At 46.0% G+C, this 68,172-nt stretch overlaps 3 protein-coding genes, 3 long non-coding RNA genes and 4 pseudogenes across 16 annotated transcripts, besides 2 other annotated features; 3 read left to right on the top strand and 7 right to left on the bottom strand.

The window, feature by feature from the left end:
* Nucleotides 1–2,612: 2,612 nt before the first annotated feature.
* On the bottom strand, nucleotides 2,613–3,485 carry DEFA9P (defensin alpha 9, pseudogene; annotated as a pseudogene). Its single transcript, NR_073408.1, has 2 exons — nucleotides 3,314–3,485; nucleotides 2,613–2,725 (listed from the first exon to the last, which is right to left on the bottom strand). The product of NR_073408.1 is annotated as a defensin alpha 9, pseudogene (transcript).
* Nucleotides 3,486–11,464: 7,979 nt separating this feature from the next.
* On the bottom strand, nucleotides 11,465–12,437 carry DEFA10P (defensin alpha 10, pseudogene; annotated as a pseudogene). The gene is made up of 2 exons (NR_029386.1): nucleotides 12,254–12,437; nucleotides 11,465–11,571 (listed from the first exon to the last, which is right to left on the bottom strand). The product of NR_029386.1 is annotated as a defensin alpha 10, pseudogene (transcript).
* Nucleotides 14,518–15,018: an enhancer, noted in NCBI's record as "H3K4me1 hESC enhancer chr8:6828716-6829216 (GRCh37/hg19 assembly coordinates)". NCBI's record gives its function as "activates a minimal SCP1, AML or CMV promoter by ChIP-STARR-seq in naive H9 embryonic stem cells {active_cell/tissue: H9 hESC(naive)}" and the evidence as "EXISTENCE:reporter gene assay evidence [ECO:0000049][PMID:30033119]".
* Nucleotides 15,019–15,519: an enhancer, noted in NCBI's record as "H3K4me1 hESC enhancer chr8:6829217-6829717 (GRCh37/hg19 assembly coordinates)". NCBI's record gives its function as "activates a minimal SCP1, AML or CMV promoter by ChIP-STARR-seq in naive H9 embryonic stem cells {active_cell/tissue: H9 hESC(naive)}" and the evidence as "EXISTENCE:reporter gene assay evidence [ECO:0000049][PMID:30033119]".
* Nucleotides 17,210–21,870, top strand: LOC124901873 (uncharacterized). Of its 2 annotated transcripts, none has more exons than XR_007060787.1 (2): nucleotides 17,210–17,470; nucleotides 21,653–21,870. It is a non-coding gene; the product is annotated as an uncharacterized LOC124901873 (long non-coding RNA). The 2 variants fall into 2 exon arrangements; XR_007060786.1 differs by lacking the exon at nucleotides 17,210–17,470 and adding an exon at nucleotides 18,640–18,711.
* On the bottom strand, nucleotides 20,973–23,416 carry DEFA1 (defensin alpha 1). 2 transcript variants are annotated; one of them, XM_011534740.4, is made up of 4 exons: nucleotides 23,337–23,416; nucleotides 22,441–22,484; nucleotides 21,784–21,970; nucleotides 20,973–21,203 (listed from the first exon to the last, which is right to left on the bottom strand). In XM_011534740.4, the coding sequence occupies exons 2-4, from the start codon at nucleotides 22,447–22,449 to the stop codon at nucleotides 21,094–21,096; spliced, it is 306 nt and encodes a 101-aa protein (XP_011533042.1). In that variant the 5' UTR covers nucleotides 22,450–22,484; nucleotides 23,337–23,416; the 3' UTR covers nucleotides 20,973–21,093. The 2 variants fall into 2 exon arrangements, with proteins under 2 accessions (XP_011533042.1, NP_004075.1); NM_004084.4 differs by lacking the exon at nucleotides 22,441–22,484.
* Nucleotides 23,417–30,501: 7,085 nt separating this feature from the next.
* On the bottom strand, nucleotides 30,502–33,045 carry DEFT1P (defensin theta 1, pseudogene; annotated as a pseudogene). Its single transcript, NR_036686.1, has 3 exons — nucleotides 32,983–33,045; nucleotides 31,424–31,610; nucleotides 30,502–30,747 (listed from the first exon to the last, which is right to left on the bottom strand). The product of NR_036686.1 is annotated as a defensin theta 1, pseudogene (transcript).
* Nucleotides 33,046–36,400: 3,355 nt separating this feature from the next.
* Nucleotides 36,401–40,987, top strand: LOC124901874 (uncharacterized). Of its 2 annotated transcripts, none has more exons than XR_007060789.1 (2): nucleotides 36,401–36,625; nucleotides 40,770–40,987. It is a non-coding gene; the product is annotated as an uncharacterized LOC124901874 (long non-coding RNA). The 2 variants fall into 2 exon arrangements; XR_007060788.1 differs by lacking the exon at nucleotides 36,401–36,625 and adding an exon at nucleotides 37,757–37,828.
* On the bottom strand, nucleotides 40,090–42,522 carry DEFA1B (defensin alpha 1B). Of its 2 annotated transcripts, NM_001302265.2 has the most exons (4): nucleotides 42,447–42,522; nucleotides 41,558–41,601; nucleotides 40,901–41,087; nucleotides 40,090–40,320 (listed from the first exon to the last, which is right to left on the bottom strand). In NM_001302265.2, the coding sequence occupies exons 2-4, from the start codon at nucleotides 41,564–41,566 to the stop codon at nucleotides 40,211–40,213; spliced, it is 306 nt and encodes a 101-aa protein (NP_001289194.1). In that variant the 5' UTR covers nucleotides 41,567–41,601; nucleotides 42,447–42,522; the 3' UTR covers nucleotides 40,090–40,210. The 2 variants fall into 2 exon arrangements, with proteins under 2 accessions (NP_001289194.1, NP_001035965.1); NM_001042500.2 differs by lacking the exon at nucleotides 41,558–41,601.
* A 7,082-nt stretch (nucleotides 42,523–49,604) lies between these two features.
* On the bottom strand, nucleotides 49,605–52,148 carry DEFT1P2 (defensin theta 1, pseudogene 2; annotated as a pseudogene). The gene is made up of 3 exons (NR_036687.1): nucleotides 52,086–52,148; nucleotides 50,527–50,713; nucleotides 49,605–49,850 (listed from the first exon to the last, which is right to left on the bottom strand). The product of NR_036687.1 is annotated as a defensin theta 1, pseudogene 2 (transcript).
* A 3,355-nt stretch (nucleotides 52,149–55,503) lies between these two features.
* On the top strand, nucleotides 55,504–60,086 carry LOC124901875 (uncharacterized). Of its 2 annotated transcripts, none has more exons than XR_007060791.1 (2): nucleotides 55,504–55,728; nucleotides 59,869–60,086. It is a non-coding gene; the product is annotated as an uncharacterized LOC124901875 (long non-coding RNA). The 2 variants fall into 2 exon arrangements; XR_007060790.1 differs by lacking the exon at nucleotides 55,504–55,728 and adding an exon at nucleotides 56,860–56,931.
* On the bottom strand, nucleotides 59,193–61,621 carry DEFA3 (defensin alpha 3). Of its 2 annotated transcripts, XM_011534741.3 has the most exons (4): nucleotides 61,546–61,621; nucleotides 60,657–60,700; nucleotides 60,000–60,186; nucleotides 59,193–59,423 (listed from the first exon to the last, which is right to left on the bottom strand). In XM_011534741.3, exons 2-4 carry the CDS (start codon nucleotides 60,663–60,665, stop codon nucleotides 59,314–59,316), a joined length of 306 nt encoding a protein of 101 aa, XP_011533043.1. In that variant the 5' UTR covers nucleotides 60,666–60,700; nucleotides 61,546–61,621; the 3' UTR covers nucleotides 59,193–59,313. The 2 variants fall into 2 exon arrangements, with proteins under 2 accessions (XP_011533043.1, NP_005208.1); NM_005217.4 differs by lacking the exon at nucleotides 60,657–60,700.
* Between the last annotated feature and the right edge of the window lie 6,551 nt (nucleotides 61,622–68,172).

Consider the following 68,172-nt stretch of genomic DNA (forward strand, 5'->3'; position numbering starts at 1 on the left):
TACACCTTCTTCTAATCTATTCACATTTTCAATATCTCATGTTTCACCATGAAATTAACCACTGAAAATTCACATTTTCAATATCTCATGTTTCACCATGAAATCCTTTATTGCCACTCTAAGACAAAATGATCTCTGTCTTTCTCCTGAAGTCCTAATGCTTCATGAAGCCACATTTTACCCAGGATATTGTTCTACATTTCAGACTTCAGTGTTTTTGATTTGTTTCTTAAAGGTTTGCTATCACAGGCACTAGACACATGGACTGCCTTACCTCAGTAGGTTTCAGTTTTTTCCTATATAGTTTAGTGATGATAATAGAATTCTATATAATTACATGATATTGGTTATAATTAATTTATCCATAATGAATTTGTTGATCCCCTACTATGTATTAGGCAGTTATCTACGCACTGTGGTATAACGATAAGCAAAACATGCTGCTCACCTTCTATTGTAGGGAGAGAAATGTTACAGATGGTAAGTGAAACGTACAGAAGGTGAGATAGTTACAATTCCACAGTTAGGAATAAAGAGAACAAGAGGGATGGAGGCCACTAGGGGAACTTGTTGCAATTTAAAATTGAGAAATCGAGAAAGACCTCAGTGACAAGGTGAAATTTTAGCTGAGACTTCAGGTCTGGGCAACCAGCTGGTGCCCTTCGGGGTGCAGTGCAGATGCCCCGAGATGGAGTCAGCTCGGCCCCCATGGCAGTTTGGAACAATATGGAAAGTAACTTATGATCGCATGATTTTGAATCAGTGGCAGTTCTTAGAAACTAAGGAAGGCTCCTGCACTTCAAACGGTGAATCCCAATATGTTTCCGTCACTGTCTCAACAAGAGGAAGAGCTCAGACCATTTCTCTGTCACACACAGACTTACTGTGTCTTCCCTGGGACCTGTATTGAGTTCCCCAGCTGTGCGGTGTCTCAGAGGGGTGCCTGGACTCCTGAGCTGCCTCTTCAGATAGGCAGAGCCTCAGTCTGGAGCCACGATCTGCTCAGAATCTGCATGGGGTGTGCGTAAAAACACCTGCATTCTTCTCCTGGGCTCTGGGCATTTGTCGTTAGTGTTGGTGGTCACGGCAGTGTCTGGGCCATGAGACGATTTAGTCAGAAATGGTGAATAACCCACTTGAGACACCTTCCTTTCTTTGAAGCCTGTAATTTTTCTATCCCAGTCAAACTCCTTAGGACCTCTTAACAGTGACCACCTGCTAAGAGTAGGCATGGTTTGAATATAGTTTTTTTTTTTTTTCCCAAACATGTGTTTTGAAATCACTGACTGCAACTACACGATCCAGAGTAAATATGAGGGGCTCACACTGGACTCCCCCTCTGGGCCGGGGGGTCATGTCCTGAAAGGACATCTGCAGGACCTATTGGACAAGGATTCTAGGGTCTGTGGGAATCAGGGGAGCGAAAGAGAGAACAGACAGGTGGAAGGGTCACGTCTCATCCCAGCAAGATGTCAGCCTGGCCTCAGGTACACCAGGGTTAGGCAGTGACCCTGTCCTCTTGAAGGGAGGAGGAAGACAGGCTCAGGAAGGTAGACCCCACGTGTGCTGTGCCTGGTGGGGAGGCTGCAGCTGGAGGCAGGACAGCAGGGGGCGCTGTGGCCTTCCCGACAAATGCTCTGAGCATCTCAGAGGGCTCTCCTGGTTCATTCCCTTTTCCCCAGACCTGGTTTCTTGCTCACTCACTGAAGTGCAGGATGCTTTGGGAATTAGAACCTCAGCGCCCTGCAGCACCAGCAGGGACTCAGGTTACTTGGAGAACTCTCGTCCCTCTCTTCATTTTTCCTGATGCCTTAGAAGCAGTATTTTCCAGGCAGAACCAGATTTTCTGCAGCTTTAAGGTAACCCAAGAGAGTGCCTGTCACCCAGTGCAGTGGAGCAATTGTGTGTGCGCATTTTCTATGTGTGCAGACAACTTTGTGTGTATGAAATCTAGATTCTGGTGGATATGGCTGGAAAATACTCTTAATGAGGACATCCCAGAGGGGTGCCTCTGTGCTTTCTGTTCTACTCATCACGTCTTTGTAACAGCCAGTTCCACTTTAATTGAATTCTTTTTTTCCCATGGAGCTGATTCCATGTCAGGTCTAAAAAGCAGATGTACGATCCAGAACTGCTCAGGGAAACTCAAACACTTCTGGAAAGAACGTGCTGGCTTTTCCTGAGGAGTAGCAGTGTTATGGCTGTATAAGCTTGAAGCTGACAATGATGGTTTATGGAACACGTAAGCATTATCTTTGCATGAATCCAATCAAAATGAGGCAGAGTGAAAAGGCAGAGCAGTAGATGGGGAGATGAGCAGCATCATTTGAGCTTTCCTAACAATGTGTGTCTGAAGCCTTTGTTCATCTCCAATATTCCTAGAATTGGAACTGGCTTTTGTTTAACATGTAGAATTTAGTGTTCTGGTACTTGCATCCCATGGTCTTGACTAAGACACATATCAAACATTAAAGAGGTGCAAACACAAAACTTGCTACAAGGACTTTACGAGAGATGAGGAAAGGAAGCTGGAGACCAAGTACAGTAGTAATGAAAGTTATCTTCTATGTCTGAAAGCTAGTTATGAACTTACTTTCTTCTGTTCCACAAGCTCAGAGGAAGCAGAATTTGTAGTGAATCTCACCGGAGGTGCAGGTTCCATAGTTGCGTTCTTGAAGATGATAATCTCTTATTCTGCAAGAGCATCTCAAGAGGGTTCTTGGGCCTGGGGATACAGAGAGCATCAGGCATTAGGACTGGGGTCAGATGTGGGTGGTAGACAGAATCCCCGTGCAGTTACCTGCTGGGCTGATTGCGTTAATCACAGTGGCCACATCAGAGCAGCAGCAAGATCAGCTGAATCAGTAGGAATCAATGTACACAGCAGTGCTGCTCACAGGCAGGATTAGAGACGCATTCTCATTTGCTCACCTTTTTGTAGTCCTGCTCCATCACCAAGGCATCTGATCACACTCATAGGCCTCTTGCTAGTTTCTAAAACTCTTCTAATAGACAAAGTGAAACATGTTTCTTCAAGAGTGGGCTCTCATCAATGATGCAGGGAAGATGGCCCAGTATGTTTCTGCAGAGCATAAAATAAGTGTGCTTCTCAGAATTGTCATAGACTCAAAAATCTTCGGAGAAAAGTCATCCCTGGAGTATCATCTGGTTCTTTCCTTTTAGTCTACACATGAGGAAATTGAGGCCTAGGGAGGTGATCACCTAAGAGAAAGAGCCAGCTGTTGGGTCTGATTCTAGAGGTGCCTGGTTTTCCTCTCTAGACTCCTAGCTCTGCAATGCTGGCGGCTCTCACCTGAAGCTCTAAAACCTGAGCTTGTGTCCCCAGTGAAGGAGATGGTAAAGTCCTGGTCGTCTGCCCCAAGCTGTTCCTGGGCTGCAGCCTAGTCAGCTCTTGCCTGGAGTGGCTCAGACAGGGCCTGGAGGGGCACCAGGAGAATGGCAGTGAGGAGGGTGAGGGTCCTCATGGCTGGGGTCATCTGGAGGAGGGATAGCAGGAGGGGATGTGTGGGGAGTGAGGAGCAAGCCTGGATTTATAGCTCTACTGGGAGAAGGCCTGAGACAGATGCTGCAGTGACAGGAGGTGGAGCTTGTGATTGGTTGTGGCAGGGCTACCCTTGCCCTCCAGGTCCCTTTTGTGTTCTGGTGTTTTCCCAGCTTTCATCATAGCTTGAGGCTTTATGTTTAGTGTCTGGACTGGATCCAAGCTGATAGTGAGGCTGAGTACCCTTATTTATTTTTCTGTTTACAATCTACTTGAATATTTTCTTTTTGATATTGAAAAATGTAAAGAAACCGTGATTTCATTCATTAAGTTGGGGAACAAATGCCTCTTATTTTCTGAAGATGGGCCCTGCCACTGTCTGGAGCCCCAGATCTGAACCCAGTGGCATAGAAAATTAAAGCAGTGGAGAATTCAGGGACATTTCCACCCTCATGAAGAGGTTATAGGGTGTGTAGCCTCCTCCTGGGGCTGGTGTGAGGACAAAAAGACTTAATCAGGCTACAGGTGAAATGAGCTCATTAGGATACTAGGTCAAGAATAAGTAAAACTAAAGCCAAATGGTGGGTTAATTTTAAGAAACAAATGTCATTTGGACAGATCAGGTAAAATTTCTATCATTAACATATCTGTACTTTAAGAAATATCGAAACAATTGACATGCCTATAGCCCTCTTCTAGGATCTTTGTGATTGTTTTAATTATAAAATCTTAAATCATGCAGACGGAACAACAGGTAGAAAGGGTAATAGGCTCCCGTCTGTTCCCCCAGCCCTGCAGCTCTGCTCTTGGAAACCACCACTTCCCAATTTTACACATTCTTCCACACTTGCTTTTTCCCTCTAATGCTGTGTCTTGTACACTTTGTATATCAAACACATCGAGCTTCAACGTTACAATTATTCCCTATACTTTTCCAGCGTTCGCACATGCCATCACTTTACTATTTTTATACTGGGAAAATATTGTCAAGTTGTCATAATTTGTATATTTCTAAGCTTTGCCATGACAATTTTAAACAGCAATGAATATAATTTTATAGACATCAGTTTGCCCATAAGTGACAATATCTTTTGAATATGTCTTTAGAAGTAGAATTCTGGGTTAAAGAACATGTCTTAAATATTTTGAGTTTATTGTTACATTGTCCTCACTAAAGATTGTTCAATACACTAAAAACAAAAATCACTCCAACCATCACTGAGCCCAGTGGAATTTCTTTTAGAAGGCCCTGTTTTGTGCAAACGTAGTTCCAGTTTTTGCATTGTTGAAATTTGCCGTTTGATATTGGAATACATTCTTAAATAAATGTGGTTATATTATAGACCATTTTAATGCACATTGCTCACTTTATTTTTTTTTTGCTAATGACTTATTAGTTTCTGTCTATTTTATATTTATTTTACACTATGGAAATGATGTTAGACAAAAAGCAAATTCCAGCAATTTTCTTAGTTGAATTCAAAATAAGTCGTAAGGCAGTGGAGACAACTCTCAACATCAACAATGCCTTTGGTCCAGGACATTGCATTTTGGCCCACTGCACTAGCCAACTTACAGTGCAGTGGTGGTTCTGGAAGTTCTGCAAAGGAGACGAGACCCTTGAAGATGAGGAGCATAGTGGCCTGCCATTGGAAGTTGACGACAACCAATTGAGAACAATCATTGAAGCTGATCTGCTTACAACTACATAAAAAGTTGCCAAAGAATTCGACATCAACCATTCTGCAGTTGTGCAGCATTTGAAGCAAATTGGAAAGGTGAAAAAGCTAAATAAGTGGGTGCCTCACGAGCTGACAGAAAATAAAAAAAACGTCGCTTTGAAGTGTCGTCTTCTCTTATTCTACGAAACAACAACGAACCATTTCTTGATCAGATTGTGATGTGCAACAAAAAGTGGATTTCATATGATAACCAGCGGAGACCAGCTCAATGGTTGGACCAAGAAGAAGTTCCAAAGTACTTCCCAAAGCCAAACTTGCGCCATAAAAAGGTCATGGTCACTGTTTGGTAGTCTGCTGCCTGTCTGATCCACTACTGATTCAGCTTTCTGAATCCCCGAGAAACCATTACATCTGAGAAATATGCTCAGCAAATCCATGATATGCATCAAAAACTACAAAAACTACAATGCCTGCAGCCGGCATTGCTGAACAGAAAGGGCCCAATTCTTATCAATGCAACACCCAACAGCATGTCACACAACTAATGCTTCAAAAGCTGAACAAATTGGGCTACGAAGCTTTACCTCATCTGCCATATTCACCTGACCTCTCGCCAACCGACTACCACTTCTTTCAGCATCTGGACAACTTTTTTTGCAAGGAAAATGCTTCCACAACCAGCGGGATGCAGAAAATGTTTTCCAAGAGTTCATTGAATCCAGAAGCACGGATTTTTATGCCACAGGAATAAACAAACTTATTTCTTGTTGGCAAAAATGTGTTGATTGTAATGGTTTCTATTTTGATTAACAAAGCTGTGTTGGAGCCTAGTTATAATGATTTAAAATTCATGATCCGAAACTGCAATTACTTTTGCACCAACCTAATTTTTACCAATTGTCATTGCCTTTTCTTCCTGCCTATGTTTAGGGCAGCAATATGTTCCTCTAGGAATACTTGACGTCTTAGACTCTCTTGCAGCTCAGTGACAGCTCTGTTCTGAGCAATAAAAGATAATCCCTAAGAGGGGTAGTCTTTAAAATAATGAAATAAATTTCTGTTTTCCTGTTATAATTTTCCATTATTGTTTTATGTGGTCTTCCTTTTTTCTTCTTGGATCGTGGAAGCACTTGGACTTGCAGAAACAGCTGTCTTTTTACCATGAAGAAGACAATTCCTCCATATGGATGGAGGAGCAGAAAGATACAAGACTGTTTGGTTCTTGAGGCCATGGTTGAGATACTGCACCCACTCCTGTTTGCCCACCTCTGGTTGTGTCACGACTTAGGAGAAACATGATCTGGCCTTTGAAATCCACTGTTTATTTGGGTTTCCTGGTCTTTGTGGCTGAAAGCAGCTGGTACTTGCATTATAGAGCTTTTTAAATCTTTTCTAAAGTGATAAGCAAAATTTGATATCACAGTGGAGTCTTGGTTTGCATTTTTCATGTAAATTAGGCTCAAGAGGATTTAATGCCCAAGAAGCACTTGTATTTATTTTCACTGAAGTGCTTTTTTTTTTTTAAACCTTCTTGGCCTATTTATTTTTATTGACTGGTAGCATCTGTTTATATAGTTTGAAATTAACACTTTGTCATGGGTATTAGAAATATTTTTAGAGTTTGTCATTCTCTATAGGGTTTCTTTTGATGTGTAGTTATTTTTATGTAGATTTAAAATTTATTTGTTGCTTTCTGAGTTTTGTGTCTTTCCCACTTAACCTTGTAAAACTCAGTCTTGCATGTGTTCGTTCATGCTCTGTGCTATGAGTCAGGGTTGCCTTTCCATCTGCTGCCACCCTCCCTGAGGAGGCTGTGCTGTCCCAGGTAGGGCTATCAGGATCCATACCAACTGGACATATGAATGGCACATACAGAGGCCCAACAAGTGTGTAGGAAACATGGCCGTAGATGAAGCTGCTAGATCAGAGAAACATCAAAGCGACATTGTAGCAACAAAGGTGCTCTGTGTGGTCTGTTTCACCTCTTCTGTCCCACTGTGCTGTGCCTCAGTCTTCCCCAAAGTACACACATTTCATTGTAAGCACAGAATTCCATTTCTGAAGGCCCTTATCTCTGATCTTGCACCTGACTGACTTATACACACAGGAAGCCCATGTCTCTTCCCTCCTCAGAGACATTCAGATCCTGCTTCTGCACAGGAGGGGCTGGACCCCAAGATGAATTGCAGTCTTGCGGACCTGTTCTTGCTACAATCTCATGCACCTGTAGACCCTGATGGGTGCATCCAGCTGGCCATATCATTATCTCCAGTCTGTGGAGAGGTCAACAGTACTCCTAGCTACCATTTTCTGAGAGAAATAAGTCTCTTTACTCAGTAATGATGATCAATGGGAATTCTGACTGGTGGCGTCTGGTAATAAACTTGACTTCAGCTACTTAAAGGATGTGGACCAAAATATCAGATCCCAGATGCTTCACATGAAATCCCAAAGGAGGGGCTTTACAAAGGCTTGAGCTGAGGAGAGCCTGTGATGCTCATGTAAGACTCTCAGTCAGCAAATATCCCTTGAGCATCAGCAGCTGTCAGGTTCTAGGCTCAGAACACAAATAACCCAGCAGCTTACAGAAGCCAGCACTGCAGAATTCAGAGGATAGAGAGTATAGGGTATGAATGAAGTATATGGAATTTGGCATCGGTCTTGTTGCTCAATAATTTTTGACTTTGATTAAGGTAAATAATCTGTCTAATGTTCATTTTCTCCTTAATGTATATTTCTGGAAAAAATATTTAATGGTAATTGAGAGTTAGTAGGATTAATGTGAGTATTAGTTATTATAATGGATGGATATTTCTTAGTAATCAATTCATATTAGCTAATATTAGTATATTAAATCTTTTTGTGTTTTGAGAATACTGTCTGGCCTATAGGAGTTATCCAATTAATAGCACTTTTATGATGTCAGACAATGCTGCCTTCAACCCATCATAAATGGGAAGAACATATTAGTGTTCTCATTTTACAGAATACTATAGTTTGATCCATAGGATTAAAGTGTTGCCTCCAAGGATAAAGGTCCAGCATCGTCAAAGCTAGGTTGGAATCCCAGGCCCCTTTTTCCAAATCCCTTCATCTGCTTATGGCATGGGTTCCCAACCCCTGTGCTGAGGACCAGTACCGGTCCATGGCCTGTTAGGAACCGGGGCACACAGAAGGAGGTGAGCGAACATTACCGCCTGAGCTCTACCTCCTGTCAGATTAACGGTGACATTCGATTCTTATAGGAATGTGGACCCTATTGTGAACTGTGCACTCGAGGGATCTAGGCTGTGTGCTCCTTATCAGAATCTAACTAATGCCTGATGATACGAGGTAGAATAGTTTCATCCAGAAACAATCCCTCAGCCCCCCCACCCATGGAAAAATTGTCTTACAACTGTCATTGGTGCCAAAAAACGTGTCCCCAGTAAGTGCCTAACTAAAGTCAAGTGACACTGTGGAGCAGTAGAGGCTTCATGTCCTTCTTGAAGCAGGACAGGACTGGGGCAAGGAGAGAGGTGAGAGATTAAGTTCCAAGTGTGGAGAACAGTGTGTAGAGGAAATGTATGAAGACGTTCAGTAGGACGCTGTGTAGACTGTGCTCACTGAAGGAAGGTTGTAAACATGGGGAATGGCAAGTGAGTTTAGACTGGAAATTGTGGATGAGAAGATTCCTGGAGATTTTCTAGACACAGCTTCACATCTTAAGGATGAGGGCTTAAGAATAGAAGGGGGTGAGTGGAAATGAAACTGCCAAGCACACTTTTCTTTGTGCTTCCATGCCCTGTAGGGATTCAGAGCCTCACAGGGGAAGCCCTACAATGAGACAGGGATGCTATGTCTTGGGATAATCACATTGTGAAAACATGGCCCACCTCTGACTTATTCTTTATCGTTCGATCACATGAGTGGATTCTTTAAAATGCCTAGTAGGTCTTCAGTGTACATACAGAGTTTGTGTTTTCAATAATCATTTCGTGGTCTTATTTGAGGCTGCGAAAATTACCCTGGTTGTCTGGAGACCCTCACATCTCTCCCTGCATTCTCCGTCCCTAGAGTTTGCTGCTTTCATTGGCCACCCTGGACTGCAGTAGCAGAAGCCACATGTGGTGCCCCAGTTGAGGACGATGGGATGCTCCGTCCTCATCTGCCCCCTTCCCTTGGATTGATGGATACTTCTCACCATGTCGGCCGGAATTCTGCTCTACTCTTCTCTGTTGCAAAAGCAATTCCTCTAAATTCACTGGAGGTCTATCTGACCCTTCATACTTCTTGTCCCAATGCCATTTTCTTTACCTAGAATACTGCTCTACCTCTTCTTTTTAATGTATTGAATTTTTCAATATCTTGTATGTTTCAGTTAAAGATATATCATAAACTCTTGTCTTGCCACTACAGGCCAAAATGGCTAGTTCTTCATTAGAAGGTAGTGATGCTTCACAAAGCCATTTTCTACTCATGATATTCTCCTGTTGGTTTAAATGATTTTTATTGATTTTTAAAGCAATGCTGTCACATGGACTAGGCACATGGGTGCTTTATCCCCATAGGTGTCAGGTTTATTCTACGAAGTTTTGTAATAACAATGTAATTTTGTAATAATATGTGATGTTAGATATGACTAATTAATGTAATCATAATGAATTTGCTGATCCTCTACTATTTATTAGGGAGTCGTCTGTGTACTGTGGCCCAACAATGAGTAAAACTTGCAGCTCACCTTCTAGAGTAGGGAGGCAAACATTACAGAAAGCAGGTGAAATGTACAGAATGTAAGATGGTGTGAAACTCTACAGTTTAAAATAAGAGAAGAAGGGGATTGAGGTTTCCAGGGGGAACTAGTTGCAATTTAAAATTGAGAAATCAGCAAAGCCCTCAGTGACAAAGGGAAGTTTTAGCAGAGACTCCAGGATCTGGGGTGCAAGAAAGGTGGACTTCTGGGTGAAGTGCAAAAGCCGTGTGAGGGAGTCAGCCCAGCCCAGCGGACAGTTAGGAGCAGTATGCAGAGTTAAAGCAAGCACCATGTGACTTCAAGTCAGTGGCAGTTATAGGAACCCAAGGAATGTTGTCTGGCCATTGCATTCTCAATCTTAATGTGTGTCCTTCCTTCTCTAAAGAAGAGGTAGAGCTGGGACCATTTATGTGTCAGTCATAGGCTCATCTATAGTCCCTAAGATCTGTATTGAGTTCCCCAGCCATGCAGCATCTCAGTGGGGTGCCTGGATCCCTGAGCTGCCACTTCAGACAGGCAGAGCCTCAGTCTGGGGCCGAGACCTGCTCAGAATCTGCATGAGGTGGACGTGGGGAATGCCTACTCCTTCCTCCTGGGGTCTGGGCATTTGTGGTTGGTGTTGGTGGCTTCCCCATCCATGCAGTGTCTCAGTGGGGTGCCTGGACCTCTGAGCTGCCTCAGCACCCTGCAACAACAAGAAGGCTACGATTTTCCCGGTGAAATGCTTTCCCTCCCTCATCACTTATCCCCTATGAAGCTGTATTTTCCAGGCAGATTCAGTTCTCAGAAGCTTTAAGGCAACACAAGAGAGTGCCTGTTGCAAAGTGCAGTGGAGCATTTGTGTGTGTGCATTTTCTGGGTGTGAAGAAGAGTTTATGGATGTGAAATCCAGGTCTTAGTAGACATGGCTGGAGGGTGCTCTTAATGAGGACATGCCAGTGTAAGCTGCTGTGCTTTCTGTTCCATGCATCCCACCTTTGCTAACAACACATTTCCCTCTTACAGAAAGTTTTTTCCGTGGATCTCATGTAACCCTATGTCTTAAAAGGAAAATGTACAATCTGACATTGTTCAATGAAACTCCAATTCTTTAGCACAGAGGATGGTGGTTTTCCCGGAGAAGTAATGATTTTGTGACTGCATGAACTTTAAGCTGACACCGATTGTTTGCCCAGTACACGGGAGGGAGCTCTTTGAGTGGATCCAGAGAAAATGAGACAGAGTGAAAAGACAGAGCAGTGGATGGGGAGATTGGTGGTGTCATATGGGCCTTCTTTTCAATTAGAGTCTGAAGCCAAAACTCCTGCTTGAAATTCCTAGAATTTGGAATTTTGTTTTGTTTAAAAACTTAGGATTCTGGTAGGTGCATGCCAAGTGTCTTGAGACACAAAGACACATCAAATGTGAAAGAGATGTAAAGACAGAAATCTTGCGATAAGGTATTTATTTAGGATGAGAAAATGAAATTAAGGACAAGGTACAGGAATAACAAGAATTTCTTTTACTCTCAAAGTAAATAATGAGCTTATTTTTCTTGATTCTGCAAGCTCAGCAGCAGCAGATCCGGTATAATCTACCAGGAAGGGCACAGGACCCAAAGCGACGTTGAAAGAAATGGCAAATTCCTCGTCTGCAAATGCACCTCAAGCCTCTCCCTGAGCCTGGGGACACAGGGACAGCATCAGAAATGGATCACCAAGGTCAACAGTGGGTTGTAAAGGGAATCTTGGAGAAGTCACGTGCCAGCTGATGAGTGATGTTGTCTGCATTAGGGCCGGTAGCATGAACAACCTCAGTCAATAGGAATAAATACACAGAGCAGTGCTGGTCACACAGGATTTGAGACTCATTCTCATTTGCTCTCATTTTTGTGCTTCTGCCCCATCACACACACACCTGAACACACTCTTAGGCTTGGCTCTACTTTTAAAAAACCATTCTATAGATACAGTAAAATATTCTCCTTATAATGAAATCTACTTGTTTAGATCCAGAAAGAAGTAGTCAGACTGTCTCTTCATATCTTAAACCTACTGAGTTTCACAGGCATATCTTGGAATCAAGTCTTTCCTTTTTATTTATTTTTTCTAAAGTGAAAGGATTATTAAGAAAGTAAAAGAGTAAAATAATGGCTGCTCTCCATGCAGAGCAGCCTTAAGTCTTTAAAGACAGAAAACCTGTTAGATTTATTGGGCTCTCTCTTCAATTTATAGATGAGAATACCAAGGACCAGAGATGCTAAATGAAGCCACCTAAGTGACATGGACCATTGAGACTCGATTCCAGACTCTCTCTCCCGTCCAACCCTCTAGACTGTGCAGCTCTCTGCATGCCGGCCTGTCTCACCTGAAAGTGGAAGTGCAGCGCTTTCATCCCATGTAAAGGAAACAGACACTTCCTGATCATCTGCTCCAGGCTACTCCTGGGCTGCAGCTTCATCAGCTCTTGCCCGAAGTGGCTCCGCCTGAGCCTGCAGGGCCACAAAGAGAACGGTGGCAGTGAGGAGGGCAAGGGTCCTCATGGCTACAGAGACTTGGAGGAGGGAGAGCAGGAGCAGATGTGTGGGGAGAGAGGAGTTAGCCTGGGTTTATAGGTCTGCAGAGAGAAGGCTCAGAGACCAGAAACTTTGAAACTTCTCAGTGAGAGGAGGTGTGCATTTCATCGGGGATTGTGTGGGATCCCTTTGGTCTCAGTGTCCCTCTTTTCCTCCTTTGATCTCTCAGCTTTTATTGTAGTGTGAATCTCTATTCACACTAGAAAGTGTGAGTAGATGGATCAGGTGTTTGGAGAAGATGGTGAAGATGAGGATCCTGGCATGTTTTTCCTGTTTCTCACTTCATTCCATATTTACTTTTTAATAACCAAAAGATAACAGCAGTGCTTTTGTTCAGTAAGTTCAGGGAGCAAATGTGTCATTTTCTGCAGATGGCCCCACTACTTCCTGGAGGTCTACACTCTGGCAGCAGGCATAAATTCCTATCAAGTGAAGAGTCATTTGTTGCAGGCATCAAGGGCGTGACCACCCTCATGAAGTCATGGGGTTAGTAGTCTCTTGTAGGAGCCAGTGTGAAGAGGACCATGACCCTATCACGTGATAGGTGAAATGAACACAGTGACATCGAGGTAAAAAGTTCATCTACATCCAAAAGAAATTTTTCCAGCTCTACTGAGATATGAATAAGAATTAAAAATGGTACAGATCTACTGTATACTGCGTTAGGATTTGATGTTCATATACATGTGGTTTTTTATCATATACTAGGTACACAAATCAACTCAAAATGTTTTGAAGACCCAAACATAGACCTGAAACCATAAAATGATGAGAGGAACATATGAAGATAATGCTTTGACGTTGATGTTGGTAATGATATCTTTGCTATGGCAGCAAAGACACAGGCAATGAAAAGAAAAATAGACAAGTGGGGCTGCATTGAACATTAAAGCATCTGAATGGCAAAAATCAAAAAGACAAACAACTGAGTGAAAAAGTGACCCAGAACATGAGAGAAAATATTTGCAAACCCTAAGTGGTAGAAGGGGTAAATATCCAAATACATAAGTAAGTCAAACAACTCAATAGCAAATAACAAATAACCTGATTGAAAAACAGGCCAAGGAGCAGGATAGGCTCCTCTCAAAATAAAATAATGTTTCAAGGCGCTACTATTGTCTCTGTTAGACACGTCAAGTAGGACACGCGTATTTCGAAGGAAATTTCCTGAGTTTCTCTATTAACTTAGCTGGTAGCCAATGCCCCAGGCAACCACCAGAGGTTCAGAGAGAAATGCACAGCAGGGGATTCACCCACTAGGTCCCTCTGGGGTGGTCCAGGAGTCACAGGTCAGACTGGGGGCACAGGCTCAATGTTGAAACCTCAATGTGAGAGTTTAAGGTCTGTGTTAATTACAGCTCCTGAAGTTAGGCAGAGTGACCAGAGAGGGCAGACAGCAGTCCTCTGTCCCTGGTCTCCTGTAGCAAGAGCAGCCGTGCACAAACAGGAGGGGACTTCCCTATTTAAGGGTGATTTGGGATCAGGTATCCTAATATCCTGGGTTACTTTCTGTTGGGTACATTAAATAACTCTGGTGGCAAGGGCAGTTGAGAAATTTGGAGGGACGCTGTGGTGTAGACATGAGTCCACAGAGAACCCCGCATCTAACTCGGTCAGCCCTGGCCAGGCCCAGGCAGCAACCAATGATAGATTCCATGACTCCTAAGACAATGGACCCCGAGATGCCTGTGCTGATGGCTCAGGCTGAGGTAATTGCACCCAGGGAATACTTAAAGCCCCCAGGAGAGCCTGGCCTGCATATCACAGGATACACTCTGTTAGGGAGACAAGTTACGACAGACACCCATGCACAGGAGAGGATGAGGAATCTTGCCTGAACCAGCCTCCCAAGTACCTGTGCTCTAACCGTAACAACACATCAAAGCCGATTGGCTGGGTTGGGATGTTGCAGACCACCTGGTTGAGACTGAATCCCACGTCGGCTTGTGTTACCAGGCAGGGCAGGTTTTGTTGGGTTTGTTAAGGATGTGCACACAGCATGTGGTTCCCGGGAGCGGACAATTGCCTCGTTGCTTGGGCAATGGACAGTTTAAGGCTAAACGAGTGTCTAGGACCACTGGCGCCAAGGACTCCTGAGTTTCCTGCTTGAGATCTAATGTCTTTTGGAAGTCTCTCAGGGAGGCGGCCAAGGTGGAAGCAAGATGGGTGTTAGCTTACATCACCTGGTGCTGTGTTCTCAAATACCTTGCTCTTAAGTCAATTCTGGGCAGGCTTAAGAGCCTCCATACACACGGCGTGAGTGGGAAGATCACTGGTCACTCGAGATATGCAGGATTGAGCTCCTGTGGTCCCTCCTGTGTTATTTCAGGAGAAGTCCTAGGAAAACTAGAGCACATTTTAAAATGTACCACTATCCACCCTCCTCCTCCTTCTCATAGTGAGGTAGATGTGATAAGGTTTCTGGAAATGAGAAAAGAAAGCAGTCACTCGAGAGGCAGTAAATACCTATGGTGAGGTTGCTGAACCCAGTGTACAGGCCAGACAGCCCCTGCTGCCATGGGAAGGTCATGCACAGCGCTGGTCCCACAGGCTGGGTGCTCAGGGCCTCCCCTGCAGCTCTGTGTGCAGGCAGCAGGCATCGGCCGGTGGAGGCCTGGGGGCAGTGGAGTGAGAACTAAAGCATCTCCCTCAACCTTAAGGTAGAGGAGGCATCTCAAGCCTTGCTAGGGGCGGTCACTGTGGCAGAGCAGTGGGGTCTCCTGTCCCTCTGAGGAAGCAGTGAATTCCTGATGTGTGGCAGGCCCAGGAACTTCAGCTTTGGAGGAAGTGAGCACCAGTCTCACCCCAGCATAAGAAGAAATTTGGGCTCTTTGGGGAAACTGAGGCTCTGGTGACAGTTTTAGCTTCCAGGGCATTAGTAGGTGCCTGTAGGGTCGCAATGATGAGGTTATAGGGACTAAATATGAAGGGGTGTATATGAGCGAGAGGAAGATCTCTGGGTTCTGGAAATGTCCCATGTCCTGCGGAAGTGAAACCTGGACCTGCTTCCTGCACACAGAGCACACTCCAGTCCACAGGCATTTCCGCAGCACTGCATGAGCGTTATCACTGGAGAGCTGGTGAGATTCGGGCGTGGTATTCTTACACACAGTTCTCCCAAGTCCATAGTTTTCCGTAGCTTGTAGGGCAGCTTTACAATCTCACTGAGGCTCTATGGGTTCCTTGCACCATAAAGTAATGGGCTTATTCTGAAAGCAAATGGTGATCTCAGCAAAATTCCACTCTAATGAGGTCATTTTTGGGGTAATCAGCAAAGCATGAGGTCAGGGAAGCAGCAAGTCAAGGGTTTGGGTACTGGCCATGAGCCAGCACCGTGTACTGGAGATGGCAAGGTCCGTGTTTGTAGCAGTAAGGAAAGGCTGGTTGGTGGTGATCTCGTGGTCAAAGTGATTTTCCTCTACAAGGGACTTAAACAAATAAGTAAGCAAAAAAGAAATGACCCCTTTAAAATGCGTGCCAGGGCATGAACAGATACTTCTCAAAAAAAAGACATACAAGAGGCCAAGAAACATGAAAAAATGCTCCACATTACTGATCATTAGAGAAATGCAAAATAAAACCTCAAAGGGATACCAGCTCACACTAGTCAGAATGGCTGTTATTGAAAAGTTAAAAAATACTGATATTGGCAAGACTGCAGAGAAAGAGAACGCTTATACACTGTTGAGGGGAATGTTAATGAGTTCAGCCATAGTGGAAAGCAGTTTAGAGATTTCGCAAATAACTTAAAATAGAACCAGCATTCAACCAAGGAATCTCACTACTGGGTATATATCCAAAGGAAAACAAATTATTCTGCCAAAAAGACACATGTACTCGTATGTTCATGGCAGCATCATTCATGCTAACAAAGACATGGAGTCAACCTAGATGGCCATCAGTGTTGGACTGGATGAAGAAAATGTGGTACATATACATGATGGGATACTACATTCATAAAAGAGAATGAAATTATGTCATCTGCAGCGAGTTGGATTCAGTGAGAAGGTGCCGTCTATGAATCACAAAACTGGTCCTCACCAGACACCAAGTGTGTTGGCACCTTGTTTTGGACTTCTCAGCCTCGAGAACACCAAGACATATATTTCTGTTGTTTCTAAGTCACTTGGTGTATGGTATTTTTTTCCAGCACTCCACATACACTCAGATTGCTTGTGTCTTTGAAGCCCGGATACCATGCTTGGAGGAAGTCTAAGTGTTGCAAATCCTGCTAGCTATGAGTGGGATACAAAGTGTCACACCAATCTCCTCCTTCATGAACCGGCATGATCTGACGTCAGTGCCTCACAGGGTCTCACCCCTGAGCCCTGTCAGAGCTGCAGCTGAGCCAGCACCCCCTGCCACCTGTTCACAAGTGTCTTGGGCCTGAGGTTTTCAGATCCCAGCAGCACTTCTCCTCTGATGCCTGTGGAGAGAGCCACCTCCCAATTGCAAATGTGTGAATGAAGACCTGATCATGTTGTTTTAATCCATTAAGTCTTGTGGTGTCTTTTCATAGAGCCCTAGATGAACAGAGGGCAATTTTCACAGTATTGGTGACAAATTGGACTTGTACTTTGTGTGTGTGTGTAAATCTCAGCTTCTCTAAAATATTGATGAAATAGGAGAGAACTTTCTCAATTGAATCCCAAAGTGTCACAAAGAGCCCATTGTGGTGGGGGCATGGAATTGTGGACTCTTTGGAGTGACTGAGGAACCCGGTCTCACCCATTCTTAGTTTGAATTTTTCCTGTGGGGAGCTGGGGTAGTGTGGGATCCAGGTGGAGTCTCAACCTCTCCCCTCAGTGACAGACTCAGAAGAGGGTGCGGAACTCCAGAGCTGGCTGAAACAACGGAGAGAGAAGTAGGGGTTTTCTCCCGGAGATCAGCTATGAAGTCCCAGGGAGGATGACCATTATTCACACGACTGTCATCTGGGGAGAGACCCCAAGTTAAGATCAAGAGAAAAAAGCGGGAAACAAAATGGTAAAGACAACAAGGTAACTCATGCCTAGAGTCCTTGGATCAGGCATTTTATGAAGCCAGAAGCCTTTCTTTTCTTTTCTTTCTTTCTTTCTTTCTTTCTTTCTTTCTTTCTTTCTTTCTTTCTTTCTTTCTTTTTTTTCTTTTCTTTTCTTTTTTTTTTTTGAGGCAGAGTGTAGATCTGTCACCCACGCTGGAGTGCAGTGGCGCGATCTTGGCTCACTGCAACCTCCACCTCCCAGGTTGAAGCGATTCTCCTGCCTCAGCCTCCTGAGTAGCTGAGATTACAGGCACCCACCACCACACCCGGCTAATTTTTCTATTTTTAGTAGTAGAGACAGTTTTCACCGTGTTGCGCTGTCTGGTCTTGAACTCCTGACCTCATGATCCACCCTCCTTGGCTTCCCGAAGTGTTTGGATTACAGGTGTGACCCACTGTTCAGGTGGGGCATTCAAAATGTTAATTCAGCTTGTTGTGGTTTCTTAAATTTGAGTGCACAACTCCGCTAATATGCCTGAAAAAGATACAACAAAAATTACCCAGATAAGAGAAGCTGAGGCAAAATGGTGCAGTGCATAAGAATAGGAAATGAGAGCGGATGGCAGGTGTCCTGGGTGCAGCCTGGAGAAGAGACTCCTGGATGATTCCCATGCACAGCCCTGGGGGAGAACAGCCTTATTGATGCTGATCAGCAGAGAAGGAGGGACGGCTATGTGAGAGGCTGGAGGACAATGGGTGTGTCAGGGACAGGAATTTCATAAGTGATGTTCAGAGATGGAGGAATTCCAGGTGGTGCAGGAGTTAGGGAGTAGCCATGGGGTGGAAGGCTGGAACGAGGTGGCAGTCCCTGTTATCCAGGAGGACACAGAATTGAGATGTTGGGAGGTTGACTTCTAGGAAATGTTAGAGTGAGCTCTTTCCCTTAGTTTCTTCATGAGTTATTTGTTTTTTTCGTGAACACGGAAAAAATACAGATATTCCTAAAATGGAATGAGTTCTTTTCAGATCTCTTTCCTTCTGGTTTTGCTTATAAGCCGAGTTTAGAAAATCAGAACAGTAACAGCAAAAGAAACCTATTTCATTTTTTGTACAAGTAAAAATTAACCAAGACCTTTTAAAAATGTGAAGGAAGCACTTATTGAAGACTGTTGAAATGGGAGTCAGAACGTTGCAACAGGGAGAGCCGTTGGCCTCAACTTTCCTGAAGCCAAAGCGGGAAGGTTAAGGCCTGGGTGAGCTAGCGGAAATGCACTGGAGGTTGGTAGTGGGAGTCTTGCAGTGTGATTGGGCCATCTGCGTTTGCTAGTTTGTGCTTATTGGAGTTAGGCTCCTGCCTGCCTACAGAGACAGGGCTGCTGTCCCCTTGAGTAGTTACATTTAAAGGGATGAGGCATCTAACTTATTCCTTATTTCCTTGTCCTGCCGCATGAATGGCTCATTTCCGGTAGAAAAGTTCTTGCATGTCATCACTAATCCTAGAGTGTATGTGCATCCCAGTAAACAGTGTTGTGCCTCATTTGAGGCTGAGTAAGTTGCCCTGGTTGTTTGGAGACCCTCACACCTCTCCCTGAATTCTCCGTCCCTAGAGTTTGCAGCAGTCATCGCCCACCCTAGACTGCAGTAGCAGAAGCCACATGTGGTGCTCCCAGTGTGCCTTTATCCACACAGAGGAGCAGGGAGGCTCCGTTCTCATCTGGCCCTTTCCCTTGGATTGATGGATGCTTCTCAGCACATCAGCCTGAATTCTACTCCGTCCTTCTCTCTGGCAACATCCATTCCTCTGAATTCAGTGGAGGTCCACCCTCATCCTGCATAGCTCTTGCCCTGATAGCATTCTGTCCACCAAACATTTCATTCTACCTCTTCTTTTAGTCATTCCATGTTTTAAACATATTGATGTTGTACTTGAAGATTCACATGGAATCTTTTTGCCTGCTTTAGCCGGAATGGCCTGCTTCTTCTAAGGTCCTAAAGCTTCATGATGCCAAATAGTACCCATGATGTTTTTTCATGTTTCAGCCTTGAATACTTTTATTTATTTTGTTTTTTAAAGGTGTGCTGTCATAGGGTCTAGAAAATGGACTGCTCTACCTCTGTTGAATTTAGTTTTTTCCTATGGAATTTAGGAATAACAATTAATAAATAATTTTATATTGTTATGTGCTATTAGATGCAATTAGTTAATGTAATCAGAATTAATTTAGTAACCCCCTACTTTATGTTACAGTCATCCATGCACTCTGGTACAACAATAAGCAAAACATGCAGCTTCCCTTCTGGAGTAAGGAGGCAAATGTTACGTTTAGTAAGTGAAGTGTACAGGGAGTGAGACGGTTGCAATTCTATAGTTAGCAATGAGGAAAATCGGAGAATGGAGGTCAGCAGGGGGATCTTGTTGCAATTTAAGGTTGAGAGATCAGAAAAGACCTCAGTGACCAAGTGAAGTTTTAGCTGAGACCTCAGATGCTTGGGAGAAAGTCAGGTGGACCTCTGGCAGATGCCCCAAGATGCAGCCATCTTGATCCATTTCATAGTTCAGAATACTATGGAAAGTTAATTCGGGGACCACATGATTCCAAGTCCATGGCAGTCACAGGAAGCCAAAGAAGGCTCCTGGGCTTCACACCGTGATTCCCTATTTGTGTCCTTCATCACCTAAACAAGAAGAAGTCTGGGATCATTACCCACTCTGTCCTCCCAGGGTTCTTGGTGGGCTTCCATATCCATGCAGTGTCTCAGTGGGTACCTGGGCCCCTGGGCTGCCTCAGCCCCCTGCAGCAACAAGAACGCTACCATGTTCCTGGTGAAATGCTTTCCCTCCCTTGTCCCTTATCCCCTCTGAAGCTGTATTTTCCAGGCAGAATCAGGTTCTCAGCAGCTTTAGGGTAACACAAGAGGGTGCGCGTTGCAAAGTGCGGTGGAGCATTTGTGTGTGTGTGTTTTCTGGGTGTGAAGACAACTTTATGATTGTGAAATCCAGGTCTTAGTAGACGTGGCTGGAGGGTCCTCTTAATGAGGACGTGCCAATGTGAGATGCTGTGCTTTCTGTTCCATGTATCCCGCCTTTGCTAACAACCCATTTCCCTCTGAATGAAAGTTTTTTCCGTGGATCTCATGTAACCCTATGTCTTAAAAGGAAAATGTACAATCTGACATTGTTCAATGAAACTCCAATTCTTTAGCACAGAGGATGGTTTTTTTTTCCCGGAGAAGTAATGATTTTGTGACTGCATGAAATGTAAGCTGACACCGATTGTTTGCCCAGCACACGCGAGCTCTTTGAGAGTGGATCCAGAGAAAATGAGGCAGGGTGAAAAGGCAGAGCAGTGGGTGGGGAAATCAGTGGTGTCATATGGGCCTTCTTTTCAATTTGGATCTGAAGCCCAAACTCCTGCTTGAAATTCCTAGAATTTGGAATTTTATATTGTTCAAAAATTTGATTTTGCGTTTTGGTACGTGTATCCCAAGTGTCTTGACACAGACACATATCACACATTAAAGAGGTGGAAACACAGAAATCTTGTAACAAGGCATTTATTTGGGATGAGGAAAGGAAATTGAGCAGAAGGTACAGGAGTAATAGCAATTCCCTGTAGCTCTCAAAGCAAATTTTGAGCTCATTTTTCTTTTTCTGCAAGCTCAGCAGCAGAATGCCCAGAGTCTTCCCTGGTAGATGCAGGTTCCATAGCGACGTTCTCCTGCAATGCACGCTGGTATTCTGCAATAGCAGGCCATGTTTTTCCTTGAGCCTGGGACAGGGAGAGCATGAGAAATTGAGTATGGAGTTAGCAGTGGGTAAGAAAAAGAATCTCGGGGAAGTCACATGCTAGCTGACAGGTGATGCTGGCTGCATTGCAGCCGTTAGCACGAACAACCTCAGTCGATAGGAATAAACACGCAGAGCAGTGCTTGTCACTCAGAATTTGAGACTCATTCTCCTTTGCTCTCATTTTTGCATTCCTGCCCCATCACACACACACCTGAACATATCCTCAGGCTTGGCTGCAGTTTTTAAAAGCTCTTCTGTAGATAGAGTAAAATGTTCTCTTTACAACTAAGTCTACTTGTTTAGATCCAGAAATAACTAGTCTGTCTCTTCATATCTGAAACTTAGTGAATTTCACAGACGTTTCTTGGAATCAAGTCTTTGGAGAAATAAAGTTTCTCATGTTTATTTGGCTCTCTGTTCAATTTCTAGATGAGAAAATCAATGCCCAGAGATTCTAAGTGAAGCCACCTCAGTGACATAGACTGCTGAGACCCAACTCTGGAACCTCTCTCCCGTCCTTCCCTCTAGACTTAGCAGCTCTGCATGCCTGCCTCTCTCACCTGGATGCTTTGGAGCCAAGCTTTCGTCCCATGCAAGGGAAACAACCACTTCTGGGATGTCCGCTGCAATCTGCTCCGGGGCTGCAGCAACCTCATCAGCTCTTGCCTGGAGTGGCTCAGCCTGGGCCTGCAGGGCCACCAGGAGAATGGCAGCAAGGATGGCGAGGGTCCTCATGGCTGGGGTCACCTGGAGGAGGGAGAGCAGGAGCAGCTGTGTGGGGAGGGAGGAGCCAGCCTGGATTTATAGCTCTACTGGGAGAAGGCTCGGAGACAAGAAACCTTCCTCAATCTCAGTGAGAGGAGGTGTGCATTTTATAAGAGAGGCCCATTGGTCTCAAGGTTGCTCGAATGCTCCTGTTCTCCCAGTTTCATGCTAGTATACATCTGTACCTTTAATGTCTGTGCTAGGTTGGAGCTAATAATGACAAGAAAGACCCTGCTATGTTACTCGTGGGTTCACCTGCTTAAATATTATGATTCACTTTTTAACATTCCAAAAAGAATAGAAATTGCACTTTGATTCAACAGGCTCAGGGAACAAATGCTTCTTATTTTCTGAAGATGGGTCCTGCTGTTCTCTGGAGGTCTAGATTCTGGTGTCCTATATGAGTTCCAATGGAATAGCGAGTAATTCACTTCAGGATTCAGGTGACTTACCATCCTCATGAAGAGGTTTTTGAGGTTATGGGGTGAGTAGTCTCCTGTAGGAATCAGGGTGGAGAGGACAATGATTTTATCAGGCTAAAGGTGAAATCAGCTCAGTGACACAGAGTGGTTTAAGTAAAAAAAAGAAAGTTTATTATTTCCACCTCTACTTAGACTTGAGTAACAATTAACAATTGTATATTTATAGTGTACACTACCTCATGATTTTATATATGTATGTATTTAAATCTTTATCTCACACCATGTAGAAACATCAACTCAGAATGAATTGAAAACCTAAATGTAACAACTGAAACCATAAACTACTAGAAGTGTATAGAAGGATAAAGCTTTTGACATTGATGTAGGTAATGATTTCTTGGCTATGACACCAAAGGCACAGGCAATAAAAGGGAAAATAGACAAGTGTGGCTTCATTTAACGCTAAAGCATCTGCACAGCAAAGGAAACAATCAACCGAGTGAAAAGATAACCCAGAAAATGAGAGAAAATATTTGCAAAACCTACATGGCCGAAGGGGCAAATATCTGAATACATAAGGAATTCCAACAACTCAATAGCAAAAATCAAACAACCTGATTGAAAAACAGACCAAGGACCTAAATAGGTTTCTCTCAAAAGAATGTTCCAAAGACCTGTGATAGTCTCTACTGGACATGTCAACCAGGACATGTGACATGTGTGTTTAGAAGGAAACTGCTTGAGTTTCTCTATTAAGTTAGCTGGAAGCCATCGTCCCCAGCAGTCACCAGAGGTCCGGACAGACGTTCCTAGCAGGGATTCGCCCGCTGGTTCCCTCTGGGGTGGCCCCACAGTCAGAGGTCAGATTGGAGGCATAGCTTCAATAATGAAAACTCAGTGTAAAGTTTAAGTTTTGTAGTACTTACAGATCCTCTAGCTAGGCAGGGTGACCAGAGAGGGCAGACAGCAGTCCTCTGTCCCAGGTCTTCTATAGCAAGGAGCAGCCGTGCACAAGTGGACTTCCCCTATTTAAAGGTCTTTTGGGATGAGGTGTCCTAATTTCCGGGGTTACTTTCTGTTGGGTCCATTAAATAATTGTGGTGGCAAGGACAGTTGAGAAATTTGGTGGGAAGGTGAGGTTAAAGTAGAACTCCACAGAGGAACCTCTCATCTACCTTGGTCAGCCCTGGCCAGGCCCAGGCAGCAACCAACTATGGATTCTCAATGGCTCCTAACACAGTTGACCCTGTGATGCATTGGCTGTGGCTAAGCTGAACTACCTGCACCAAGGGAATATTTAAGGCCTCTGGGACAGCCTGGCTGCGTATCACAGTATACGCCCTGCAAAGAGATTGGGATAGGAATGCCACCTGCACACAGAGGAGGATTTGGAATGTGTTTCTAAAGCAGTGTCCCGAGGACCTGGGGTCTAACCATAAAAACTAATGAAAGCCATTTGGCTGAGCTGGGATGTTGGAGAACACCCAGGTGAGACTGAGTGCTACCTGGGCTTCTGTTGCTATGTGGAACAGACATTTTTGGGTTCTCCTGAGTACTGGATGTACACGCGGCATGTGGTTCCCCAGAGGTGACTATCACCTGTTTGCTTGGCCAATGAACAGTTTAAGCTTAAACAATTGTCTAGGATCATCTGGGCCAAGAACTGGTCTGAGGCATTAGCCATCAGGGTGGGAGTGGCCTTTCCAGATGGCCACCCAAGAAAGGAGGTGGGAGTCTGGGCATTCACTTTACTGCTGGTGTTGCACAGCCTCTCAGGCCTTGTGGGCCTTCAGAGAAGCATTCAGCAAAAGCTTGAGTGGTGCTTTCTGGGAGGCATAGGAGTTTCCATCCTTCACTGGTACACATCGGAGAACAGGTGTATCCCTGAGCCCATGATCATGTCTGGATGCTTTCTGTGAATGCAATGCTCCAACTCTTCAGGCTGCAGTCTGGGTGTGTGCTGCGGCGTCATGAGCCCATTTGGATTGAAGCCTGTGCATCCAGAGAACTACCTCCTCATCCTTAAAACACGATCTGTGGTTGTGAGGGCTGCTGGTGTTTAAGCATTGGTGCCATGGGACCCATTCAATATCTAAGGGTTGAGTTGCCCGCCTTGGACACAGGTCAGGTTGTATCTGGGGTGCAGCCCCTGTAACAGGGCTTACAGGGAATTCCCCAGTTTTCCAGTCTGGGGTACAAATTCTGACTAGGGCTGTCCTGTTCCAGCAGCCCTCTAGGCTGCCAGGCCTGGGTTAAACAGCTACCCCACAAGCCATTTGTACATAAGATACCAAGCAAGGCCAATCATAGAGAACACTGACATCTTGTCACTCAGGGCTTTCTTCCCAGTGCTTCTATATTGACACTGATGATGGGGTTGGCTGGCACCCACTTTTCCTTGGAGCCTTTCTCCCCCATGGCCACGTTTGGTGATGGCACTTCCATATGGTCTTTGCCTGACGTAGTTGGTGTCTCTAGTTTGAAGGCTTCTTCTCCTCGTTACTGCCTCTGACTGCACCCTCGGTGGGTTCTGGAGCAATAATCCCTACTTCCTGCCAGGAGAAGTAAGTGGGAAATATTAGCTAACCTTTAAAACCGGTAAAAAAGGGAGCTTTTGCCAGAAGCTGCATGTGAAATGGAGAGGTGTGGTCTAACAAAAGCCTCGTGGTCCTGCTGGGTGCCAGTGGGCCTGGGGGGTTATCCTCAGAAGATCGTAGTTTACTATCCATCCACAGTCCATTGTTCAGTATATGTTTGATGTTGAGATGGTGGATGTCCTGTGATGATATGGGGAGGTCTCATTATTGGAGAACATGTAAATGATGTTATCTGTAAGGGAAAAAAGAAGCTAACTCTTCTGTGATCACCAAGATAGGCACCAAAGTGCGTCTAGCCCAATTGTGATGAGGCAGTGGTGGCCATGGGATTGAGAGTTAAAAAAGTGACGGCCCTTGGAAGGACCTTGGTGCCTTGGGTGTCCATAGCACATCCAGAGACATTAATAACCATGACTTTAGGAGGCCACCGTGCTGCTTGAGGAGGCTGGTGGCTTGGGGACGATGGACTAAATGAGACTCCCTTAACCCACCCTCATGTTGTGATGTCCTGAGGTGGGAGCCTCCATCTGAATCAATGATAGGTGTGGTTCTAAAGGAGATAGTGAAGAAATGCCACGTAAAGAGAACACCTGCTCCACGCAGGGCATAAGGAGCTACGGTCCCTGGAAGACTACATGTGCAGAAGCTCATAGTTAGGACAGGTGTGCTTTGTCCAGAGGCTCTGAGACTTATGATGGGTGGTAGTGAGGGCCTCCCCATGAAACTCAGAACCCGGGACCCGGGCATGGACTAGAGAGATCACCTGCTGGACCAGCAACAGACTGTATCCTGCTGTGGCCCCAGTGGATGTGAAGGGCTTCTGGGTGATGGCATTTGTGGGCCTCAGCAGAATGGACAAGTGGGGTATAGCTGTCTCCAAAGACACGATGTCCCAGTACATGGAGGGCCAGCTGCAAAGTGGCTAGGACACTAGTGGTGAGGATTTGGTTTTTAACTGCAAGGGGACTTTGTCAGCCCACTGATGACAAATTGATGCCCAGAATCTTTACAACAGTGCTGGAGGGGCCATGAGTGTGTCCTCCAGAAACGTGGCCACTGTCCAGGAAGAGGGAGAGCGGGTGCAGCAGCTCTGCCACAGACATATGTCCTGGCCCAGGCGGTGGCTTTACATGCAGCACCCAGAGCGATTTGGGGAGCTGAGGGAGAACAGAGACCCTCCAGCTGGCTCAGAGTCACTGGTGGCTCCTGTCCCTGGAGGGGTGGCCTTCTCTGCCCCAACCCAGTCTTGTGCTCTCCTTCCCTGCCATTCTTGGCTGCAGGACTGGGAACCATCTGCTGGGACGTTGCTCTGTGTCTCCCTCATGGCCATGCTCCCATCCTTGCCTCCTCCATAGACTGCGGTCAGGACTCAGCAGCCCAGAGCCCCAGCAGGGTCTCAGTCTGTACTGAGGTCACACCTAGGCATTGTCGCCATCCTTCGGCAGGTGATTCTCAAACTCCAAACTCAAATTAGAACAGAGAGATTCTTCCCTGTGGTCCTTTTCACTTTTCTCTTTTGGCTGCACCAGAACCTTGGCAGAATTTTGTGGTTTAAACAAAAAAGGTGTTATGCCTACAGATTTTTTACAGTACTTTCACTTCCATGTTGATCCATAGTCCCCAACCCCAGCCTGATGTTTTCCACTGATTGCAGCCAGTGTAGACAATCAGTGTCCACACTGTGGACACTATATGTAGATGCAGCTGAAGCTGTTTTTTTCAGACACACGCATTTGAATTTTAGGGAATATTGAAGCGAGTCTAGACTCAATAAAAACCTTGACATCATTAGGCTGGGGTAAACATTCTGGAGAAGCTGTGGGTGGGGTTGTAGGTGTGAGAGGAGAGAAGCTTCCAGGAGCAGCACACATATTCTCACACATGTTTATGGTGTCTGGTGGCCTCAGCAGACACAGTGTGTGTGGACCTTGGGCGGGGCCCTGGGGTTATGGTTTTGACCCGGTAGGAAAGGGTAGTCATGGAACACAGCATGCGTGTTACCATGGGGCGCAGCGGGGGCTACGCAGAGGTGAGCTCTGAGGAGGACCCTCCACCTCCCAGCTCCTCAGAGTGCATCGCGCTGTCCCTCCCCTCAGCCCTTTGTCCACTGTCCTGCAGGGAGGGTCCTGGTGCTGCCTGTGCCACACAGTCACTCCCGGGCCTGCAGATCCAGCTGGGACAGGTAGGAGCTCCAAGTCCCTGCCCTTTGTCTGCCTTTCCCAGCCGCCTCTCACAAGCTGTCTGTGTGTCTGGTGTTGAGGATTGCAGCAGGTTTATTTTACAATAAACCATAAGGAAATAGCTTCCTTGAGCTGTTTTAAAATATGGCCCTAAATCCCTGACTCTTTTCACATAAAAATGGAGGTGAAAATGGCTCCTGTTGAATCTAGATTGGGCGACATCTTGACCAGTTGAACACACCTGACTTAGCACCGTGCTGTTTGTTGGGCTAAGGTCATAAGAAGTTGGTATCTTTCACTTCCTGAGTATTGGATGGTGCTGCAGCCTGAATGTTTCTGTCCCTCTGAAATTCATATGTTGAAATCCCTCCTCTGGTGACAGCATGAAAAGGTGGGGCTTTCTGGGAAGTGATATGTTCAGGAGGATGGAGTCCTCATGAGTTGCATTAGTGCCCCTGAGGAAGAAGCCCCAGAGAGCTCCTTCATTCATTCCCTCAGGTGAGGAAGCAGTGAGAAGGTAGCATCTATGAACCAAAAAGCTGGTCCTCACCACACACCAAATCTGTTGGCACCTTGATTTGGACATCTCAGCCTCCAGAACACTGAGAAATGTATTTTTGTTGTTTATAAGTCACTTGGTGTATGATTTTCTTTCCCCCAGCATCCCACATATACTAAGAGTGCTGGTGCCTTTGAAGCCCAGCTACAATGCTTGGAGGAAGTCTAAGCATTGCAAAAAAAGGAACTGAACCCACCTGCAAGGAAGAGCTAGAGAACCCAGAGCAACCAGCTTTCTAGGAAAAACAAAACTCTGATATGCAGTGTTTGTAAATCTCTCTGGTTCAAATCCTCCTAGCTATGAGTGGGATAAAAAGTGTCACACCTATCTTTTCTCTCATGAGCTGGCATGACCTGGCCTCAGTGCATCACAGTATCTCATCCCTCAGCCTGTCAGAGCTCCCACTGAGCCAGCCCAGCACTCCCCGCTACCTGTGCGCAAGCGTCTTGGCCCTGAGGTTTTCAGCTCCCAGCAGAACCTGTCCTCTGTTGCCCATGGAGGGGGGCTATGTCCCAATTGCAAATGTGTGAATGACGACCTGATCGTGCTGTTTTAATTCCCTAAGTTTTGTGGTGTCTTTTCACACAGCCCTAGATGAACAGAGGGCATTTTCACAGTATTGCTGAGGAATTGGATTTGTACATATTTTGTGTGTGTAAATCTCAACTTCTCTGAAATATTGATAAAATAGGAGGGAATTTTCTCAACTTCTTCCCAAAGCGTCACAAAGAGCCCATCATGGTGGGGGATGAAACTGTGGACTCTATGGAGTGACTGAGGAACCCTGTCTCATCCATTCTTAGTTTGAATTTTTCCTGTGTGGAGGAGGGGTAGTGGATCCAGGTGGAGTCTCAATCTCTCCACTGAGGGACAGACTCAGAGGAGGGCATGGGACTCGGGAGTTGACTGAAACAATGGAGAAATCAATAGGGGTTTTCTCCCGGATATCAACAACGGAGGCTGTGGGGAGATAACCACAATTCATGTGGCTGTCACTTGGGGAGCGAGCCCAAGTTATCAAGAGAAAAATGGGGGTGATAAAAGGTAAAGACAAGAAGGACTCTTATGCTTTGGGTCCTTCAATCAGGGATTTTATGAAGCCAGAATTCTTTCATAAGTATCAGGTGTGGCAGTCAAATTGTTCACTCAGTTTGTTGTGGTTTCTTAAATTTGAATGCAAAACTCAGCTAATATGCCTGAAAATTATATAAAAATATTACCTAGCTCAGAGAATCTGAGTTAAAGACAGTACAGTTCATAAGAACAGGAAACGAGGGTAGATGACAGGTGTTCCTGGTGCAGCCTGGGGAACAGACTCCCGGGTGATTCCCAGGCACGTTTCTGTGGGAGAACAGCCTTATCGATGCTGATCAGCAGGGAAGGAGGGATGGCTACCGGAGAGGCTGGAAGTACAGCGGGTGAGTCAGCAACAGGGACCTTCATACTTGATATTCAGAGATGCAGGAATTCCAGGTGGTGGCAGGAGCATGGGGTGGAGGGCTGGAACAAAAGTGGGGGTCGCTGTCAGCCAGGAGGATCCAGCACAGAGAGGTTGGGAGGGTGACTGAGAGGAAATGTGAGAGTGGGCTCTTTCCCTTAGGTTCTTCATGAGTTGTTTGTTTCTTAGTGAAAAAGGAAAAATTTCAGATACTCATAAAATGGAATGAGTACTTTTCAGATCCCTTTCCTTCTGGTTTTGCTTGTAAGCCGAGTTTAGAAAATCAGAAAAGAAATAGCCAAAGAAAACTATTTCATTTATTGTACAAGAAAAAATTCACCAAGACGTCGCAGAAATGTGAAGGAAGCGCTTATTGAAGACTGGTGAAATAGGAGTCAGAACGTTGCAATAGGGAGAGCCGTTGGCCTCAACTTCCCTGAAGACAAAGGCAGGAAAGGTGAAACCCTGGGTGAGCTAGGGGAAATGCACTGGAGGTTGGCACCCACTCTGTCCTCCTTGGGATCTGCATGGGCTTCCCCATCCATGCAGTGTCTCAGTGGGGTGCCTGGACCCCTGAGCTGCCTCAGCACCCTGCAGCAACAAGAAGGCTACCCTTTTCCTGGTGAAGTGCTTTCCCGGCCTCATCCCTTATCCCCTCTGAAGCTGTATTTTCCAGGCAGAATCAGATTCTCAGCGGCTTTAAGGCAACAGAGGAGAGTGCGTCTTGCAAAGTGTAGTGGAGCATTTGTGCTTGTGTGTTTTCTGGGTGTGAAGACAACTTTATGGGTGTGAAATCCAGGTCTTAGTAGACCTGGCTGGAGGGTGCTTTTAATGTGGACATCCCAGTGTGGGCCGCTGTGCTTTCTGTTCCATGCATCCCGCCTTTGCTAACAACCCATTTCCCTCTTGAAGTTGTTTCAGTGAATCTCCTGTAACCCAATGGTTTAAAAGGCAAATGTGTGACCTGGACACGTTCAATAAAACCCCAGTTCTTTGGGACAGATGATGCTGGTTTCTCCTGAGGAGGAATGATTTTGTGACTGCGTGAACTTTAAGCTGACACTGATTATTTGCCCAGCACACGGGAGCTCTTTGAGAGTGGATCCAGAGAAAATGAGGCAGAGTGAAAAGACAGAGCAGTGGATGGGGAGATGGGTGGTATGATTTGGGCCTTCATTTCCATTTGAGTCTGAAGCTCAAACGCCTGCTTGAAATTCCTAGAATTTCAAATTTTATTTTGTTTAAAAACTTAGGATTCTGGTAAGTGCATCCCAAGTGTCTTGAGACACAAAGACACATCAAATGTGAAAGAGATGTAAAGAGAGAAATCTTGCAACAAGGTATTTATTTTGGATGAGAAAAGGAAATGGAGGACAAGGTACAGGAGTAACAAGAATTTCTTTTAACTCTCAAAGTAAATTCTGAGCTTATGTTTCTTGATTCTGCAAGCTCAGCGGCAGCAGATCCGGTGGAGTGTACCACGAAAGGCGCAGGACCCAAAGCGACGTTATAACAAACGGCAAATTCCTCTTCCGCAAATGCACCTCAAGCCTCTCGCTGAGTCTGAGGACACAGGGAAATCATCATAAATGGATCAGAAGGTCAGCAGTGATGGTAAAGGGAATCTTGGATAAGTCATGTGCTAGGTAATGAGTGATGTTGGCTGCATTGGGGCCAGCAGCATGAACAGCCTCAGTCAATAGGAATAAATACACAGAGCAGTGCTGGTCACACAGGATTTGAGACTCATTCTCATTTGAGCTCATTTTTGTGCTTCTGCCCCGTCACACACACAGCTGAACACACTCTTGGGCTTGGCTCTACTTTTTAAAAACTATTCTACAGATACAGTAAAATATTCTCCTTGTAATGAAGTCTACTTGTGTGAATCCAGAAAGAACGAGTCAGACTGTCTCTTCATATCTAAAACCTACTGAATTTCACAGACATATCTTGACGTCAAGTTTTATTTTTCAATTTTATAGATTTTCTAAAGTGAAAGGATTGTTAAGGAAGTAAAGGAATAAAAGAATGGTTACTCTCCAGGCAGAGCAGCCTCAAGTCTTTAAAGACAGAAAGATTTATTTGGCTCTCTATTCAATTTATAGATGAGAAAACCAAGGCCCAGAGATGCTAAATGAAGCCCCCGAAGTGACATGGACCATTGAGACTCGATTCCACACTCTGTCTCCCATCCATCCCACTAGACCCTGCAGTTCTGCATGCCGGCCTGTCTCACCTGAAAGCGGAAGAGCGGCACTTTCATGCCATGTAAAGGCATGAGCCATTTCCTGATCATCTGCTCCAGGCTGCTCCTGGGCTGCAGCTTCATCAGCTCTTGCCTGAAGTGGCTCTGCCTGAGCCTACAGGGCCACCAGGAGAAGCATGGCAGTGAGGAGGGCAAAGGTCCTCATGGCTGGGGTGACCTGGAGGAGGGAGAGCAGGAGCAGACGAGTCGGGAGAGAGGAGTTAGCCTGGATATATAGGTCTGCAGAGAGAAGGCTCGGAGACAAGAAACCTGGAACCCTCTCAGAGAAAGGAGGTGTGCATTTCGTTGGAGACTGTGTGGGATCCCGTTGGTCTCAATGTCCCTGTTTTCTTCCTTTGCTCTCCCAGCTTTCACTCTAGTTTGAATCTCTACGTGTAGTGTTTGTGCTGGGTTGGAGAGGATGGTGACGACGAGGATCCTGGCATGTTTTTCTTGTTTCTCACTTCATTATATATTGACTTTTTACTATTCTACCAAAGGATAACAGCAGTGCTTTTGTTCGATAAGCTCAGGATACAAATGCCTCTTTTCCTGCAGATGGCCCCACTACTCTGTACAGGTCTACACTCTGGCAGCAGGCGTGAATTCCTATCAAGTGAAGAGTCATTTGTTGCAGGCATCAAGGGCGTGACCACTCTCATGAAGGCATGGGGTGAGTAGCCTCCTGTAGGGGCCAGTGTGAAGAGGACAATGACCCTATCAGGCGATAGGTGACATGAACACAGTGATATTAAGGCAAAAAGTTCGTCTACAGCCAAAAATGTGTTTCTGGCTCTATTGAGATATGAATAAGAATTTAAAACGGTATATATCTCCTGTATACCACCTTAGGATTTGATGTTCATGTACATGTGGTTTTTTATCATATACTATATACACAAATCAACTCAAAATGATCGAAGACCCAAACATAGACCTGAAACCATAAAATGACGAGAGGAACATATGAAGATAACGCTTTGTCATTGGTGTCGATAACGATATCTTTGCTATGACACCAAAGACACAGGCAATAAACGGGAAAATAGACAAATGGGGCTGCACTGACCTCTAAAGCATCTGCACGTCAAAAAACAAACCAACAAACAAATAATCAACTGAGTGAAAAAGCAACCCAGAAAATGAAAGACAATAATTGCAAACCCTAGGTGGTAGAAGGGGCAAATATCTAAATACATAAGGAAGTCAAACAACTCAAAAGCAAATAACAAGTAACCTGTTTGAAAAACAGGCCAAGGAGCAGGATAGGCTTCTCTCCAAATAAAAGGATGTTCTAAGGAGCTATTGTTGTCTGTATTGGACGTGTCAAGTAGGACACGTAGATTTAGAAGGAAATTCCTTGAGGTTCTCTATTAATTGAGCCGGTAGCTAAAGCTCCCAGCAGCCACCAGAGGTTCAGAGAGAAATGCGCAGCAAGAGATTCACCCACAAGGTCCCTCTGGGGTGGCCCAGGAGTCAGAGGTCAGACTGGGGGCACAGGTTCAATGTTGAAACCTCAATGTGAAAGTTTTAAGTCTTGGGTTACTTACAGATCCTCAAGGTAGGCAGAGTGAAGAGGGAGGGCAGACAGCAGTCCTCTGTCCCGGGTCTCCTGTAGCAAGAGCAGCCGTGCACAAACAGGAGAGGACTTCCCTATTTAAGAGTCATTTGGGATCAGGTGTCCTAATAACCTGGGTTACTTTCCATTGGGTTTATTAAATAACTCTGGTGGGAAGGACAGTTGAGAAATTTGATGGGAAGCTGGGGTTCGGACAGGAGTCCATGGAGGGTCCCCTCATCTGCCTTTGTCAACCTTGCCCAGGCCCAGGCAGCAACCAACGATGGATTCTCCATGACTCCTAACACAATGGACCCCGAGATGCCTGTGCTGGTGGCTGATGCTGAGCTAGTTGCAGCAAGGGAATATTTAAAGCCCCCAGGAGAGCCTGGCCTGCATATCACAGGACACACTCTGTTAGAGAGACAAGTTCAAGTTTGACACCCATGCACAGGAGAGGATGAGGAATCTTCCCCTGAACCAGCCTGCCCAGTACCTGAGCTCTAACCATAACAAGACACCAAAGCCGATTGGTGGGCTGGGATGTTGCAGACCACCTGGTTGAGACTGAATCCCACGTGGGCTTGTGTTAGCAGGCAGGGCAGGTTTTGCTGGGTTCGTTAAGGATGTGCACATAGTATGTGGTTCCCTGGAGTGGACAATTGCCTCATTGCTTGGGCAATGGACAGTTTAAGGCCAAACGAGTGTCTAGGACCACTGGGGCCAAGAACTCCTGAGTTTCCTGCTGGAGACCTAATGTCTCTTGAAAGTCTCTCAGGGAGGCGGCCAAGGTGGCAGTGAGTTTGGTGTTAGCTTGCATCACCTGGTGCTCTGTGCTCCAATGCCTTGCTCTTAAGCCCATTCTGGGCAGGCTTAAGAGTCTCCATGCACATAGCATGAGTGGGATGATCAGTGGTCGCTTGAAATATGCAGGATCAAACTCCTGTGGTTCCTCCTGTGTTATTTGAGGAGAATTCCTAAGAAGACTAGAGCACATTTTAAAATGTACCACTATCCACCGTCCTCCTCCTTCTCCTAGTCAGGTAGATGGGGTAAGGTTTCTGGAGATGAGAAAAGAATGCAGTCGCTCGAGAGGCAATAAATACCTGTGGTGAGGTTGCTGAACCCAGTGTGCACGCCGGGCAGCCCCTGCCACCATGGGAATGTCGTGCACAGCGCTGGTCCCACAGGCTGGGTGCTCAGGGCCCCCCCTGCAGCTCTGTGTGAAGGCAGCAGGCATCGGCCGGTGGAGGCCTGGGGGCAGTGGAGTGATAACTAAAGCATCTCCCTCAACCTTAAGGTAGAAGAGGCATCTCAAGCTTTGCTAGAGGCGGTCGCTGTGGCAGAGCAGTGGGGTCTCCTGTCCCTCTGAGGAAGCAGTGAATTCCTGATGTGTGGCAGGCCCAGGAACTTCAGCTTTGGAGGAAGTGAGCACCAGTCTCACCCCAGCATAAGAAGAAATTTGGGCTCTTCGGGGAAACTGAGGCTCTGGTGACAGTTTTAGCTTCCAGGGCATTAGTAGGTGCCTGTAGGGTCGCAATGATGAGGTTATAGGGACTAAATATGAAGGGGTGTATATGAGCGAGAGGAAGATCTCCGGGTTCTGGAAATGTCCCATGTCCTGCGGAAGTGAAACCTGGACCTGCTTCCTGCACACAGAGCACACTCCAGTCCACAGGCATTTCCACAGCACTGCATGAGCGTTATCACTGGAGAGCTGGTGAGATTCGGGCGTGGTATTCTTACACATAGTTCTCCCAAGTCTATAGTTTTCCGTAGCTTGTAGGGCAGCTTTACAATCTCACTGAGGCTCTATGGGTTCCTTGCACCATAAAGTAATGGGCTTATTCTGAAAGCAAATGGTGATCTCAGCAAAATTCCACTCTAATGAGGTCATTTTTGGTGTAATCAGCAAAGCATGAGGTCAGGGAAGCAGCAAGTCAAGGGTTTGGGTACTGGCCATGAGCCAGCACCATGTACTGGAGATGGCGAGGTCCGTATTTGTAGCAGTAAGGAAAGGCTGGTTGGTGGTGATCTCGTGGTCAAAGTGATTTTCCTCTACAAGGGACTTAAACAAATAAGTAAGCAAAAAAGAAATGAGCCCTTTAAAATGCGTGCCAGGGCATGAACAGATACTTCTCAAAAAAAGACATACAAGAGGCCAAGAAACATGAAAAAATGCTCCACATTACTGATCATTAGAGAAATGCAAAATAAAACCTCAAAGGGATACCAGCTCACACTAGTCAGAATGGCTGTTATTGAAAAGTTAAAAAATACTGATATTGGCAAGACTGCAGAGAAAGAGAACGCTTATACACTGTTGAGGGGAATGTTAATGAGTTCAGCCATAGTGGAAAGCAGTTTAGAGATTTCGCAAATAACTTAAAATAGAACCAGCATTCAACCAAGGAATCTCACTACTGGGTATATATCCAAAGGAAAACAAATTATTCTGCCAAAAAGACACATGTACTCGTATGTTCATGGCAGCATCATTCATGCTAACAAAGACATGGAGTCAACCTAGATGGCCATCAGTGTTGGACTGGATGAAGAAAATGTGGTACATATACATGATGGGATACTACATTCATAAAAGAGAATGAAATTATGTCATCTGCAGCGAGTGGGATTCAGTGAGAAGGTGCCGTCTATGAATCACAAAACTGGTCCTCACCAGACACCAAGTGTGTTGGCACCTTGTTTTGGACTTCTCAGCCTCGAGAACACCAAGACATATATTTCTGTTGTTTCTAAGTCACTTGGTGTATGGTATTTTTTTCCAGCACTCCACATACACTCAGATTGCTTGTGTCTTTGAAGCCCGGATACCATGCTTGGAGGAAGTCTAAGTGTTGCAAATCCTGCTAGCTATGAGTGGGATACAAAGTGTCACACCAATCTCCTCCTTCATGAACCAGCATGATCTGACGTCAGTGCCTCACAGGGTCTCATCCCTGAGCCCTGTCAGAGCTGCAGCTGAGCCAGCACCCCCTGCCACCTGTTCACAAGTGTCTTGGGCCTGAGGTTTTCAGATCCCAGCAGCACTTCTCCTCTGATGCCTGTGGAGAGAGCCACCTCCCAATTGCAAAAGTGTGAATGAAGACCTGATCATGTTGTTTTAATCCATTAAGTCTTGTGGTGTCTTTTCATAGAGCCCTAGATGAACAGAGGGCAATTTTCACAGTATTGGTGACAAATTGGACTTGTACTTTGTGTGTGTAAATCTCAGCTTCTCTAAAATATTGATGAAATAGGAGAGAACTTTCTCAATTGAATCCCAAAGTGTCACAAAGAGCCCATTGTGGTGGGGGCATGGAATTGTGGACTCTTTGGAGAGACTGAGGAACCCCGTCTCACCCATTCTTAGTTTGAATTTTTCCTGTGGGGAGCTGGGGTAGTGTGGGATCCAGGTGGAGTCTCAACCTCTCCCCTCAGTGACAGACTCAGAGGAGGGTGTGGAACTCCAGAGCTGGCTGAAACAACGGAGAGAGAAGTAGGGGTTTTCTCCCGGAGATCAGCTATGAAGTCCCAGGGAAGATGACCATTATTCACACGGCTGTCATCTGGGGAGAGACCCCAAGTTAAGATCAAGAGAAAAAAGCGGGAAACAAAATGGTAAAGACAACAAGGTAACTCATGCCTAGAGTCCTTGGATCAGGCATTTTATGAAGCCAGAAGTCTTTCTTTTCTTTTCTTTCTTTCTTTCTTTTTTTTCTTTTCTTTTTTTTTTTTTTTTTTTGAGGCAGAGTGTAGATCTGTCACCCACGCTGGAGTGCAGTGGTGCGATCTTGGCTCACTGCAACCTCCACCTCCCAGGTTGAAGCGATTCTCCTGCCTCAGCCTCCTGAGTAGCTGAGATTACAGGCACCCACCACCACACCCGGCTAATTTTTCTATTTTTAGTAGTAGAGACAGTTTTCACCGTGTTGCGCTGTCTGGTCTTGAACTCCTGACCTCATGATCCACCCTCCTTGGCTTCCCGAAGTGTTTGGATTACAGGTGTGACCCACTGTTCAGGTGGGGCATTCAAAATGTTAATTCAGCTTGTTGTGGTTTCTTAAATTTGAGTGCACAACTCCGCTAATATGCCTGAAAAAGATACAACAAAAATTACCCAGATAAGAGAAGCTGAGGCAAAATGGTGCAGTGCATAAGAATAGGAAATGAGAGCGGATGGCAGGTGTCCTGGGTGCAGCCTGGAGAAGAGACTCCTGGATGATTCCCATGCACAGCCCTGGGGGAGAACAGCCTTATTGATGCTGATCAGCAGAGAAGGAGGGACGGCTATGTGAGAGGCTGGAGGACAATGGGTGTGTCAGGGACAGGAATTTCATAAGTGATGTTCAGAGATGGAGGAATTCCAGGTGGTGCAGGAGTTAGGGAGTAGCCATGGGGTGGAAGGCTGGAACGAGGTGGCAGTCCCTGTTATCCAGGAGGACACAGAATTGAGATGTTGGGAGGTTGACTTCTAGGAAATGTTAGAGTGAGCTCTTTCCCTTAGTTTCTTCATGAGTTATTTGTTTTTTTCGTGAACACGGAAAAAATACAGATATTCCTAAAATGGAATGAGTTCTTTTCAGATCTCTTTCCTTCTGGTTTTGCTTATAAGCCGAGTTTAGAAAATCAGAACAGTAACAGCAAAAGAAACCTATTTCATTTTTTGTACAAGTAAAAATTAACCAAGACCTTTTAAAAATGTGAAGGAAGCACTTATTGAAGACTGTTGAAATGGGAGTCAGAACGTTGCAACAGGGAGAGCCGTTGGCCTCAACTTTCCTGAAGCCAAAGCGGGAAGGTTAAGGCCTGGGTGAGCTAGCGGAAATGCACTGGAGGTTGGTAGTGGGAGTCTTGCAGTGTGATTGGGCCATCTGCGTTTGCTAGTTTGTGCTTATTGGAGTTAGGCTCCTGCCTGCCTACAGAGACAGGGCTGCTGTCCCCTTGAGTAGTTACATTTAAAGGGATGAGGCATCTAACTTATTCCTTATTTCCTTGTCCTGCCGCATGAATGGCTCATTTCCGGTAGAAAAGTTCTTGCATGTCATCACTAATCCTAGAGTGTATGTGCATCCCAGTAAACAGTGTTGTGCCTCATTTGAGGCTAAGCAAGTTGCCCTGGTTGTTTGGAGACCCTCACACCTCTCCCTGAATTCTCCGTCCCTAGAGTTTGCAGCAGTCATCGCCCACCCTAGACTGCAGTAGCAGAAGCCACATGTGGTGCTCCCAGTGTGCCTTTATCCACACAGAGGAGCAGGGAGGCTCCGTCCTCATCTGCCCCTTTCCCTTGAGTTGATGGATGCCTCTCAGCACATCAGCATGAATTCTACTCCGTCCTTCTCTCTGGCAACATCCATTCCTCTGAATTCAGTGGAGGTCCACCCTCATCCTGCATAGCTCTTGCCCTGATAGCATTCTGTCCACCAAACATTTCATTCTACCTCTGCTTTTAGTCATTCCATGTTTTAAACATATTGATGTTGTACTTGAAGATTCACATGGAATCTTTTTGCCTGCTTTAGCCGGAATGGCCTGCTTCTTCTAAGGTCCTAAAGCTTCATGATGCCAAATAGTACCCATGATGTTTTTTCATGTTTCAGCCTTGAATACTTTTATTTATTTTGTTTTTTAAAGGTGTGCTGTCATAGGGTCTAGAAAATGGACTGCTCTACCTCTGTTGAATTTAGTTTTTTCCTATGGAATTTAGGAATAACAATTAATAAATAATTTTATATTGTTATGTGCTATTAGATGCAATTAGTTAATGTAATCAGAATTAATTTAGTAACCCCCTACTTTATGTTACAGTCATCCATGCACTCTGGTACAACAATAAGCAAAACATGCAGCTTCCCTTCTGGAGTAAGGAGGCAAATGTTACGTTTAGTAAGTGAAGTGTACAGGGAGTGAGACGGTTGCAATTCTATAGTTAGCAATGAGGAAAATCGGAGAATGGAGGTCAGCAGGGGGATCTTGTTGCAATTTAAGGTTGAGAGATCAGAAAAGACCTCAGTGACCAAGTGAAGTTTTAGCTGAGACCTCAGATGCTTGGGAGAAAGTCAGGTGGACCTCTGGCAGATGCCCCAAGATGCAGCCATCTTGATCCATTTCATAGTTCAGAATACTATGGAAAGTTAATTCGGGGACCACATGATTCCAAGTCCGTGGCAGTCACAGGAAGCCAAAGAAGGCTCCTGGGCTTCACACCGTGATTCCCTATTTGTGTCCTTCATCACCTAAACAAGAAGAAGTCTGGGATCATTACCCACTCTGTCCTCCCAGGGTTCTTGGTGGGCTTCCATATCCATGCAGTGTCTCAGTGGGTACCTGGGCCCCTGGGCTGCCTCAGCCCCCTGCAGCAACAAGAACGCTACCATGTTCCTGGTGAAATGCTTTCCCTCCCTTGTCCCTTATCCCCTCTGAAGCTGTATTTTCCAGGCAGAATCAGGTTCTCAGCAGCTTTAGGGTAACACAAGAGGGTGCGCGTTGCAAAGTGCGGTGGAGCATTTGTGTGTGTGTGTTTTCTGGGTGTGAAGACAACTTTATGATTGTGAAATCCAGGTCTTAGTAGACGTGGCTGGAGGGTCCTCTTAATGAGGACGTGCCAATGTGAGATGCTGTGCTTTCTGTTCCATGTATCCCGCCTTTGCTAACAACCCATTTCCCTCTGAATGAAAGTTTTTTCCGTGGATCTCATGTAACCCTATGTCTTAAAAGGAAAATGTACAATCTGACATTGTTCAATGAAACTCCAATTCTTTAGCACAGAGGATGGTTTTTTTTTCCCGGAGAAGTAATGATTTTGTGACTGCATGAAATGTAAGCTGACACCGATTGTTTGCCCAGCACACGCGAGCTCTTTGAGAGTGGATCCAGAGAAAATGAGGCAGGGTGAAAAGGCAGAGCAGTGGGTGGGGAAATCAGTGGTGTCATATGGGCCTTCTTTTCAATTTGGATCTGAAGCCCAAACTCCTGCTTGAAATTCCTAGAATTTGGAATTTTATATTGTTCAAAAATTTGATTTTGCGTTTTGGTACGTGTATCCCAAGTGTCTTGACACAGACACATATCACACATTAAAGAGGTGGAAACACAGAAATCTTGTAACAAGGCATTTATTTGGGATGAGGAAAGGAAATTGAGCAGAAGGTACAGGAGTAATAGCAATTCCCTGTAGCTCTCAAAGCAAATTTTGAGCTCATTTTTCTTTTTCTGCAAGCTCAGCAGCAGAATGCCCAGAGTCTTCCCTGGTAGATGCAGGTTCCATAGCGACGTTCTCCTGCAATGCACGCTGGTATTCTGCAATAGCAGGCCATGTTTTTCCTTGAGCCTGGGACAGGGAGAGCATGAGAAATTGAGTATGGAGTTAGCAGTGGGTAAGAAAAAGAATCTCGGGGAAGTCACATGCTAGCTGACAGGTGATGCTGGCTGCATTGCAGCCGTTAGCACGAACAACCTCAGTCGATAGGAATAAACACGCAGAGCAGTGCTTGTCACTCAGAATTTGAGACTCATTCTCCTTTGCTCTCATTTTTGCATTCCTGCCCCATCACACACACACCTGAACATATCCTCAGGCTTGGCTGCAGTTTTTAAAAGCTCTTCTGTAGATAGAGTAAAATGTTCTCTTTACAACTAAGTCTACTTGTTTAGATCCAGAAATAACTAGTCTGTCTCTTCATATCTGAAACTTAGTGAATTTCACAGACGTTTCTTGGAATCAAGTCTTTGGAGAAATAAAGTTTCTCATGTTTATTTGGCTCTCTGTTCAATTTCTAGATGAGAAAATCAATGCCCAGAGATTCTAAGTGAAGCCACCTCAGTGACATAGACTGCTGAGACCCAACTCTGGAACCTCTCTCCCGTCCTTCCCTCTAGACTTAGCAGCTCTGCATGCCTGCCTCTCTCACCTGGATGCTTTGGAGCCAAGCTTTCGTCCCATGCAAGGGAAACAACCACTTCTGGGATGTCCGCTGCAATCTGCTCCGGGGCTGCAGCAACCTCATCAGCTCTTGCCTGGAGTGGCTCAGCCTGGGCCTGCAGGGCCACCAGGAGAATGGCAGCAAGGATGGCGAGGGTCCTCATGGCTGGGGTCACCTGGAGGAGGGAGAGCAGGAGCAGCTGTGTGGGGAGGGAGGAGCCAGCCTGGATTTATAGCTCTACTGGGAGAAGGCTCGGAGACAAGAAACCTTCCTCAATCTCAGTGAGAGGAGGTGTGCATTTTATAAGAGAGGCCCATTGGTCTCAAGGTTGCTCGAATGCTCCTGTTCTCCCAGTTTCATGCTAGTATACATCTGTACCTTTAATGTCTGTGCTAGGTTGGAGCTAATAATGACAAGAAAGACCCTGCTATGTTACTCGTGGGTTCACCTGCTTAAATATTATGATTCACTTTTTAACATTCCAAAAAGAATAGAAATTGCACTTTGATTCAACAGGCTCAGGGAACAAATGCTTCTTATTTTCTGAAGATGGGTCCTGCTGTTCTCTGGAGGTCTAGATTCTGGTGTCCTATATGAGTTCCAATGGAATAGCGAGTAATTCACTTCAGGATTCAGGTGACTTACCATCCTCATGAAGAGGTTTTTGAGGTTATGGGGTGAGTAGTCTCCTGTAGGAATCAGGGTGGAGAGGACAATGATTTTATCAGGCTAAAGGTGAAATCAGCTCAGTGACACAGAGTGGTTTAAGTAAAAAAAAGAAAGTTTATTATTTCCACCTCTACTTAGACTTGAGTAACAATTAACAATTGTATATTTATAGTGTACACTACCTCATGATTTTATATATGTATGTATTTAAATCTTTATCTCACACCATGTAGAAACATCAACTCAGAATGAATTGAAAACCTAAATGTAACAACTGAAACCATAAACTACTAGAAGTGTATAGAAGGATAAAGCTTTTGACATTGATGTAGGTAATGATTTCTTGGCTATGACACCAAAGGCACAGGCAATAAAAGGGAAAATAGACAAGTGTGGCTTCATTTAACGCTAAAGCATCTGCACAGCAAAGGAAACAATCAACCGAGTGAAAAGATAACCCAGAAAATGAGAGAAAATATTTGCAAAACCTACATGGCCGAAGGGGCAAATATCTGAATACATAAGGAATTCCAACAACTCAATAGCAAAAATCAAACAACCTGATTGAAAAACAGACCAAGGACCTAAATAGGTTTCTCTCAAAAGAATGTTCCAAAGACCTGTGATAGTCTCTACTGGACATGTCAACCAGGACATGTGTGTTTAGAAGGAAACTGCTTGAGTTTCTCTATTAAGTTAGCTGGAAGCCATCGTCCCCAGCAGTCACCAGAGGTCCGGACAGACGTTCCTAGCAGGGATTCGCCCGCTGGTTCCCTCTGGGGTGGCCCCACAGTCAGAGGTCAGATTGGAGGCATAGCTTCAATAATGAAAACTCAGTGTAAAGTTTAAGTTTTGTAGTACTTACAGATCCTCTAGCTAGGCAGGGTGACCAGAGAGGGCAGACAGCAGTCCTCTGTCCCAGGTCTTCTATAGCAAGGAGCAGCCGTGCACAAGTGGACTTCCCCTATTTAAAGGTCTTTTGGGATGAGGTGTCCTAATTTCCGGGGTTACTTTCTGTTGGGTCCATTAAATAATTGTGGTGGCAAGGACAGTTGAGAAATTTGGTGGGAAGGTGAGGTTAAAGTAGAACTCCACAGAGGAACCTCTCATCTACCTTGGTCAGCCCTGGCCAGGCCCAGGCAGCAACCAACTATGGATTCTCAATGGCTCCTAACACAGTTGACCCTGTGATGCATTGGCTGTGGCTAAGCTGAACTACCTGCACCAAGGGAATATTTAAAGCCTCTGGGACAGCCTGGCTGCGTATCATAGTATACACCCTGCAAAGAGATTGGGATAGGAATGCCACCTACACACAGAGGAGGATTTGGAATGTGTTTCTAAAGCAGTGTCCCGAGGACCTGGGGTCTAACCATAAAAAGCAATGAAAGCCATTTGGCTGAGCTGGGATGTTGGAGAACACCCAGGTGAGAATGAGTGCTACCTGGGCTTCTGTTGCTATGTGGAACAGACATTTTTGGGTTCTCCTGAGTACTGGATGTACACGCGGCATGTGGTTCCCCAGAGGTGACTATCACCTGTTTGCTTGGCCAATGAACAGTTTAAGCTTAAACAATTGTCTAGGATCATCTGGGCCAAGAACTGGTCTGAGGCATTAGCCATCAGGGTGGGAGTGGCCTTTCCAGATGGCCACCCAAGAAAGGAGGTGGGAGTCTGGGCATTCACTTTACTGCTGGTGTTGCACAGCCTCTCAGGCCTTGTGGGCCTTCAGAGAAGCATTCAGCAAAAGCTTGAGTGGTGCTTTCTGGGAGGCATAGGAGTTTCCATCCTTCACTGGTACACATCGGAGAACAGGTGTATCCCTGAGCCCATGATCATGTCTGGATGCTTTCTGTGAATGCAATGCTCCAACTCTTCAGGCTGCAGTCTGGGTGTGTGCTGCGGCGTCATGAGCCCATTTGGATTGAAGCCTGTGCATCCAGAGAACTACCTCCTCATCCTTAAAACACGATCTGTGGTTGTGAGGGCTGCTGGTGTTTAAGCATTGGTGCCATGGGACCCATTCAATATCTAAGGGTTGAGTTGCCCGCCTTGGACACAGGTCAGGTTGTATCTGGGGTGCAGCCCCTGTAACAGGGCTTACAGGGAATTCCCCAGTTTTCCAGTCTGGGGTACAAATTCTGACTAGGGCTGTCCTGTTCCAGCAGCCCTCTAGGCTGCCAGGCCTGGGTTAAACAGCTACCCCACAAGCCATTTGTACATAAGATACCAAGCAAGGCCAATCATAGAGAACACTGACATCTTGTCACTCAGGGCTTTCTTCCCAGTGCTTCTATATTGACACTGATGATGGGGTTGGCTGGCACCCACTTTTCCTTGGAGCCTTTCTCCCCCATGGCCACGTTTGGTGATGGCACTTCCATATGGTCTTTGCCTGACGTAGTTGGTGTCTCTAGTTTGAAGGCTTCTTCTCCTCGTTACTGCCTCTGACTGCACCCTCGGTGGGTTCTGGAGCAATAATCCCTACTTCCTGCCAGGAGAAGTAAGTGGGAAATATTAGCTAACCTTTAAAACCGGTAAAAAAGGGAGCTTTTGCCAGAAGCTGCATGTGAAATGGAGAGGTGTGGTCTAACAAAAGCCTCGTGGTCCTGCTGGGTGCCAGTGGGCCTGGGGGGTTATCCTCAGAAGATCGTAGTTTACTATCCATCCACAGTCCATTGTTCAGTATATGTTTGATGTTGAGATGGTGGATGTCCTGTGATGATATGGGGAGGTCTCATTATTGGAGAACATGTAAATGATGTTATCTGTAAGGGAAAAAAGAAGCTAACTCTTCTGTGATCACCAAGATAGGCACCAAAGTGCGTCTAGCCCAATTGTGATGAGGCAGTGGTGGCCATGGGATTGAGAGTTAAAAAAGTGACGGCCCTTGGAAGGACCTTGGTGCCTTGGGTGTCCATAGCACATCCAGAGACATTAATAACCATGACTTTAGGAGGCCACCGTGCTGCTTGAGGAGGCTGGTGGCTTGGGGACGATGGACTAAATGAGACTCCCTTAACCCACCCTCGTGTTGTGATGTCCTGAGGTGGGAGCCTCCATCTGAATCAATGATAGGTGTGGTTCTAAAGGAGATAGTGAAGAAATGCCACGTAAAGAGAACACCTGCTCCACGCAGGGCATAAGGAGCTACGGTCCCTGGAAGACTACATGTGCAGAAGCTCATAGTTAGGACAGGTGTGCTTTGTCCAGAGGCTCTGAGACTTATGATGGGTGGTAGTGAGGGCCTCCCCATGAAACTCAGAACCCGGGACCCGGGCATGGACTAGAGAGATCACCTGCTGGACCAGCAACAGACTGTATCCTGCTGTGGCCCCAGTGGATGTGAAGGGCTTCTGGGTGATGGCATTTGTGGGCCTCAGCAGAATGGACAAGTGGGGTATAGCTGTCTCCAAAGACACGATGTCCCAGTACATGGAGGGCCAGCTGCAAAGTGGCTAGGACACTAGTGGTGAGGATTTGGTTTTTAACTGCAAGGGGACTTTGTCAGCCCACTGATGACAAATTGATGCCCAGAATCTTTACAACAGTGCTGGAGGGGCCATGAGTGTGTCCTCCAGAAACGTGGCCACTGTCCAGGAAGAGGGAGAGCGGGTGCAGCAGCTCTGCCCATATGTCCTGGCCCAGGCGGTGGCTTTACATGCAGCACCCAGAGCGATTTGGGGAGCTGAGGGAGAACAGAGACCCTCCAGCTGGCTCAGAGTCACTGGTGGCTCCTGTCCCTGGAGGGGTGGCCTTCTCTGCCCCAACCCAGTCTTGTGCTCTCCTTCCCTGCCATTCTTGGCTGCAGGACTGGGAACCATCTGCTGGGACGTTGCTCTGTGTCTCCCTCATGGCCATGCTCCCATCTTTGCCTCCTCCATAGACTGCGGTCAGGACTCAGCAGCCCAGAGCCCCAGCAGGGTCTCAGTCTGTACTGAGGTCACACCTAGGCATTGTCGCCATCCTTCGGCAGGTGATTCTCAAACTCCAAACTCAAATTAGAACAGAGAGATTCTTCCCTGTGGTCCTTTTCACTTTTCTCTTTTGGCTGCACCAGAACCTTGGCAGAATTTTGTGGTTTAAACAAAAAAGGTGTTATGTCTACAGATTTTTTACAGTACTTTCACTTCCATGTTGATCCATAGTCCCCAACCCCAGCCTGATGTTTTCCACTGATTGCAGCCAGTGTAGACAATCAGTGTCCACACTGTGGACACTATATGTAGATGCAGCTGAAGCTGTTTTTTTCAGACACACGCATTTGAATTTTAGGGAATATTGAAGCGAGTCTAGACTCAATAAAAACCTTGACATCATTAGGCTGGGGTAAACATTCTGGAGAAGCTGTGGGTGGGGTTGTAGGTGTGAGAGGAGAGAAGCTTCCAGGAGCAGCACACATATTCTCACACATGTTTATGGTGTCTGGTGGCCCCAGCAGACACAGTGTGTGTGGACCTTGGGCGGGGCCCTGGGGTTATGGTTTTGACCCGGTAGGAAAGGGTAGTCATGGAACACAGCATGCGTGTTACCATGGGGCGCAGCGGGGGCTACGCAGAGGTGAGCTCTGAGGAGGACCCTCCACCTCCCAGCTCCTCAGAGTGCATCGCGCTGTCCCTCCCCTCAGCCCTTTGTCCACTGTCCTGCAGGGAGGGTCCTGGTGCTGCCTGTGCCACACAGTCACTCCCGGGCCTGCAGATCCAGCTGGGACAGGTAGGAGCTCCAAGTCCCTGCCCTTTGTCTGCCTTTCCCAGCCGCCTCTCACAAGCTGTCTGTGTGTCTGGTGTTGAGGATTGCAGCAGGTTTATTTTACAATAAACCATAAGGAAATAGCTTCCTTGAGCTGTTTTAAAATATGGCCCTAAATCCCTGACTCTTTTCACATAAAAATGGAGGTGAAAATGGCTCCTGTTGAATCTAGATTGGGCGACATCTTGACCAGTTGAACACACCTGACTTAGCACCGTGCTGTTTGTTGGGCTAAGGTCATAAGAAGTTGGTATCTTTCACTTCCTGAGTATTGGATGGTGCTGCAGCCTGAATGTTTTTGTCCCTCTGAAATTCATATGTTGAAATCCCTCCTCTGGTGACAGCATGAAAAGGTGGGGCTTTCTGGGAAGTGATATGTTCAGGAGGATGGAGTCCTCATGAGTTGCATTAGTGCCCCTGAGGAAGAAGCCCCAGAGAGCTCCTTCATTCATTCCCTCAGGTGAGGAAGCAGTGAGAAGGTAGCATCTATGAACCAAAAAGCTGGTCCTCACCACACACCAAATCTGTTGGCACCTTGATTTGGACATCTCAGCCTCCAGAACACTGAGAAATGTATTTTTGTTGTTTATAAGTCACTTGGTGTATGATTTTCTTTCCCCCAGCATCCCACATATACTAAGAGTGCTGGTGCCTTTGAAGCCCAGCTACAATGCTTGGAGGAAGTCTAAGCATTGCAAAAAAAGGAACTGAACCCACCTGCAAGGAAGAGCTAGAGAACCCAGAGCAACCAGCTTTCTAGGAAAAACAAAACTCTGATATGCAGTGTTTGTAAATCTCTCTGGTTCAAATCCTCCTAGCTATGAGTGGGATAAAAAGTGTCACACCTATCTTTTCTCTCATGAGCTGGCATGACCTGGCCTCAGTGCATCACAGTATCTCATCCCTCAGCCTGTCAGAGCTCCCACTGAGCCAGCCCAGCACTCCCCGCTACCTGTGCGCAAGCGTCTTGGCCCTGAGGTTTTCAGCTCCCAGCAGAACCTGTCCTCTGTTGCCCATGGAGGGGGCTATGTCCCAATTGCAAATGTGTGAATGACGACCTGATCGTGCTGTTTTAATTCCCTAAGTTTTGTGGTGTCTTTTCACACAGCCCTAGATGAACAGAGGGCATTTTCACAGTATTGCTGAGGAATTGGATTTGTACATATTTTGTGTGTGTAAATCTCAACTTCTCTGAAATATTGATAAAATAGGAGGGAATTTTCTCAACTTCTTCCCAAAGCGTCACAAAGAGCCCATCATGGTGGGGGATGAAACTGTGGACTCTATGGAGTGACTGAGGAACCCTGTCTCATCCATTCTTAGTTTGAATTTTTCCTGTGTGGAGGAGGGGTAGTGGATCCAGGTGGAGTCTCAATCTCTCCACTGAGGGACAGACTCAGAGGAGGGCATGGGACTCGGGAGTTGACTGAAACAATGGAGAAATCAATAGGGGTTTTCTCCCGGATATCAACAACGGAGGCTGTGGGGAGATAACCACAATTCATGTGGCTGTCACTTGGGGAGCGAGCCCAAGTTATCAAGAGAAAAATGGGGGTGATAAAAGGTAAAGACAAGAAGGACTCTTATGCTTTGGGTCCTTCAATCAGGGATTTTATGAAGCCAGAATTCTTTCATAAGTATCAGGTGTGGCAGTCAAATTGTTCACTCAGTTTGTTGTGGTTTCTTAAATTTGAATGCAAAACTCAGCTAATATGCCTGAAAATTATATAAAAATATTACCTAGCTCAGAGAATCTGAGTTAAAGACAGTACAGTTCATAAGAACAGGAAACGAGGGTAGATGACAGGTGTTCCTGGTGCAGCCTGGGGAACAGACTCCCGGGTGATTCCCAGGCACGTTTCTGTGGGAGAACAGCCTTATCGATGCTGATCAGCAGGGAAGGAGGGATGGCTACCGGAGAGGCTGGAAGTACAGCGGGTGAGTCAGCAACAGGGACCTTCATACTTGATATTCAGAGATGCAGGAATTCCAGGTGGTGGCAGGAGCATGGGGTGGAGGGCTGGAACAAAAGTGGGGGTCGCTGTCAGCCAGGAGGATCCAGCACAGAGAGGTTGGGAGGGTGACTGAGAGGAAATGTGAGAGTGGGCTCTTTCCCTTAGGTTCTTCATGAGTTGTTTGTTTCTTAGTGAAAAAGGAAAAATTTCAGATACTCATAAAATGGAATGAGTACTTTTCAGATCCCTTTCCTTCTGGTTTTGCTTGTAAGCCGAGTTTAGAAAATCAGAAAAGAAATAGCCAAAGAAAACTATTTCATTTATTGTACAAGAAAAAATTCACCAAGACGTCGCAGAAATGTGAAGGAAGCGCTTATTGAAGACTGGTGAAATAGGAGTCAGAACGTTGCAATAGGGAGAGCCGTTGGCCTCAACTTCCCTGAAGACAAAGGCAGGAAAGGTGAAACCCTGGGTGAGCTAGGGGAAATGCACTGGAGGTTGGCACCCACTCTGTCCTCCTTGGGATCTGCATGGGCTTCCCATCCATGCAGTGTCTCAGTGGGGTGCCTGGACCCCTGAGCTGCCTCAGCACCCTGCAGCAACAAGAAGGCTACCCTTTTCCTGGTGAAGTGCTTTCCCGGCCTCATCCCTTATCCCCTCTGAAGCTGTATTTTCCAGGCAGAATCAGATTCTCAGCGGCTTTAAGGCAACAGAGGAGAGTGCGTCTTGCAAAGTGTAGTGGAGCATTTGTGCTTGTGTGTTTTCTGGGTGTGAAGACAACTTTATGGGTGTGAAATCCAGGTCTTAGTAGACCTGGCTGGAGGGTGCTTTTAATGTGGACATCCCAGTGTGGGCCGCTGTGCTTTCTGTTCCATGCATCCCGCCTTTGCTAACAACCCATTTCCCTCTTGAAGTTGTTTCAGTGAATCTCCTGTAACCCAATGGTTTAAAAGGCAAATGTGTGACCTGGACACGTTCAATAAAACCCCAGTTCTTTGGGACAGATGATGCTGGTTTCTCCTGAGGAGGAATGATTTTGTGACTGCGTGAACTTTAAGCTGACACTGATTATTTGCCCAGCACACGGGAGCTCTTTGAGAGTGGATCCAGAGAAAATGAGGCAGAGTGAAAAGACAGAGCAGTGGATGGGGAGATGGGTGGTATGATTTGGGCCTTCATTTCCATTTGAGTCTGAAGCTCAAACGCCTGCTTGAAATTCCTAGAATTTCAAATTTTATTTTGTTTAAAAACTTAGGATTCTGGTAAGTGCATCCCAAGTGTCTTGAGACACAAAGACACATCAAATGTGAAAGAGATGTAAAGAGAGAAATCTTGCAACAAGGTATTTATTTTGGATGAGAAAAGGAAATGGAGGACAAGGTACAGGAGTAACAAGAATTTCTTTTAACTCTCAAAGTAAATTCTGAGCTTATGTTTCTTGATTCTGCAAGCTCAGCGGCAGCAGATCCGGTGGAGTGTACCACGAAAGGCGCAGGACCCAAAGCGACGTTATAACAAACGGCAAATTCCTCTTCCGCAAATGCACCTCAAGCCTCTCGCTGAGTCTGAGGACACAGGGAAATCATCATAAATGGATCAGAAGGTCAGCAGTGATGGTAAAGGGAATCTTGGATAAGTCATGTGCTAGGTAATGAGTGATGTTGGCTGCATTGGGGCCAGCAGCATGAACAGCCTCAGTCAATAGGAATAAATACACAGAGCAGTGCTGGTCACACAGGATTTGAGACTCATTCTCATTTGAGCTCATTTTTGTGCTTCTGCCCCGTCACACACACAGCTGAACACACTCTTGGGCTTGGCTCTACTTTTTAAAAACTATTCTACAGATACAGTAAAATATTCTCCTTGTAATGAAGTCTACTTGTGTGAATCCAGAAAGAACGAGTCAGACTGTCTCTTCATATCTAAAACCTACTGAATTTCACAGACATATCTTGACGTCAAGTTTTATTTTTCAATTTTATAGATTTTCTAAAGTGAAAGGATTGTTAAGGAAGTAAAGGAATAAAAGAATGGTTACTCTCCAGGCAGAGCAGCCTCAAGTCTTTAAAGACAGAAAGATTTATTTGGCTCTCTATTCAATTTATAGATGAGAAAACCAAGGCCCAGAGATGCTAAATGAAGCCCCCGAAGTGACATGGACCATTGAGACTCGATTCCACACTCTGTCTCCCATCCATCCCACTAGACCCTGCAGTTCTGCATGCCGGCCTGTCTCACCTGAAAGCGGAAGAGCGGCACTTTCATGCCATGTAAAGGCATGAGCCATTTCCTGATCATCTGCTCCAGGCTGCTCCTGGGCTGCAGCTTCATCAGCTCTTGCCTGAAGTGGCTCTGCCTGAGCCTACAGGGCCACCAGGAGAAGCATGGCAGTGAGGAGGGCAAAGGTCCTCATGGCTGGGGTGACCTGGAGGAGGGAGAGCAGGAGCAGACGAGTCGGGAGAGAGGAGTTAGCCTGGATATATAGGTCTGCAGAGAGAAGGCTCGGAGACAAGAAACCTGGAACCCTCTCAGAGAAAGGAGGTGTGCATTTCGTTGGAGACTGTGTGGGATCCCGTTGGTCTCAATGTCCCTGTTTTCTTCCTTTGCTCTCCCAGCTTTCACTCTAGTTTGAATCTCTACGTGTAGTGTTTGTGCTGGGTTGGAGAGGATGGTGACGACGAGGATCCTGGCATGTTTTTCTTGTTTCTCACTTCATTATATATTGACTTTTTACTATTCTACCAAAGGATAACAGCAGTGCTTTTGTTCGATAAGCTCAGGATACAAATGCCTCTTTTCCTGCAGATGGCCCCACTACTCTGTACAGGTCTACACTCTGGCAGCAGGCGTGAATTCCTATCAAGTGAAGAGTCATTTGTTGCAGGCATCAAGGGCGTGACCACTCTCATGAAGGCATGGGGTGAGTAGCCTCCTGTAGGGGCCAGTGTGAAGAGGACAATGACCCTATCAGGCGATAGGTGACATGAACACAGTGATATTAAGGCAAAAAGTTCGTCTACAGCCAAAAATGTGTTTCTGGCTCTATTGAGATATGAATAAGAATTTAAAACGGTATATATCTCCTGTATACCACCTTAGGATTTGATGTTCATGTACATGTGGTTTTTTATCATATACTATATACACAAATCAACTCAAAATGATCGAAGACCCAAACATAGACCTGAAACCATAAAATGACGAGAGGAACATATGAAGATAACGCTTTGTCATTGGTGTCGATAACGATATCTTTGCTATGACACCAAAGACACAGGCAATAAACGGGAAAATAGACAAATGGGGCTGCACTGACCTCTAAAGCATCTGCACGTCAAAAAACAAACCAACAAACAAATAATCAACTGAGTGAAAAAGCAACCCAGAAAATGAAAGACAATAATTGCAAACCCTAGGTGGTAGAAGGGGCAAATATCTAAATACATAAGGAAGTCAAACAACTCAAAAGCAAATAACAAGTAACCTGTTTGAAAAACAGGCCAAGGAGCAGGATAGGCTTCTCTCCAAATAAAAGGATGTTCTAAGGAGCTATTGTTGTCTGTATTGGACGTGTCAAGTAGGACACGTAGATTTAGAAGGAAATTCCTTGAGGTTCTCTATTAATTGAGCCGGTAGCTAAAGCTCCCAGCAGCCACCAGAGGTTCAGAGAGAAATGCGCAGCAAGAGATTCACCCACAAGGTCCCTCTGGGGTGGCCCAGGAGTCAGAGGTCAGACTGGGGGCACAGGTTCAATGTTGAAACCTCAATGTGAAAGTTTTAAGTCTTGGGTTACTTACAGATCCTCAAGGTAGGCAGAGTGAAGAGGGAGGGCAGACAGCAGTCCTCTGTCCCGGGTCTCCTGTAGCAAGAGCAGCCGTGCACAAACAGGAGAGGACTTCCCTATTTAAGAGTCATTTGGGATCAGGTGTCCTAATAACCTGGGTTACTTTCCATTGGGTTTATTAAATAACTCTGGTGGGAAGGACAGTTGAGAAATTTGATGGGAAGTTGGGGTTCGGACAGGAGTCCATGGAGGGTCCCCTCATCTGCCTTTGTCAACCTTGCCCAGGCCCAGGCAGCAACCAACGATGGATTCTCCATGACTCCTAACACAATGGACCCCGAGATGCCTGTGCTGGTGGCTGATGCTGAGCTAGTTGCAGCAAGGGAATATTTAAAGCCCCCAGGAGAGCCTGGCCTGCATATCACAGGACACACTCTGTTAGAGAGACAAGTTCAAGTTTGACACCCATGCACAGGAGAGGATGAGGAATCTTCCCCTGAACCAGCCTGCCCAGTACCTGAGCTCTAACCATAACAAGACACCAAAGCCGATTGGTGGGCTGGGATGTTGCAGACCACCTGGTTGAGACTGAATCCCACGTGGGCTTGTGTTAGCAGGCAGGGCAGGTTTTGCTGGGTTCGTTAAGGATGTGCACACAGTATGTGGTTCCCTGGAGTGGACAATTGCCTCATTGCTTGGGCAATGGACAGTTTAAGGCCAAACGAGTGTCTAGGACCACTGGGGCCAAGAACTCCTGAGTTTCCTGCTGGAGACCTAATGTCTCTTGAAAGTCTCTCAGGGAGGCGGCCAAGGTGGCAGTGAGTTTGGTGTTAGCTTGCATCACCTGGTGCTCTGTGCTCCAATGCCTTGCTCTTAAGCCCATTCTGGGCAGGCTTAAGAGTCTCCATGCACATAGCATGAGTGGGATGATCAGTGGTCGCTTGAAATATGCAGGATCAAACTCCTGTGGTTCCTCCTGTGTTATTTGAGGAGAATTCCTAAGAAGACTAGAGCACATTTTAAAATGTACCACTATCCACCGTCCTCCTCCTTCTCCTAGTCAGGTAGATGGGGTAAGGTTTCTGGAGATGAGAAAAGAATGCAGTCGCTCGAGAGGCAATAAATACCTGTGGTGAGGTTGCTGAACCCAGTGTGCACGCCGGGCAGCCCCTGCCACCATGGGAATGTCGTGCACAGCGCTGGTCCCACAGGCTGGGTGCTCAGGGCCCCCCCTGCAGCTCTGTGTGAAGGCAGCAGGCATCGGCCGGTGGAGGCCTGGGGGCAGTGGAGTGATAACTAAAGCATCTCCCTCAACCTTAAGGTAGAGGAGGCATCTCAAGCTTTGCTAGAGGCGGTCGCTGTGGCAGAGCAGTGGGGTCTCCTGTCCCTCTGAGGAAGCAGTGAATTCCTGATGTGTGGCAGGCCCAGGAACTTCAGCTTTGGAGGAAGTGAGCACCAGTCTCACCCCAGCATAAGAAGAAATTTGGGCTCTTCGGGGAAACTGAGGCTCTGGTGACAGTTTTAGCTTCCAGGGCATTAGTAGGTGCCTGTAGGGTCGCAATGATGAGGTTATAGGGACTAAATATGAAGGGGTGTATATGAGCGAGAGGAAGATCTCCGGGTTCTGGAAATGTCCCATGTCCTGCGGAAGTGAAACCTGGACCTGCTTCCTGCACACAGAGCACACTCCAGTCCACAGGCATTTCCACAGCACTGCATGAGCGTTATCACTGGAGAGCTGGTGAGATTCGGGCGTGGTATTCTTACACATAGTTCTCCCAAGTCTATAGTTTTCCGTAGCTTGTAGGGCAGCTTTACAATCTCACTGAGGCTCTATGGGTTCCTTGCACCATAAAGTAATGGGCTTATTCTGAAAGCAAATGGTGATCTCAGCAAAATTCCACTCTAATGAGGTCATTTTTGGTGTAATCAGCAAAGCATGAGGTCAGGGAAGCAGCAAGTCAAGGGTTTGGGTACTGGCCATGAGCCAGCACCATGTACTGGAGATGGCGAGGTCCGTATTTGTAGCAGTAAGGAAAGGCTGGTTGGTGGTGATCTCGTGGTCAAAGTGATTTTCCTCTACAAGGGACTTAAACAAATAAGTAAGCAAAAAAGAAATGAGCCCTTTAAAATGCGTGCCAGGGCATGAACAGATACTTCTCAAAAAAAGACATACAAGAGGCCAAGAAACATGAAAAAATGCTCCACATTACTGATCATTAGAGAAATGCAAAATAAAACCTCAAAGGGATACCAGCTCACACTAGTCAGAATGGCTGTTATTGAAAAGTTAAAAAATACTGATATTGGCAAGACTGCAGAGAAAGAGAACGCTTATACACTGTTGAGGGGAATGTTAATGAGTTCAGCCATAGTGGAAAGCAGTTTAGAGATTTCGCAAATAACTTAAAATAGAACCAGCATTCAACCAAGGAATCTCACTACTGGGTATATATCCAAAGGAAAACAAATTATTCTGCCAAAAAGACACATGTACTCGTATGTTCATGGCAGCATCATTCATGCTAACAAAGACATGGAGTCAACCTAGATGGCCATCAGTGTTGGACTGGATGAAGAAAATGTGGTACATATACATGATGGGATACTACATTCATAAAAGAGAATGAAATTATGTCATCTGCAGCGAGTGGGATTCAGTGAGAAGGTGCCGTCTATGAATCACAAAACTGGTCCTCACCAGACACCAAGTGTGTTGGCACCTTGTTTTGGACTTCTCAGCCTCGAGAACACCAAGACATATATTTCTGTTGTTTCTAAGTCACTTGGTGTATGGTATTTTTTTCCAGCACTCCACATACACTCAGATTGCTTGTGTCTTTGAAGCCCGGATACCATGCTTGGAGGAAGTCTAAGTGTTGCAAATCCTGCTAGCTATGAGTGGGATACAAAGTGTCACACCAATCTCCTCCTTCATGAACCAGCATGATCTGACGTCAGTGCCTCACAGGGTCTCATCCCTGAGCCCTGTCAGAGCTGCAGCTGAGCCAGCACCCCCTGCCACCTGTTCACAAGTGTCTTGGGCCTGAGGTTTTCAGATCCCAGCAGCACTTCTCCTCTGATGCCTGTGGAGAGAGCCACCTCCCAATTGCAAAAGTGTGAATGAAGACCTGATCATGTTGTTTTAATCCATTAAGTCTTGTGGTGTCTTTTCATAGAGCCCTAGATGAACAGAGGGCAATTTTCACAGTATTGGTGACAAATTGGACTTGTACTTTGTGTGTGTAAATCTCAGCTTCTCTAAAATATTGATGAAATAGGAGAGAACTTTCTCAATTGAATCCCAAAGTGTCACAAAGAGCCCATTGTGGTGGGGGCATGGAATTGTGGACTCTTTGGAGAGACTGAGGAACCCCGTCTCACCCATTCTTAGTTTGAATTTTTCCTGTGGGGAGCTGGGGTAGTGTGGGATCCAGGTGGAGTCTCAACCTCTCCCCTCAGTGACAGACTCAGAGGAGGGTGTGGAACTCCAGAGCTGGCTGAAACAACGGAGAGAGAAGTAGGGGTTTTCTCCCGGAGATCAGCTATGAAGTCCCAGGGAAGATGACCATTATTCACACGGCTGTCATCTGGGGAGAGACCCCAAGTTAAGATCAAGAGAAAAAAGCGGGAAACAAAATGGTAAAGACAACAAGGTAACTCATGCCTAGAGTCCTTGGATCAGGCATTTTATGAAGCCAGAAGTCTTTCTTTTCTTTTCTTTCTTTCTTTCTTTTTTTTCTTTTCTTTTTTTTTTTTTTTTTTTGAGGCAGAGTGTAGATCTGTCACCCACGCTGGAGTGCAGTGGTGCGATCTTGGCTCACTGCAACCTCCACCTCCCAGGTTGAAGCGATTCTCCTGCCTCAGCCTCCTGAGTAGCTGAGATTACAGGCACCCACCACCACACCCGGCTAATTTTTCTATTTTTAGTAGTAGAGACAGTTTTCACCGTGTTGCGCTGTCTGGTCTTGAACTCCTGACCTCATGATCCACCCTCCTTGGCTTCCCGAAGTGTTTGGATTACAGGTGTGACCCACTGTTCAGGTGGGGCATTCAAAATGTTAATTCAGCTTGTTGTGGTTTCTTAAATTTGAGTGCACAACTCCGCTAATATGCCTGAAAAAGATACAACAAAAATTACCCAGATAAGAGAAGCTGAGGCAAAATGGTGCAGTGCATAAGAATAGGAAATGAGAGCGGATGGCAGGTGTCCTGGGTGCAGCCTGGAGAAGAGACTCCTGGATGATTCCCATGCACAGCCCTGGGGGAGAACAGCCTTATTGATGCTGATCAGCAGAGAAGGAGGGACGGCTATGTGAGAGGCTGGAGGACAATGGGTGTGTCAGGGACAGGAATTTCATAAGTGATGTTCAGAGATGGAGGAATTCCAGGTGGTGCAGGAGTTAGGGAGTAGCCATGGGGTGGAAGGCTGGAACGAGGTGGCAGTCCCTGTTATCCAGGAGGACACAGAATTGAGATGTTGGGAGGTTGACTTCTAGGAAATGTTAGAGTGAGCTCTTTCCCTTAGTTTCTTCATGAGTTATTTGTTTTTTTCGTGAACACGGAAAAAATACAGATATTCCTAAAATGGAATGAGTTCTTTTCAGATCTCTTTCCTTCTGGTTTTGCTTATAAGCCGAGTTTAGAAAATCAGAACAGTAACAGCAAAAGAAACCTATTTCATTTTTTGTACAAGTAAAAATTAACCAAGACCTTTTAAAAATGTGAAGGAAGCACTTATTGAAGACTGTTGAAATGGGAGTCAGAACGTTGCAACAGGGAGAGCCGTTGGCCTCAACTTTCCTGAAGCCAAAGCGGGAAGGTTAAGGCCTGGGTGAGCTAGCGGAAATGCACTGGAGGTTGGTAGTGGGAGTCTTGCAGTGTGATTGGGCCATCTGCGTTTGCTAGTTTGTGCTTATTGGAGTTAGGCTCCTGCCTGCCTACAGAGACAGGGCTGCTGTCCCCTTGAGTAGTTACATTTAAAGGGATGAGGCATCTAACTTATTCCTTATTTCCTTGTCCTGCCGCATGAATGGCTCATTTCCGGTAGAAAAGTTCTTGCATGTCATCACTAATCCTAGAGTGTATGTGCATCCCAGTAAACAGTGTTGTGCCTCATTTGAGGCTAAGCAAGTTGCCCTGGTTGTTTGGAGACCCTCACACCTCTCCCTGAATTCTCCGTCCCTAGAGTTTGCAGCAGTCATCGCCCACCCTAGACTGCAGTAGCAGAAGCCACATGTGGTGCTCCCAGTGTGCCTTTATCCACACAGAGGAGCAGGGAGGCTCCGTCCTCATCTGCCCCTTTCCCTTGAGTTGATGGATGCCTCTCAGCACATCAGCATGAATTCTACTCCGTCCTTCTCTCTGGCAACATCCATTCCTCTGAATTCAGTGGAGGTCCACCCTCATCCTGCATAGCTCTTGCCCTGATAGCATTCTGTCCACCAAACATTTCATTCTACCTCTGCTTTTAGTCATTCCATGTTTTAAACATATTGATGTTGTACTTGAAGATTCACATGGAATCTTTTTGCCTGCTTTAGCCGGAATGGCCTGCTTCTTCTAAGGTCCTAAAGCTTCATGATGCCAAATAGTACCCATGATGTTTTTTCATGTTTCAGCCTTGAATACTTTTATTTATTTTGTTTTTTAAAGGTGTGCTGTCATAGGGTCTAGAAAATGGACTGCTCTACCTCTGTTGAATTTAGCTTTTTCCTGTGGAATTTAGGAATAACAATTAATAAATCATTTTATATTGTTATGTGCTATTAGATGCAATTAGTTAATGTAATCAGAATTAATTTATTAACCCCCTACTTTATGTTACAGTCATCCATGCACTCTGGTACAACAATAAGCAAAACATGCAGCTTCCCTTCTGGAGTAAGGAGGCAAATGTTACGTATAGTAAGTGAAGTGTACAGGGAGTGAGATGGTTTCAATTCTATAGTTAGCAATGAGGAAAATCGGAGAATGGAGGTCAGCAGGGGGATCTTGTTGCAATTTAAGGTTGAGAGATCAGAAAAGACCTCAGTGACCAAGTGAAGTTTTAGCTGAGACCTCAGATGCTTGGGAGAAAGTCAGGTGGACCTCTGGCAGATGCCCCAAGATGCAGCCATCTTGATCCAGTTCATAGTTCAGAATACTATGGAAAGTTAATTCGGGGACCACATGATTCCAAGTCCATGGCAGTCACAGGAAGCCAAAGAAGGTTCCTGGGCTTCACACCGTGATTCCCTATTTGTGTCCTTCATCATCTAAACAAGAAGAAGTCTGGGATCATTACGCACTCTGTCCTCCCAGGGTTCTTGGTGGGCTTCCATATCCATGCAGTGTCTCAGTGGGTACCTGGGCCCCTGGGCTGCCTCAGCCCCCTGCAGCAACAAGAACGCTACCATGTTCCTGGTGAAATGCTTTCCCTCCCTCGTCCCTTATCCCCTCTGAAGCTGTATTTTCCAGGCAGAATCAGGTTCTCAGCAGCTTTAGGGTAACACAAGAGAGTGCGCGTTGCAAAGTGCGGTGGAGCATTTGTGTGTGTGTGTTTTCTGGGTGTGAAGACAACTGTATGATTGTGAAATCCAGGTCTTAGTAGACGTGGCTGGAGGGTCCTCTTAATGAGGACGTGCCAATGTGAGATGCTGTGCTTTCTGTTCCATGTATCCCGCCTTTGCTAACAACCCATTTCCCTCTGAATGAAAGTTTTTTCCGTGGATCTCATGTAACCCTATGTCTTAAAAGGAAAATGTACAATCTGACATTGTTCAATGAAACTCCAATTCTTTAGCACAGAGGATGGTTTTTTTTTCCCGGAGAAGTAATGATTTTGTGACTGCATGAAATGTAAGCTGACACCGACTGTTTGCCCAGCACACGCGAGCTCTTTGAGAGTGGATCCAGAGAAAATAAGGCAGGGTGAAAAGGCAGAGCAGTGGGTGGGGAAATCAGTGGTGTCATATGGGCCTTCTTTTCAATTTGGATCTGAAGCCCAAACTCCTGCTTGAAATTCCTAGAATTTGGAATTTTATATTGTTCAAAAATTTGATTTTGCGTTTTGGTACGTGTATCCCAAGTGTCTTGACACAGACACATATCACACATTAAAGAGGTGGAAACACAGAAATCTTGTAACAAGGCATTTATTTGAGATGAGGAAAGGAAATTGAGCAGAAGGTACAGGAGTAATAGCAATTCCCTGTAGCTCTCAAAGCAAATTTTGAGCTCATTTTTCTTTTTCTGCAAGCTCAGCAGCAGAATGCCCAGAGTCTTCCCTGGTAGATGCAGGTTCCATAGCGACGTTCTCCTGCAATGCACGCTGGTATTCTGCAATAGCAGTCCATGTTTTTCCTTGAGCCTGGGACAGGGAGAGCATGAGAAATTGAGTATGGAGTTAGCAGTGGGTAAGAAAAAGAATCTCGGGGAAGTCACATGCTAGCTGACAGGTGATGCTGGCTGCATTGCAGCCGTTAGCACGAACAACCTCAGTCGATAGGAATAAACACGCAGAGCAGTGCTTGTCACACAGAATTTGAGACTCATTCTCCTTTGCTCTCATTTTTGCATTCCTGCCCCATCACACACACACCTGAACATACCCTCAGGCTTGGCTGCAGTTTTTAAAAGCTCTTCTGTAGAGTAAAATGTTCTCTTTACAACTAAGTCTACTTGTTTAGATCCAGAAATAACTAGTCTGTCTCTTCATATCTTAAACTTAGTGAATTTCACAGATGTTTCTTGGAATCAAGTCTTTGGAGAAATAAAGTTTCTCAGGTTTATTTGGCTCTCTGTTCAATTTCTAGATGAGAAAATCAATGCCCAGAGATTCTAAGTGAAGCCACCTCAGTGACATAGACTGCTGAGACCCAACTCTGGAACCTCTCTCCCGTCCTTCCCTCTAGACTTAGCAGCTCTGCATGCCTGCCTCTCTCACCTGGATGCTTTGGAGCCAAGCTTTCGTCCCATGCAAGGGAAACAACCACTTCTGGGATGTCCGCTGCAATCTGCTCCGGGGCTGCAGCAACCTCATCAGCTCTTGCCTGGAGTGGCTCAGCCTGGGCCTGCAGGGCCACCAGGAGAATGGCAGCAAGGATGGCGAGGGTCCTCATGGCTGGGGTCACCTGGAGGAGGGAGAGCAGGAGCAGCTGTGTGGGGAGGGAGGAGCCAGCCTGGATTTATAGCTCTACTGGGAGAAGGCTCGGAGACAAGAAACCTTCCTCAATCTCAGTGAGAGGAGGTGTGCATTTTACAAGAGAGGCCCATTGGTCTCAAGGTTGCTCGAATGCTCCTGTTCTCCCAGTTTCATGCTAGTATACATCTGTACCTTTAATGTCTGTGCTAGGTTGGAGCTAATAATGACAAGAAAGACCCTGCTATGTTACTCGTGGGTTCACCTGCTTAAATATTATGATTTACTTTTTAACATTCCAAAAAGAATAGAAATTGCACTTTGATTCAACAGGCTCAGGGAACAAATGCTTCTTATTTTCTGAAGATGGGTCCTGCTGTTCTCTGGAGGTCTAGATTCTGGTGTCCTATATGAGTTCCAATGGAATAGCGAGTAATTCACTTCAGGATTCAGGTGACTTACCATCCTCATGAAGAGGTTTTTGAGGTTATGGGGTGAGTAGTCTCCTGTAGGAATCAGGGTGGAGAGGACAATGATTTTATCAGGCTAAAGGTGAAATCAGCTCAGTGACACAGAGTGGTTTAAGTAAAAAAAAGAAAGTTTATTATTTCCACCTCTACTTAGACTTGAGTAACAATTAACAATTGTATATTTATAGTGTACACTACCTCATGATTTTATATATGTATGTATTTAAATCTTTATCTCACACCATGTAGAAACATCAACTCAGAATGAATTGAAAACCTAAATGTAACAACTGAAACCATAAACTACTAGAAGTGTATAGAAGGATAAAGCTTTTGACATTGATGTAGGTAATGATTTCTTGGCTATGACACCAAAGGCACAGGCAATAAAAGGGAAAATAGACAAGTGTGGCTTCATTTAACGCTAAAGCATCTGCACAGCAAAGGAAACAATCAACCGAGTGAAAAGATAACCCAGAAAATGAGAGAAAATATTTGCAAAACCTACATGGCAGAAGGGGCAAATATCTGAATACATAAGGAATTCCAACAACTCAATAGCAAAAATCAAACAACCTGATTGAAAGACAGACCAAGGACCTAAATAGGTTTCTCTCAAAAGAATGTTCCAAAGACCTGTGATAGTCTCTACTGGACATGTCAACCAGGACATGTGTGTTTAGAAGGAAACTGCTTGAGTTTCTCTATTAAGTTAGCTGGAAGCCATCGTCCCCAGCAGTCACCAGAGGTCCGGACAGACGTTCCTAGCAGGGATTCACCCGCTGGGTCCCTCTGGGGCGGCCCCACAGTCAGAGGTCAGATTGGAGGCATAGCTTCAATGATGAAAACTCAGTGTAAAGTTTAAGTTTTGTAGTACTTACAGATCCTCTAGCTAGGCAGGGTGACCAGAGAGGGCAGACAGCAGTCCTCTGTCCCAGGTCTTCTATAGCAAGGAGCAGCCGTGCACAAGTGGACTTCCCCTATTTAAAGGTCTTTTGGGATGAGGTGTCCTAATTTCCGGGGTTACTTTCTGTTGGGTCCATTAAATAATTGTGGTGGCAAGGACAGTTGAGAAATTTGGTGGGAAGGTGAGGTTAAAGTAGAACTCCACAGAGGAACCTCTCATCTACCTTGGTCAGCCCTGGCCAGGCCCAGGCAGCAACCAACTATGGATTCTCAATGGCTCCTAACACAGTTGACCCTGTGATGCATTGGCTGTGGCTAAGCTGAACTACCTGCACCAAGGGAATATTTAAAGCCTCTGGGACAACCTGGCTGCGTATCATAGTATACGCCCTGCAAAGAGACTAGGATAGGAATGCCACCTGCACACAGAGGAGGATTTGGAATGTGTTTCTAAAGCAGTGTCCCGAGGACCTGAGGTCTAACCATAAAAACTAATGAAAGCCATTTGGCTGAGCTGGGATGTTGGAGAACACCCAGGTGAGACTGAGTGCTACCTGGGCTTCTGTTGCTATGTGGAACAGACATTTTTGGGTTCTCCTGAGTACTGGATGTACACGCGGCATGTGGTTCCCCAGAGGTGACTATCACCTGTTTGCTTGGCCAATGAACAGTTTAAGGTTAAACAATTGTCTAGGATCATCTGGGCCAGGAACTGGTCTGAGGCATTAGCCATCAGGGTGGGAGTGGCCTTTCCAGATGGCCACCCAAGAAGGGAAGTGGGAGTCTGGGCATTCACTTTACTGCTGGTGTTGGACAGCCTCTCAGCCCTTGTGGGTCTTCAGAGAAGCATTTAGCAAAAGCTTGAGTGGTGCTTTCTGGGAGGCATAGGAGTTTCCATCCTTAACTGGTACCCATCGGAGAACAGGCGTATCCCTTAGCCCATGATCCTGTCTGGATGCTTTATGTGAATGCAAGGCTCCAACTCTTCAGGCTGCTGTCTGGGTGTGTGCTGCGGCATTGTTAGCCCATTTGGATTGAAGCCTATGCATCCAGAGAACTACCTCCTCATCCTTAAAACACGATCTGTGGTTGTGAGGGCTGCTGGTGTTTAAGCATTGGTGCCATGGGACCCATTCAATATCTAAGGGTTGAGTTGCCCACCTTGGACACAGGTCAGGTTGTATTTGGGGTACAGCCCCTCTAACAGGGCTTACAGGGAATTCCCCAGTTTTCCAGTCTGGGGTACAAATTCTGACTAGGGCTGTCTTGTTCCAGCAGCCCTCTAGGCTGCCAGGCCTGGGTTAAACAGCTACCCCACAAGCCATTTGTACATAAGATACCAAGCAAGGCCAATCATAGAGAACACTGACATCTTGTCACTCAGGGCTTTCTTCCCAGTGCTTCTATATTGACACTGATGATGGGGTTGGCTGGCACCCACTTTTCCTTGGAGCCTTTCTCCCCCATGGCCACGTTTGGTGATGGCACTTCCATATGGTCTTTGCCTGACGTAGTTGGTGTCTCTAGTTTGAAGGCTTCTTCTCCTCGTTACTGCCTCTGACTGCACCCTCGGTGGGTTCTGGAGCAATAATCCTTACTTCCTGCCAGGAGGAGTAAGTGGGAAATATTAGCTAACCTTTAAAACCGGTAAAAAAGGGAGCTTTTGCCAGAAGCTGCATGTGAAATGGAGAGGTGTGGTGTAGCAAAAGCCTCGTGGTCCTGCTGGGTGCCAGTGGGCCTGGGGGGTTATCCTCAGAAGATCGTAGTTTACTATCCATCCACAGTCCATTGTTCAGTACATGTTTGATGTTGAGATGGTGGATGTCTTGTGATGATATGGGGAGGTCTCATTATTGGAGAACATGTAAATGATGTTATCTGTAAGGGAAAAAAGAAGCTAACTCTTCTGTGATCACCAAGATAGGCACCAAAGTGGGTCTAGCCCAATTGTGATGAGGCAGTGGTGGCCATGGGGTTGAGAGTTAAAAAAGTGACGGCCCTTGGAAGGACCTTGGTGCCTTGGGTGTCCATAGCACATCCAGAGACATTAATAACCATGACTTTAGGAGGCCACCGTGCTGCTTGAGGAGGCTGGTGACTTGGGGACGATGGACTAAATGAGTCTCCCTTAACCCACCCTCGTGTTGTGATGTCCTGAGGTGGGAGCCTCCATCTGAATCAATGATAGGTGTGGTTCTAAAGGAGATAGTGAAGAAATGCCACGTAAAGAGAACACCTGCTCCACGCAGGGCATAAGGAGCTACGGTCCCTGGAAGACTACACGTGCAGAAGCTCATAGTTAGGACAGGTGTGCTTTGTCCAGAGGCTCTGAGAGTTGTGGTGGACGGTAGTGAGGGCCTCCCCATGAAACTCAGAACCCGGGACCCGGGCATGGTCTAGAATCACCTGCTGGTCCAGCAACAGACTGTATCCTGCTGTGGCCCCAATGGATGTGAAGGGCTTCTGGGTGATGGCATTTGTGGGCCCCTGCAGAATGGACAAGTGGGGTATAGCTGTCTCCAAAGACACCATGTCCCAGTACATGGAGGGCCTACTGCAAAGTGGCTAGGACACTAGTGGTGAGGATTTGGTTTTTAACTGCAAGGGGACTTTGTCAGCCCACTGACGACAAATTGATGCCCAGAATCTTTACAACAGTGCTGGAGGGGCCATGAGTGTGTCCTGCAGAAACCTGGTCACTGTCCAGGAAGAGGGAGAGCGGGTGCAGCAGACCTGCCCGTGTGTCCTGGCCCAGGCGGTGGCTTTACATGCAGCACCCAGAGCGATTTGGGGAGCTGAGGGAGAACAGAGACCCTCCAGCTGGCTCAGAGTCACGGGTGGCTCCTGTCCCTGGAGGGGTGGCCTTCTCTGCCCCAACCCAGTCTTGTGCTCTCCTTCCCTGCCATTCTTGGCTGCAGGACTGGGAACCATCTGCTGGGACGTTGCTCTGTGTCTCCCTCATGGCCATGCTCCCATCCTTGCCTCCTCCATAGACTGCGGTCAGGACTCGGCAGCCCAGAGCCCCAGAAGGGTCTCAGTCTGCGCTGAGGTCACACCTAGGCATTGTCGCCATCCTCCCGCAGGTGATTCTCAAACTCCAAAACTCAAATTAGAACAGAGAGATTCTTCCCTGTGGTCCTTTTCACCTTTCTCTTTGGGCTGCACCAGAACCTTGGCAGAATTTTGTGGTTTAAACAAAAAAGGTGTTATGTCTACAGATTTTTTACAGTACTTTCACTTCCATGTTGATCCATAGTCCCCAACCCCAGCCTGATTTTTTCCAGTGATTGCAGCCAGTGTAGACAATCAGTGTCCACACTGTGGACACTATATGTAGATGCAGCTGAAGCTGTTTTTTCAGACACACGCATTTGAATTTTAGGGAATATTGAAGCGAGTCTAGACTCAATAAAAACCTTGACATCATTAGGCTGGGGTAAACATTCTGGAGAAGCTGTGGGTGGGGTTGTAGGTGTGAGAGGAGAGAAGCTTCCAGGAGCAGCACACATATTCTCACACATGTTTATGGTGTCTGGTGGCCCCAGCAGACAGTGTGTGTGGACCTTGGGCGGGGCCCTGGGGTTATGGTTTTGACCCAGCAGGAAAGGGTAGTCATGGAACACAGCATGCGTGTTACCATGGGGCACAGCGGGGGCTACGCAGAGGTGAGCTCTGAGGAGGACCCTCCACCTCCCAGCTCCTCAGAGTGGATGGTGGTGTCCCTCCCCTCAGCCCTTTGTCCACTGTCCTGCAGGGAGGGTCCTGGTGGTGCCTGTGCCACACAGTCACTCCCGGGCCTGCAGATCCAGCTGGGACAGGTAGGAGCTCCAAGTCCCTGCCCTTTGTCTGCCTTTCCCAGCCGCCTCTCACAAGCTGTCTGTGTGTCTGGTGTTGAGGATTGCAGCAGGTTTATTTTACAATAAACCATAAGGAAATAGCTTCCTTGAGCTGTTTTAAAATATGTTCCCTAAATTCTTTTATTATTTTTTATAGAAAGAAAGGTTTCTGTTCTCTCCTGTTAGGTCTAGGATGGGTAACATTTTGACCAACAGACTACATGGAACTAGATGCCATGCTGTTTTCTGGGATCAGGCGCTAGTGAACTGGTGTCTTTTTCTATCTCTCTTTGGATGGTGCTGTGGTCTGAGACATTTTTCCTCTGAAATTCATATGTTGAAGTCTTAGACCCTAGGATGATAGCATTAAAAGAAAGGGTCTTTTTGGAAATGAGGAGGTCAGCATGGTGGAGTCCTCATGAATGGAATGAGTGCCCCTGTAGAAGAGGTCCCAGAGAGCTCCTTCATTCCTTCCACCAGATGAAGACACAATAAGAAGATGTTGTATATGAACCAAAAAGCTGGTTCTCACCAGACACTGATTCTGCTGCCACCTTGATTTGGACTTCTTAGCCTCCACAGGGGATTCCGAATGGTGGCAGAAGTTAGGGTGTGGCCATGCGGTGGAGGGTTGGAACAAAGAAGATGAAGGGTCACTGTTGTCCCGGAGGACAGAGCGCTGAGAGGTAGTGAGGGTGACCTTCCAGGCAATATTAGAGTAACTTAGTTCACGACATTTTGAATTTTTTTTAGCAGTCCACATGTGCTTAGAGGGCTGGTGCCTTTGGAGCCCAGATACCATGCTTGGAGGAAGACTAAGCATCCCACAGGGAGAGGAACTGAGCCCACCTGCAAGGATGGGCTAGAGAACACTGAGCAACCAGCTTTCTAGGAAAAAAGAAAACTCTGATTTGCAATGTTTGTAAATTTCTGTGGTTAAAATGCTCCCAGCTATAGACAGTTTAAGAATTATCACACAAAAACTCCTCCCTCATGAGCTGGCCTGATCTGACCCCAGCACATCACAGGGTCTCATCCTTCAGCTTTCTCAGAGTTTCCAGCTGAGCCAACACCACCTGCCACCTGTGCACGAGTGTCCTGGCCCTGAAATTTTCAGATCTCAGCAGAACCTCTCCTCTTATGCCCGTGGAAGGATCCAAACCCCAATTGCAAATGTGTGAGTGAAGACGTGATCATGCTGTTTCAATCCACTACTTTCTGTGGTGTCTTTTCGCACAGTCCTAGATGAACAGAAGGCACGGTCTTGGTGAGAAGTTGAATGTGTGCATTTTTTGTGTGTGTAAATCTCAGCCTCTCTATAATATTGTTGAAGTAGGACAGAACCCTCTCACCTTATTTCCAAAGTGTCACAAAGAGCCCATCTTAATGGCAGCGTGGAATTGTGGACTCTTTGGAGTGACTGAAGAACCCCCGTCACCCATTCTTAGTTTAAATTCTTCCTGTTCAGAGCAGGGGTGGTGTGGGAGCCAGGTGGAGTGTCAACCTCTCCCCACAGTGACAGACTCAGAGGAGGCCACGGGACTTGGGGGTTGGCTGGAACAACATGGGAAGAAGTAGGGATTTTCTCCAGGAGATTAGCTACAAAAGTCATAGAGAGATGACGATGATTCACATGGTTGTCACCTGGGGAGAGAGCCCAAAGTAAGTTCAAGAGAAACAAAGGGAAAAAAAAGGTGAAGACAACAGTGTAACTCATGCTTTGATTTCTTGGATCAAGCAATTCCTGAAGCTAGAATTCCTCCTCAATTCCAAGATATAGGAGTCAAAATGTTAACTTAGCTTGTTGTTGGTTTCTGACATTTGAATTCAAGACCCCATTAAGAGATCTGAAAAACATCAAAAATACCAGACTCAGAGAACCTGAGGCAAAGATGGTGCAGTGCACAAGGACAGGAGATGAGAGCAGATGACAAGTGTCCCGGGGCAGCTTGAGACCAGATGACAGGTGTACCAAGGGCAGCTGGGGCATCAGGCTCCCTGGTGATTCCCATGCACAGCCCCGGGGCAGAATAACCTTGTTAATGCTGATCAGCAGGGAAGGAGGGGCAGCTATGTGAGAGGCTGGAAGGACAGCAGGTGAGTCAGGGATGGGGAGCTTCATAGTTGATGTGCAGAAATGGAGGAATTCCAGGTGATGGCAGGAGTTAGTGGGTGGCCGTGGGTGGAGGGCTTGGGCAAAGAGGAGGGGGTTCACTGTTATCCAGGATCTCAAAGCATTGAGAGGTAGTGAGAGTGACCTTCTGGAAAATATTAGAGTGAAAAATAACTTCTCATAATCTTAAGTTTCTTCGTGAGTTACGGGGCTTTTAGCAGCAAAAGACAAAATATGCCAAAGTTCAGAAAAGGGAACAAGTACTTTTCTTATCTCTTACATTCTTGTTGTAAACAGAGTTCAGAATATCATATAAACAGGCACAGAATATCAACAGCAACAATAACGAGGCAGTATCCTTTGTTTAAAAGAAAAATTGCACCAGATACTTTTATGAAATGCCAAGGAATTGGTGTTGAGGAATGTCCCAATAGGTGTTAACTCTTTGCAATAGGGAGAGCAGTTGAACTCAACTCTCTTGAGGCCAAACACAGGAGAGTTTAAGCCCTAGGGTGAGCTGGTGAAAAAGTACTGGAGGTTGCTGGCAGGAAGGTTGAGCAGTGTGATTGGGCCATCTGTGTTTCCCAATTTGTATTTATGGAAGGTAGGCTCCTATCCTCCCACAGAGAAAAGGGTACTTTCTTCTTGGAAAA

Source organism: Homo sapiens, chromosome 8 (assembly GCF_000001405.40).
Source record: "Homo sapiens chromosome 8, GRCh38.p14 Primary Assembly".
Lineage (NCBI taxonomy): Eukaryota > Metazoa > Chordata > Mammalia > Primates > Hominidae > Homo > Homo sapiens.

Excerpts from the sequence above, each read along its gene's own strand:
- DEFA1B (NM_001302265.2), bottom strand. Across the intron at positions 40,321-40,900 it reads CTTGGCTCCAAAGCATCCAG|GCTCAAGGAAAAACATGGCC; the intron begins GTGAGAGAGGCA and ends TCCCTGTCCCAG.
- DEFA3 (XM_011534741.3), bottom strand. Across the intron at positions 59,424-59,999 it reads CTTGGCTCCAAAGCATCCAG|GCTCAAGGAAAAACATGGAC; the intron begins GTGAGAGAGGCA and ends TCCCTGTCCCAG.
- DEFA1 (XM_011534740.4), bottom strand. Across the intron at positions 21,204-21,783 it reads CTTGGCTCCAAAGCATCCAG|GCTCAAGGAAAAACATGGCC; the intron begins GTGAGAGAGGCA and ends TCCCTGTCCCAG.